General features: G+C 35.5%; 2 protein-coding genes, 1 long non-coding RNA gene and 1 pseudogene across 4 annotated transcripts; 1 reads left to right on the top strand and 3 right to left on the bottom strand.

Annotated features, from left to right (window-relative positions):
* Positions 1 to 19820: 19820 nt before the first annotated feature.
* On the bottom strand, positions 19821 to 21502 carry LOC138857510 (uncharacterized; annotated as a pseudogene).
* A 12489-nt stretch (positions 21503 to 33991) lies between these two features.
* On the bottom strand, positions 33992 to 49968 carry Sclp (leucine rich repeat containing protein 20 sclp). Of its 2 annotated transcripts, none has more exons than XM_014233485.3 (4): positions 49284 to 49968; positions 35109 to 35252; positions 34866 to 35033; positions 33992 to 34809 (listed from the first exon to the last, which is right to left on the bottom strand). In XM_014233485.3, exons 1-4 carry the CDS (start codon positions 49552 to 49554, stop codon positions 34655 to 34657), a joined length of 738 nt encoding a protein of 245 aa, XP_014088960.1. In that variant the 5' UTR covers positions 49555 to 49968; the 3' UTR covers positions 33992 to 34654. The 2 variants fall into 2 exon arrangements, with proteins under 2 accessions (XP_014088960.1, XP_014088961.1); XM_014233486.3 differs by lacking the exon at positions 49284 to 49968 and adding an exon at positions 36532 to 36751.
* On the top strand, positions 35532 to 56676 carry LOC118682620 (uncharacterized). The gene is made up of 3 exons (XR_011396697.1): positions 35532 to 36177; positions 56304 to 56452; positions 56547 to 56676. It is a non-coding gene; the product is annotated as an uncharacterized lncRNA (long non-coding RNA).
* On the bottom strand, positions 53379 to 59771 carry Pdzd8 (PDZ domain containing 8). Its single transcript, XM_014233492.3, has 8 exons — positions 59607 to 59771; positions 59281 to 59526; positions 58801 to 58993; positions 57455 to 58739; positions 57247 to 57390; positions 56543 to 57184; positions 56205 to 56436; positions 53379 to 55964 (listed from the first exon to the last, which is right to left on the bottom strand). The coding sequence occupies exons 1-8, from the start codon at positions 59769 to 59771 to the stop codon at positions 55764 to 55766; spliced, it is 3108 nt and encodes a 1035-aa protein (XP_014088967.2). The 3' UTR covers positions 53379 to 55763.
* Positions 59772 to 72089: the final 12318 nt, after the last annotated feature.

Genomic DNA, 72089 nt, shown 5'->3' with positions numbered 1-72089 from the left:
TATGTTTTGAAGGCCGCTCAAATTCGAGTTTAAACAATTGTTAATTTTTGTCATATAAGTAAAAGTACCAAATGCATGTATTTGTTTGGTCTGTTTCCTCCTTTACTTACGTATTTGCATAAATAAAATGATATTTCGCAAATATTTGTCTAATACTAATAACAACAAGAATTCTAACAACAACATTTCCAAAAAATTAAAACAAATATTTAGACCTTTCAGAAAAGTAAATGGGTGTGCTTTACTATTTAAGGCCCACCAAAGCTTACTAACAGCACAGTCGAAAACTGCCTAATTACAAAGCAACTTGCTGAGTTTTTACCTAAGACGAATCAAATATGAAATTGCTACCATCACTTTTGGTGGGTGTATTGGTTCTAACCCTCACAACCAAATTTACGGGTTACGCTCAAAATACAACAGCCCCAACAACAGCAGCCCCAACAACAGCCCCAGCAGGAGCAGCCCCAACAACAGCCCCAGCAGCAGCCCCTGCAGCAGGAGCTGCTACAACAGCTCCTGCAAATGGCGCAGCAGCACCAGCACCTAGTACCAATCCAGCACAAGCCGCTGCAGGAGGAACCGGTAATAATGCTGCTAGAAGGAGAAGACAAAGACAAAGAAGACAAAGGAGACAAAGAAGACAAAGAAGAAGAAGACAGCGTCAAGCCCGTAACCGTGCACAAAGACGAAGACGCAGAAGGCAGCAAAGACGTCAACGCAGACAGCAAGGAAATCGTGGCTAGTAGCTAGTTATAGCAAAATTTCCTTCAACTGCAATTACTTGTATGATGAATAAATTAATATAAAGTTTATTAGTGAGCAAAATTTAAAATTCCCTGAAAATTTTATTACAAAGCGGTAAAAAAAGATATCGTTGAACGAAGCATCCAGGAAAAGTTTTATTAGAATGCTCTTTTAGCGTGTTTTGTTGTCATTTTTAGGTTTTAGCTGTTCCTTTCTTTCTGTTCCTACTATACTTTCCTAAATTATCCGAAAATTTATCCAGATGATTGCGGATATAATCTAACTTGGTAGTCATATTTGCTTTTAGAATATCAAAGACTGCCAGCATTGTCAGAATCGCTAATATCGGACCACTATAGCATATAGCTGCCATACAAACTGAACAATTAAACTAAAGCCCTTTTATGGAAAACGTTTTTATTGGACAAAGTATCTTCACAAAATGGATATATTTATATCCAAATTATCATTACAATCTCCGAACATATTGTTAGATCAGGATAAAATTATTCTATAACTTATACGCTGTAATAAATGTCCCTCTAATGGGTTCTTAAAACTTCGGTTTAGCCGAAGTTAACGGTCACCTAACGGTTGATTGTATCACCTAAAACTAAAATTTGAAACAGTGGGCACGGCGCTGCCCTCTAATAGGTTTATTGCACATATCTCCTAAACCGCTAAAGCTATAATAACTAAATTCAATTCAATGGAATTCGGATGATAACACCGCCCACTCTCCATATGACGGTTTTGTTAAAAACTACTAAAATTCTTTATAGTAGCCGGTGACAAATTGAATGTTAAGCGTGGCACCATCCACATTTGTGTGAAAAAGCATATCTGATTTTAACCTAATTCGGAAGGTAACATTATTCTATTGTAATATTCAGTGTTACAGTGCGAAATCGTACTACAACCACGCCTATTTCCCAAATAATATATTTTAAATTTCCATCTGATTCTTTTATTTCCCAGTATACAAATCAAACACCAATGAATATAAGGGAAAAATCTTTGCACGAATGGTGTCTTGCAAGTGTTCCACTTTATGTCCAAAAATTTTCCAAATCGCACTAAACTATTCAATCCCTTAGACACCGATAGACCATTCTGTTAGATATATTGTAGAAATTCGAAAAAAATTATTTTCTGATAATAATATACCTGTATGCCAAAAATGGATTGAATGTAATTGAATTTTCGAAGTTTGGGCTGGCTTTATACCGCATATATCGATCAACATGTGAGCTATAATAATATAATTGTAAAAGTGTGTTTTTCCTTTAATAAGGTATGTATGTGCCTAATATGGATGAAATCGTGTGAAAACTTGCTCTAGCCCCCATATAACTATATTCAGGATATTTCTACATCTGGTTGACTTTATTTTTTATGCCAAAAATAAATAAAAGCGGTAGGCTTTATAAAATATATATCTGTCAATATGTAATTATCTTAAAAAAATTAGTTAATGCAGATAATATTTTAAAATATCTTATTGTGGTGTTATATATTTATAAAATATGTCATATTTAAATGAAATGAAGTCGGCAAAGTTTCTTAAAAATTATAAAATTGTATTAATAACTTAGCGCTGAATATGAATTGAGTTGGTCTCGACCTTGGTCTAAACCTTATGTCCCTAACATAATGAATTCCGATCCTCTGGTTGACGTTTTTCACATCAACACAATATGTGAAATTTTGCTTCTTCGGTTGTGTTTACCATAGGTCATATATGTCCATATATATTATTTAAACATGATTTTAATATAATTTTCGCTGACGGGAAGTAAAATATAGTTATAAAATTAATTGGGTTACCAAGAAAGGAAGGTCAAAGTTCGGGTGTAACCGAATATTTTATACTTTCACATGGTAATATACGGAGTTTTAATTTGTATACTTTTGCAACATGTTGCTACAGAGTGTAATAGTTTTGTTCACCTAGCGGTTGTTTGTATCACCTAAAACTAATCGAGATAGATATGAGGTTATATATAATATATATAAATGATCAGCATGACGAAACGAGTTGATATCCGGGTGACTGCCTGTTCGTCCGTCCGTCTGTCCATCCGTCTGCCGTGCAAGTGGCAACTTAAATAAAAATTAAGGTATCTTGATGAAACTTGGTACTCATATTCCTTGGAAATCGGCGGATTCGGATCATTGCCACGCCCACAAAACGCCATTTAACTATGATTTTTAAAATGCCACAACTGAGCCGCAAATTAAGATAAAAAAACTGTAATTTGGAACAGGAGATCGCAGTAGCCAGGGACACCCATGAGCTAAAAATTCCTTAAAAGTGGGCATAGCTCCGCTCCTTAAATGTTTTAATGTACATATCATCCAAACCGCTCAAGATATATCAACCTAAGTTGCTGAGAAGAAATGATTTTATCACCTCTTCAAACTCTTAGTAAATAGGTAAAACCGAATAATAACCACGCCCACTCCCCATATAACGGTTACACTGAATAAACGAGTCACAAGCATTTCACAATCATTATTATTATATGGTAGAGAAACACTTTGTAGGATCTGGTGTGAAAATTGGACATTGGACCGGCCAACTTTAGGAGAAATCCTATATCTCAAGAAAATAATTCACAACAAGTAAGAAAGGGATAAGATCGGGTGGAACCGAACATCTTATACTCTTCCAACTTGCTGGAATCAAAGCAGGGAAAATTCCTTCAGGCGTTAGGGAAACTTCATAGCAAACAAGTAAGGAAGTGCTAAGTTCGGATGTAACCGAACATTTTATACTCTCGAAAAGTCAAATGGTATACTCGTTTGAGATTTCTTTATATATTTCAACTTATATATAATGAAGTATGTCAGGCATGTAGATGTTCATCTTGCTGTAATTTCTAAACTTTTTATAAGCTGCCAACGGCGCTGGGTAAAAATTTAATTTTCTTGAGTTTACAGTTCACCTCATGACCTTTCATATTAAAATGTGTCGCAAAACTGAAATAATAGAGAGTAGCATTTAAACCGATGGGGTCGCAGCTTATCTATTACCACATTAAAAGGGTCTTTAGCCCTTTTGATACTACACCACTTATATTTATTTCATGCGATTTTTTCTAGATAAATATTTTTGCTCTATACAAAGTCCAGCACTCTAAGAAACATTTTTACATTGTTGACTGGTATATTTAGCTATAAATTCAACATGATGGCTGAGAAAATTTACCTATCCACTGATTATCACCAAATATTAGAAGAAATATATGTATATAGAAATCTATATCTATCTCGATTAGTTTTAGGTGATGAATAAAATGTACTCTGTTGCAACATGTTGCGGAAGTATAAAAATGTTACGGAAGAATTGAACATTCATTATTCGATTATTATTTGGTATCTTATTAACTTATGTTATTGATAATAGATTTATTTAGTGTCAATATTATTATTTTCTCCGAAATGTTAACTTTAATAAAAAGAAGCTATTTAACTCAAACATAATATATGTGATATAAACTGAACCAAAGGGGTTAGATTTAATATGTGGGGTATATGAGGTTGCTGTTGTACCAGAGGACTGGAAATCAGTATATTAGGGTTATAAGGTTTAAGCAAAAGGCTAGACCAATTTAATTTCATTAAATTATCAAATAAACGAAAAAAAATTATACCATAAGTAGTACATGTGATCTGGGGAAATTCCTGACCCGCTTCAGTAGTTTTGATTTATTCGTAACTGCCCGTGGCCCGCATGCGTTAAATTTGGAATAAATCTGCTATCTTTGGAATATCTAAATTCATACACTACAGTTTACTTATTTATTTTTTACATTTTTACCTATTTATTCTATATATATTATTATTATTTATTCTATATGTATATATTACAGAATGTCGTTATATACAACGAGTACAGCTTTTTTGTCATTGTACCTCCGATTTATTAATCACTCTTTCTTTAAACCAAGATATTGTCTTATAACTTATGTTATCCATGTCAGGATAGACATTGTTGACTAACTCTTGGATGTTTCTATCAAAATACAAATCCTTCCCTTCTTTTGAGTTAACTCACCATTGCCAACTGAGAACAGAATTTTACATCCACCCATAGGAGAATTTTGGTTGCGCAAATCGCGCATTTTCCTATCCAGTGCTTTCACAGACGTCTTGTTCGACATGGTAGCTTCGTCCCAGACTATTAATGAGCAGTCACGCATCAATTTTCCTGTATTACTCTGTTTAGAAACACTACAGACTCTGTTATTATCATTGGTTGCGATTTTCATCGGGAGCTTGAATGTGTGCTGTTCAACCTCCTTCCAAAAGCGTAGCGACAATGTCGGATTACGTAACAACTAACGCAATTTTTCCAGTATATCTCACTTGTTTTAAAAGAAGATTGATTAAAAATGTTTTTTCTGTACCTCCTGGGGCATCAAAGAAAAGCAATTTCTTTCATTGCATTGAATACTTCTTTCTGATCGATGTTTAATCGTACCTCATCTTGAGCTATACTTTGAAAAAGTCTCGTTTGATCGTATGATGTTTCTCTTGTGTATTCGGTACTGTTAGTTAAATCTGAGTTATTAGTATTAGCTGACATCGGCCCGTAAGTCATGACATCTTGCGATTTTTCGTGTAACTATCGAGGTCCACCTGTGAATGATGAAGGTAGTATAACCAACTGCCAAATGGCGTTCCGGTGTTCATTCGCCTGTAAAGCATCCTAAAGATAAACGTAATTCTCTCAGATTTTCGCATATTGATCTACCAAGTATTGGCTTGTTAACATTTTATATCAAAATGTTTAAATTGTTACGTCTTATCATTATACTGTAGCAATAGTAGTTCATACATGACACTGTTATACGCAGAGGTGTACCACCGATTGGGTCAACATGAGAAATATTCATGGCATAACCATTTTCTCCACGACATATTATCATCACGACTATGCAATACAATATCTCTATTATCAAATTTCTGTTCAGCTCTATAACACAAATACAAAGTCAAGAGGCAAGTTCTGGCATCCATCTCAAACTGCCCGCATGTGACACAGATATTTTTCATGGTGGTTATGAACAATGGCCGTCCTTCCGAGTTTGTTTACAACCAAACCACCCAAAATTATCAAATGCACAAAAATTGTATCACCTCCGATACAAAACAAAAGGTCAAGCAGGCGTAGTAGTAAAACAGTTTGGGAAGATCTTAAATCAAGATACGAAAACGAAAGAATATTGGTCGATAAACAAATATCGATATTAATGAACTTGCCAAAAATTCAAAGGGAAACAAGTGAAGAATTTATCAAACTTCAATCCACTGTTTCAAATTTTTTGTCGGTTTTATCGCCAGCAGTTTCCAAGTATGGCGAAAGTCCTACTTAAAAAAGGTTAGCTTAAACCAGTATATGATAGTGTGTTAGAAGAATACCCCTATTCAGACCCCATGTAGGAAGTAAGCGCAGGGGAAAAATCATAAACGCAAATACTATTCATTTTACTTGCCTCATCACGCAGTTGTAAAGCCAGATAAAAAAAAACAACAAAAGTATGAGTTGTCTTCAATGCCTCAAGATCCTTTAGCTCAAGGAACTCCCTAAATGATATTCTGCACTCCACCCAGACCTACACTCCAGCTACATTAAATGCTGCTTATTTTAATTTGCTGTATATACCAATTCGTATTCAATGGGGATGTTAAAAAAATGTATAGACAAATAGTCGTACATAAAGATGACCAAGACTTTCAGCGGATTATTTTCCGGAAATCCCCCAATAGTCGACTACACGACTATAAATTAAAAACAGTTACCTTTGGCGTCAGCTGTGTTCCATATCTACAAGTAGCCATTCGAACACTTCATGAATTGGTAGAAAACACCAAGTCAGAATATCCTCTGGCAACCCAGGTGTTAAAAACACAAACTTATGTAGATGATATCCTCTCTCAAATTCACAGTCTTCCACAAGCATACGAGTCACTATTACAGGTGGCACAATCCCAACCGTAGGGATTCTGTTATATAAGATAACGGCGAACCACCCTTATATTTTTAAAAAATATACCAAATAAAAGTTTGCTAGATACTAATTTCCTTAAATTCGAAAAGGAAAGTACAACAAAAACTCTGGGGATCCACGGGAATGTGACCAGTTTTCGCACACTACAGAGTCAATATCTGCATTTTCCGCCATACCAAAATGACCAATTTTATCCTCTGTGGCAAAACTTTTCGACCCCGCAGGATGGCTTTCGCCAATTCGGATACAATCGAAAATCCTGATACAAGAATTATGGTTAGACGAAACCGACTGGTGAAACAATTTCGTTTAGAAAAGTAGTAACAGTTCGCGGATAATCTGAATGATATCTCACAGATACAAATCTCACGGTGATTAAATTATGCCCCAGAGCATAAAGCCGAACTGCACGGCTTCTGTAACGCGTCTGAAAATGCATTATGCGCCACATGCCACTAACCGTTTTGATTTCTTCGTTAATTTCCTCATCTTAGCATGGATTTCGTAAAGGGAATTCGACTATAACAAACTTGCTTGAATTTGTAAACCATGTATCATTGGGTTTTAGGGAACATAAGCATACGGATGTTATATACATAGACTTTAGCAAAGCTTTCGATAAAGTAAATCTCTCGATTCTCATACATAAACTTGATCTGCTGGGCTTTCAGTGGGTATCTTCCTATCTTTATAATAGAACACAACGAGTGATATTTGAGGATACACCTTCAGATACAATTAATGTTTCTTCAGGTGTTCCGCAAGGTAGTCATCTTGGCCCGATTCTGTTCTTGTTGTTTATTAACGATATCTCTTCAGTAATAGAATTCTCAAAAATTTTATTATACGCTGACGACGTAAAGCTTCAACTGAAGAAAGGTGTCTGTTGCAAACAGACTTAAACAATTTGGTTGCATGGTGTGATAGAAATGATTTGCCATTGAATCTCAATATATGTAAGATGATGTGCTTTTCCCGTAGATCTGTGCACCACTCTTCTTATGTAATAAAACACCATATTCTAGAGAAAGTTTTTACCTATGTTGATTTGGGAGTTAACATTCTGACAAGTTAGAGTTGATTCAAAAACAATTTTTACTTTTCGCCTTAGCGCATTTCCGATGGGATTCTGTGGAAAGTCTACCTCCATACACTAGTCGTTTAAAACTTATTAATCTACCTACACTTTCTAGTCGTAGGGAAATGCTTGGCATAATATTCTTAGTGAAAATCTTGAATGGAACAGTTTGCAGTTCTTTCCTCCTGTCTGAAATTAAATTTAATATCCCGGTTCGCTTTTCGAGGCAGTTTAGACCTTTACTGCTAAAATCCTGTAGATCAAATTTTGAACTAAACGAGCCATTCCGCCGTATATGGCATGATTTTAATTTTAATTCCAGCACATTTGACTTATCTAACTCACTTTTCTAAATTAAAAAGACTTTATTGTTTTCTCTTAATAAATGAAAATGTAACAATTTATTATATTGTAACTATAAATCTTAGCTGATGAAATTTTTGTTTCTGTAGCTGAGCAGTTTCAGATCTCAACACTTAAAAAACTCTCTTGCCTTTTCTGACTCGGCTAATTCCGCAAGTATGCGGATTGCGCCCCTCGCGTCGGTTGCGCGGGAGGAGGGTAATCGTTGGGTTATTATTATACCCCTAATGAGATACATTAACGCACCTCCACTTACAAAAAGCAAAAGCGATCTTATCGCATCTACTCAAACGCGCTACTTCAGCCGAGAAATATGATTGCTAAAAGACTCGAAGCCGATTGATAAAAAGAGCTCAATTTTAGTACTAAATCCATTTCTGAACATAAAGGATATGCTTCGTGCGAACTGTCGGCTTGTCAACTCCAGCCTGACATACAACGAACGCCATCCCATAATCATACCAGAAAAAGCTCGGCTTGCCACGTTATATCTCCATCATGTCCACCTACTAATGCTACACACCGAGCACCGCCTCATGCAACAAATAACCGGCCAGGAGTTTTATATTCCCCGTCTTAAGCCTCAAATAAAGAAGTGCATTTACATGTGCAAAGTTTGCACAACGTACAAGCATGTATAATAGTTTTGTTCACCTAACGGTTGTTTGTATCACCTAAAACTAATCGAGTTAGATATAGGGTTATATATATATATAAATGATCAGGATGAAGAAACGAGTTGAAATTCGGTGACAACCCCGCCCACTCCCCATATAGCGGTACTGTTAAAAACTACTAAAAGCGCGATAAATCAAGCACTAAGTACGCCAGAGACATTAAATTTTATCTCTGGTATGGTATGAGATGACTTTATAGGAACCGCGTTCAAAATTAGTCAGTGGGTGTGGCACCGCCCACTTTTAGGTGAAAACCCATATCTTGGGATCTGCTTAACCGATTTCAACCAAATTCAATGTGTAACATTCTTTTCATATTTTTATGTTATAGTGCGAAAATGGGCGAAATCGGACTACAACCACGCCTATTTCCCATATAACACCATTTTCAATTCCATCTGATTCTTTCACTTTCCACTATGCATATCAAGCAACAATGATTATATCGGGGAAAACTTTGCGTGAATAATACGTTGAAAGTATGCCACCTTGTGACCAAAAATTGTCTAAATCGAACCAAAACTGTTCAAGCACCTAAGTACTAAATATATGGACCCAGTGCCTATAGTTGACCTTCTACCGAAAATATCAGTCAATCCACAAAGAAATCTCAAACGAGTATACCATTTGACTTTGCGAGAGTATAAAATGTTCGGTTACATCCGAACTTTTCTATGCTCGAGTATAGCTAAACAATGTAAAAATTAATATCTTTCTCTATCCCCAATATATATATATATATGATTTCCGTCTTTCCTCTTGACTTTAAACCGTTCCGGTTGATTCCGGATAGAACCCATTATCGGGTATATATTGACCAACATACTTTATGTAAAAAATTCAAACTTCCGTTTGGCTTTATATAAACGTAAAATATTAGATATACAACAGTTTAATGCCGAAAATGTGTGAAATGGATCCAGGAATATCCTCAGCATACATGTACTACTTATGGTATAATCTTATGGTATAATTTATTTCGGTAATTTTATAATTTAATGAAATTAAATGGACAGTTTTTCTTAAAAATAATGTGGTTTACGATGCATATGAATGAAATTGGTCTAGACCTTTGTTTAAACCTTATAACCCTAATATACTGATTTCCGCTCCTCTCGTACAACAGCAACCTCATATACCCCACATATTAAATCCAACCCCTTTGGTTCAGTTTATATCACATATACCATGTTTGAGTTAAATAGTTTATTTTTGTTGAAATTAACATTTCGGACAAAAAATAGTATATATCTAAAATAGTAAATCTATAATCAATAACATAAGTTAATAATACACCAAATAATAATCGAATAATAAATGTATAATTCTTTCGCTACATTTTTATACTATCGCAGTATGTTGCAACAGAGTATAGTTTTGTTCACCAAACGGTTGTTTGCATCATGTTAAACTTATAACATTATATATCAGACAACAATGTAAAAAAGTTTCTTAGAAACTGGGCTTTGTATAGAGCAAAAATATCTTTCTAGAAAAAATCGCGTGAGATAAATATTAGTAGCGTAGTATCAAAAGGGCTAAAGACCCTTTTTATGTGGTAATAGATAAGCTGCGACCCCATCGGTAAATTTCAGTTTTGCGACACATTTTAATATGAAGGCCATGAAGTGAACTGTAAACTCAAGAGAATTACATTTAAGTACTTTTTGGGATTTACCCAGCGCCGTTGGCAGCTTATGAAACGTTTAGATATTAAGACAGAAAGAACAAAATCTACATACCTGCTCTACATATGTGTGTATCATACTTAATTAGATGTAAGTTATTGTTGATTTAGCCTTCATGAGCAGACCTTTCAAAATAGGTACCATAGATCCCTGTTTTAAAAATCGTTAGACAAAAGCAATGTACGGAGGGGTTTTCCGAGCACTTAATTTCAATACAATGAAATAAACTACTAATTTCTAAAATATAAATATAACTAAATATTATGTATTATTATGTTAGTGAATATCTATGAAATATATAGGTATACAACAGTACGTAAGCTGTGTGTACAAAAATATACCATAATAAAACTATTATACTCTGTAGCAACATGTTGCAAGAGTATAATAAATATCAGTACACTGTGTTTGTAGTTTCAGTTACACTAGATTTCTTAACCAGCAAAGTGCTGTATTCAAACTAATTTCAGTGTATTAGTTATATAGTGTTTAAACTATTGTTATATACAGTGGCAAGCAAAACCGTATTATATACAGTGGCGAACAAACACATATACATATGTGCACCAGTATACCATAGGACCTATACACCGAACAGGAAAGGCTATGACTATGAGGATTCAATTACAGTGAAAGAGAGCAGCACCTAGGATCCAACTTTTCAGACCCGGACGGACGGAATTATATAAGTATTTTATAAACTAAGTCATTTATTATTTATTAATTATGTCTAGATTAAGTAGAAAATCTGTATTACTAAGTCGTCTTCAAAATACAAGACGTATGAGAGTTCTTCGTGCAAACTCTTTATATAGAGATAGTGAGCAGCCACAAGATACTGTAAGTCACGCTAATCGTAGATTAGATTCCGATGTACGTCTGTTCGAACAAATTATCAATACAAATAAACATAGAACCAGGCTGGAAAATCTAGAGGTACAGTCTTTTGAACAAAATTTAAATACTGTTCAACATAGAACAAGACGTCTAAATCCCCAAATCCGCTCTGAAGAGCATATAAGAAATACTCGAGGTCATAGATCTCGGCGTGAAGACCCCGAGGTTCGATCTGTTGAGCAAATGAGAAATACTGTTCAGCATAGAACTAGACGGCAAGATCCACAAATTCGCTCTGAAGAGCAAATAAGAAATACAAGGTACGTTATGATGAGCAAAGTAGGAACACTAGGGATCGTAGAGAATTTCGAGCAAGAAATCCTGTGTATAAGAATTTAGAGCGCATTCGTGATCAAATGCAAAGAGAACATGCAAGAAGAAATCCTGAAATAAGGAGAGAGGGCGTGGTAGAGAAACACAACGTCAGCTTAGTAGGAGGGGTAAGAGGAAAGAAATTTTGAATCAGAGACGTCTTAGACAAAGTCAAGTTCGCCTTTGTGGAGATAACCCGGTCAGTAGGCAAATTGAAAATGAAAGACAGTCCCAACGAATCCGATTAACGAGAGGAAATAATGTTATAGAAAATGATTATAGTGGCAATTTAACAGATTTCAAAAACATTTATTTCCAAAATATAAATAAAGGCCGCACTGAAATATGTATTTGCTGCGGCGGATTATGGTTTTCACACCAAGTTTTCAAATTAAATTTCGAAACTATTGCGCAAGATCACCCGAATGCTGTATCCACCTTCTATTTAATGCAAAAATTTCCTTCGAAAGATGGAAATACCCTCAGGTAATAATATTCCCATGAGTCTTTTACCTTCCGAGCTAAACCCAAGAGAAACTCTTTTGGACAATATTCCTGTAGAAAACTTGGACTATAACCGTTTAGTCATAGCGCCAGGTGAAGGACAAAGACCAATTGACATAATTCAAGAATAATAATTCAGAAGAGTTGTCATTTGGAACAATATACGCTGGGCAGAAACGTACATGCTCTGAAACATATAGCAAAATAATACGTTCTGAAATTCGGCGTTTTGACAGAAGAGCGTGTACCATTCCAAAGTTGCTCTATGATCACAAAAAATTAGAACTGCTACAAATTAAGAATAGTACATCCATTTGCCTTAGACAGTTTTCAGGCCGCAACCCAGTTACGGCCCAAAATCTATTAAACGAAAACTTTGTTCAAAACTTGATTCTACACGATGATGGTTACAAGGTTTTGGAAGGCGTTAGAGCCTCTCCTGCGCACTGGGAAACTGAGAAAAAAAAGGCAATCGGTATGATTCGACAATTCGGGCTTCCAACCTAATTTATCAATTTATCGGCTGCAGAATCTCACTAGGTTGAGCTTTTGGTCATCCTCTCTAAAACTGTTGATTCTAAAGATATTACGGAAGAGGAAGCCAACAGTTTAACAACCCAAGGTAGATATCGCTTAATTCGGTCAGACGCGGTTACTTGTGCTAGATATTTTGACTACCGCTATCGACGAATTCTTAAGCTTTTTAAAGATAACGCCGGCATTTTTGGAGAGCATTTTGTTACAAATTTCTACTGGAGAGTGGAGTTTCGACAGAGAGGTTCCCCGCATTTACATGGCATGTATTGGCTTAATAATGCTCCCAGGATCAACCTTCAAGATGCTCAGACATTCCCTGATGTCATTAGTTTTATTGACAATTATATTTCTACCGATGGTTCGATCAGCCACTTAGAAAATTATTTGGGTTATCAAATGCATAACCACAGTCGGTCTTGTACTAGAGAAATAAGAGGATAACAGTTTTGTCGTTTTGGTATACCATATCAACCAATGCCTTCAACGCAAATACTGTTACCTCCTACAGAAACAAGTCAAAACTCAGAAAGACACAAGGAAAACTTTTTCAAAATTCAAAACCTTTTAAATTCAAATATGACTGCAGAAGACATTTCTAATTTAAGAGATTTTGAAAATTTCCTGTCTGATAGTAGAATAAATATGTCTTTTGATGACTATTTTAGCCCTTAGGTCAAGTTTAACAAAACCCAAAATTTTTCTAAAAAGAAAATTACAGGATCGTTTTATAAACGCTTATAATCCTCTGATTTTGGAACTCCATAGAGCAAATATGGATATCCAATATATACTGGATGCATATGCTTGCTGTTCATATATAATTAATTATATTAATAAGTCTAACAGGGGAGTTTCTAGGCTCTTAAATGAAGCTATATCAGAGGTAGATGCTGGAAATTATATTGTTAAGCAAAAACTTAAACATATAGGTCACAAATTTATATCAGGCACAGAAATATCTGCACAATAAGCAGTATATTGCTGCATTGGCTATCTTCCGGACGCAAGTAATGTAGAAATATTTATAAATACCTCTCGACCTGAGGAACGTGTTCGAATGGTGAAACCTAGAGCAGAACTTCAGAACCTTCCTTCAGGTTCGATTGAAATATTCGTAGCAGGTATTTTAGACCGTTATGTTCAAAGATCCGATCATTTAGAAACTCTTTGCTTAGTTGATTTTGCATCTATGTATAAATATGTTAAATCTAGTAGAAGAGCACAAGACAGTGATCATGAAGAAGAAGAGAGGGAAAACGATAATTTACCAGAAAGCGGGGTTGTCATACCTATTAAAGACGGTAGACTGTCCTCGGTTGTCCTCTCTTCACTGCGTGCTGGACGTGGTCTATTCAGTCGAATATTATCTAATAATGAATGCTAGGTCTTAAGATGAGTGATAGTGTTGCGCATAGTCTGCTCAGTAGGCCGATTATATAGACCATAAATTTAGCGAAGCGCGAGTTAACGACATAGCCGCACACCGCATACATATGTACATACATACAAACATACACATGTAAAGTGACATAACACTTATTAGACACAAATACATAAAACCAAAATAAGAATATACAGATAACTATCGATACAGCTCAATAGTATAAGTAGCACTAAGATTTATGTAAACTAGTTAGTCTAAAGATTATGAATAAAGAACACGCACTTCGGCGTAGTGAAAACATATTTCTTTTTTCTCATATCGTAAAAAACGATAATAACTGGGGGCTCAAGCCGGTCTAACTCTTGACTACAGCCAAATATCCTCAAACTAAAGGATAATAAAAAATTCCACGGCTTTGAAGAAAAGCATAAATCTCTGAAAAAGTGTGATATAACAAATTAATAAACGTGTAAGAGCAAACCTTAAAATAACAGACAGCATAAACCGTTTGAACAAAACAAAAATCTCCGAAAAATTAAGAAAAAAGTGGAAAAAATTAAAACTGGATACATTACGAAGACTTAAGTATAAAAAAAGGCAGAAATCCTACGACGACCACAGAAAAATAAATAACTTACAATAGAGCAACAACTAACCGAACTAAACGCCCAAATGACCATGTTGATGAACCAGATGCAGCAACAAACAGCTGACTTCACGGAGAGAATAGCTTCGCTATAACAACAACACGCTCCGCACGAATTAGTTTTATACGACGAAGTAAAACTTAATATCAGTGACCCCAAGGATATCGACCTTGAGTTATTCAAATCTCTACCCAAATTTGACGGGATTAAAGAGCAGTACAGATCATGGAGATCACAGGTTTGGATCTTCATGGAAACTATAAAAATCTTCCAGAATCATCCAAAATATAAGGCTGGCTGTTATTTCCCTTCCGCTTTTTTGTCTTTTGAATTTCGCGGCTATGTACAAAGCGCTACAGAGCTCGTATCTGGCAACACTATACATAATTTGAAAGGTCTTGACATAACCTACAAAACAACGCTATGCATGATTAGTTTGGATATTGCGTTCAACAGTTATAGACGTGTAAACATGGAGTTCACTAACGCCGAAATTCGCGCTATTTTAAAGTTTTCCTTCGTTAAAGGCAAATCCGCTAGAGAAACGTTCCGTGAGATTAATGGTGTTTTGGGGGATGGTACTCTATCACTTCGAACCGCGGAGGAATGGTTTCGACGATTCAGAGCCGGTGAAAACGACACCATTGATAAGCCAGCCGGCGGAAGACCTGTGACGACAAATACCGATCAAATCATGGAATACATTGAGTTAGACCGGCATATGGCATCTCGTGACATCGCCGAGGAGATGGGAGTTAGTCACCAAACCATTTTGAACCATCTGCAGAAGGCTGGATACAAAAAAAAGTTTGATGTTTGGGTGCCGCATAATTTGACGCAAAAAAACCTTCTGGACCGAATCAACGCCTGCGATATGCTGCTGAAACGGAACGAACTCGTCCCATTCTTGAAGCGGATGGTGACTGGCGACGAAAAATGGATCACATACGACAATATCAAGCGAAAACGGTCGTGGTCGACGGCCGGTGAATCGTCCCAAACAGTGGCCAAGCCGGGATTGACGGCCAGGAAGGTTTTGCTGTGTGTTTGGTGGGATTGGAAGGGAATCATCCACTATGAGCTGCTCCCATATGGCCAGACGCTTAATTCTACCATCTACTGCGAACAACTGGACCGCTTGAAGCAGGCGATCGACCAGAAGCGTCCAGAATTGGCCAACAGGAAGAGTGTAGTGTTCCACCAGGACAAAGCCAGACCACACACTTCGTTGATGACTCGTCAGAAGCTACGGGAGCTCGGATGGGAGGTTTTATCGCATCCACCATATAGCCCGGACGTAGCACCAAGTGATTACCACCTGTTCCTGTCCATGGTGGTGTGAAGTTGAACTCAAAAGAGGCTTGTGAAAAGTGGCTGTCCGAATTCTTCGCAAATAAGGAGGGGGGCTTCTACGAGGAAGGTATTATGAAGTTGCCATCTAGATGGAAACAGATCATCGAACAAAACGGCGCATATTTTAACTAAATCCGATCACTGTAATACTTTTTATAAAGCATTGAATGAAGAGCAAAAAACGGGAGATATTTGACAACCTTATATTATAGCGCCCTGGGAATATTACGAACAAAAATCACAGGACCAGCTGCTAATATTCTGACGAACCACTACACCAAATTGATTTTTTATTCAACAGCCACAACCTGCACCAATACCCATGGATGTGGACGACTCCAGGCAATACATACAGACAACCAGGAATAATAATGCTGTAAGTGCCAATTATAATAATAATTATAGTAATACATATAAGAGAGATAGAACACCTAACTACACTAATACGACTTCTCCGCAAGATAGGAAATTCCAAAGGATAAATAAATTAAACAGAGAAGATCTAGAATCAGTAGTAGTATCAAATTACGAAGAACAATATGAAACAGGCAGTACTTTTTTAGGCGAGTAAACGGGTTGCCCGGCTTACAAACAAAATGCGGTCTAACTGGCACACCCGTTACCTTATTAATCGACACAGGCTCCACTAGGTTAGGTTAGGTTAGGTTAGGAAGTCGATCCCAGAAGGGATCCCACTTGGACAGCTTAAGACGCCAGTCCGTTGTGATACCTACAAACTCCTATAATCCGGATCAAAAGACCCTTACAAGTCGACTAGACGTCTTGTGCTGAATACAAACTTGTTAAGACGGCCAATATCCATTTCGGTAATAAGTATTCAAGTCCGCCAAACGTGTGATTTCCGAGATATTTCAATCGCAGCCTAGCGAATGCCGGACATTGGAGGAGAAAGTGCTGGGATGATTCCACCTCGCCCTCCTCCATACAACTTTGGCAACTGGCATCGGGTAGTACACCAAGCCGTACCGCATGAGTGCGAGATGCACTTTGCTCAGGGCGAGAAGTTCCGCCGACCTCCTGCGATCCACTCTTGACCAGAAGGATCTCGCGGTCGCACAGGACCTAGTCGTCGACCAGCGTCTACTGAGTGCACGCGAGGTCCACAGGTGCTATGTTTAAAATAGCATTAAGAGCTAGTGTCGGTGTGGTCCGCAGTGCACCGGAGATTCCGATAAGCGCCGCTCTTTGGACCCTTTCAAGCATTTTAGCCAGTGTGGACCTCTCGAGCGCCCTCCACCAGACGAACACACCATAGAACATTATTGGCTTAACTACGGTTTCGTAGAGCCAGAACACCACCTTAGATGAGAGTCCCCACCTTTTCCCAATAGCCCTTTTGCAGCAGTATAAGGCGACCGAAGCCTTCTTAACTCTCTCCTCAATATTTGGCCTCCAGGAAAGTTTTCTGTCGAGGATGAGCCCTAGGTATTCCACTTTCTCAGCAGGTTGAAGAAGTGAACCCCCGAAAGAGGGGAGAGGCACATTTGGTATCTTATACCTCCTAGTGAATAAAACCAATTCGGTTTTACTTGGGCTGACGGCTAGGCCGCTTCTATTCGCCCAGCTAGATACCACGTTCAGGTACCCCTCGGTGAGCTCGTAAACGGTATTCAGGAACTTTTCCTTAACCATAAGAACCACATCATCAGCGTATACTGTCACCCGACAGCCTTGCGTCTCGAGTTCTATAAGTAGGTCGTTAACCACCGTTATCCAGAGCAGTGGGGAGAGTACTCCCCCCTGCGGAGTTCCCCTATTCACTTTTCTGGTAGCCTTGGCACCACCCCACTCTGCTGCGACAGTTCTGTCGCAAAGAAGACTAAAAATAAGGTGCTTGCGGTTAGATTCAACCTCAAACTTTTCGAGGGCTTTAACCACTGCCTCTGGTCGCACATTGTTGAAGGCCCCCTCGATGTCGAGGAAGGTGCCCACAGCAAATTCCTTGTGCTTGAGAGCTTTCTCCAGCCATGACACTACATCATGCAAAGCAGTATCGACTGACTTGCCTTTGATATATGCATGTTGCGCCCGTAACAGTTTACCCCTCGGTATTCTGCTCCTAATTTACAGATCCATAAGCCTCTCCATTGTTTTCAACAGAAACGAGGATAGGCTAATGGGTCTGAAATCTTTTACACAGACGTGAGAGCTTTTGCCGGCCTTCGGAATGAAAGCAACCTTAACCTGTCTCCAGAACTTTGAGACATGGCCTAATCTGACGCAGTTCGCGTAGATGGGGGCCAGCCAGCTCAATGACATCTTGATCGTACACTGTAATTGCGCTGGAATAATGCCATCGGGCCCCGGGGACTTAAAGGGCTTAAAGGATTTCAACGCCTAAGTAAGGTGACGATCGTCCAGAAGGTCCAAGAAGGTTGTACAGCCCTCCTGCAGCTCCCCCAGTGACACTTCTTCAGCAGAGTGATTTAGTGGAAAATGAGCATCCAGGAGTAGTTTCAACGACTCCTCGCTACTCGTTGTCCAACTACTATCTGCATTTTTTAGATACCCCACTGGAGTAGGATTTTTTGCAAGAATGCGCCTGAATCGTGGGGACTCATGACAGCCCTCTACACTACCGCAGAAGGCTCTCCACGAAACTCTCTTGGCGTTCTTCAACTCGGACTTGTAAATGGCCAGTCCGGCCTTGTACAACGCCCAGTCGTCGCTAGAGCCGCTTTTACGGGCTTTATTGAAAAGTCTTCTGCTCGAAGATCTGATCTCCTTTAGCTCCGAGGTCCACCAAGGGGGTTTCCCTTTGATTTTCTAGTAGTTATAGTAGAGTAGTTCTACTAACAGAGCTGAAAATCTCGACGAACTCATCGACCGCATCCGACGATAGGATCGAATCCCATTCGGGTGCGGGTGGAAGAGCTGATCGAAGCTTCCTGCAGTACCGGACCCAGTTGGTATTCCTAAAATTTCTATAGGTTTTGAGTTCCGGGCGTGAGGCTTTTAAGCTGAAACCAATATATCTATGATCCGAGAATGAATGGTCGTCTAGAACCCTCCATTCCGAAATCAAGGGAGCGATTTCCCTAGAGGCTAGCGTAATGTCAAGGACTTCCGCCTTGCTAGCAGTAACAAAAGTAGGGCTGTTCCCCCTGTTACATTTAGAAAGATCTACTCTACAAATAAAATCACCTTGTGTTAATGACTCACCTCTTGTGTTAATGTCCGAGCTCCCCCAGACGGTGTGCCTTGAATTTGCATCCGAGCCTATTAAGACTCCGGCCCCTTTTCGCCTGGCCTCTGCCAGAGCTCTTCTCAGCAGGTACGGAGGTGGCTCCACCTCGTCGTCGTGCGACATGTAGGCTGAGACAAGCCAGAGTTCTCCAGCGCTGTCCTCCAGTCTAGCAGCGACGACATCCTCGTTGCTGAAATTATGTAAAAGAAAAACGTTAAATTCGTTTCTGATCAACAAGCAGGCTCTGGTTCTACCTGTACTGTTTGCCGCCAGGAGCTTGTGGCTCTTTGTCCTTAGACCAGAGATACCGTTACTGCTCAGCCACGGTTCCTGGATAAGGACAACGTCGGCTTCGTCCCTTCCTAGACGAAGCACTAGATCGGCGGGGCCGCCTTTGAGTGCTGGAGGTTAATTTGGAGGACCCTCATCCTCCAAACTCCTCTCCAGCAGCGCGAGTTCCACACCTTCATCCGTACTATCGACCCCAACACCCTCGAACAGACGGTCGGGACTGAAGACGGATCCATCATCGACTGACGATCCGCCCCCCGCGCTCACCGTATCCGAGAGGATGGGGTCGATGTCCATTTTAGAGTGGGTCGCTCTCCTACTCTCTTCCACCTCAGCTGGTGGCAACGGGTCATCAGCCCTGGCTTCAACCGGGAGAATCCTGAGGACGACCCTCTCGAATCCATAGCTTATGGCCCCCTTTGCAATGCTGAGAGGAGCGAGGGGCTCCTTATTTAGGAGTATCAGCGCTTGCCGATATGGTTCCTCGGTCCTCTCCAGCCTAACCACCTTCCAGTCCTGGGTGGGAAGAGATGGATTGCAGTACCGCAATATCTCTTCAATTTCGGTCGGGGTAGAGGGTTCGGCCGGAAGCCAGACACGAGCACGAGGTCGCATCGGAAGATCCGATTTGGCCACCGCCTCGAGCCTTGCTCCTTTCCATACTTCCCCCACCCTGGCTACCGCCTCCTTATAAAGGAATGCCGACTGTTCGTCAGCACACCTTACAAGTTTGTGTAAGCCGAGATTCCACCTGGCACTTTCACATCTAGGGGATGGTCCAGGGCTTCCCCTGACCACCTTCATGAACACAGCGGAGATAGGAGCCGCTACCCGCTTCCACTCTTCATGGGAGATGGCTCCATCTCCCCTGCTGCTATCGTATACCCCGAGCTCAATTGAGCTGGCGAGTTTAGCGATTTCGCTAAACATCGGTGCCGCTCCGACTCGAGGCTTCTTGCCGAGGGAGGATTCCCCCTCCTGCGACCTCTGTCGCTTCATCGAGGTGTGGGGTTCGCTCGACCCCCCTTTCCCGTCATTGACGTTGCTTAGCACCCTTTTGGCCCACTCAAGTGTGCTAGCATGCTGATCAGATTTCTGGTCAACCTGCTTGCCACCGTAACGCTCCAAAATCTTGGTAGCCAGCCGACGGTCCGACTTCAGCTTTTTAGCTGTAGTCTGGCGTTTCCCCCCGGAACCCTTGTGCTTAACAGAGGTTCCTCTGCTAGTGCTGGCGATTCCGCCGCGCACTTCTGCCCTGCCTAAGGTGTCAGTCGGCAGATTCCTGCCCACTCCCCCCGCGTTACCGCCCCTAGAAATGGTAAGCCGGTCACCCCCGGAATTTTTCTTCTCACCCTTCGGCGGAGACGGTTTCGTCCCCATCGGTGAAGGTGCCCCCCCAGGGAACTGTCCACTTTTGAAGAGGTCGGTTTCGACCCGCTTCCTCCCTCGTCCTTGGTTAAATTGTTGTTGTTAGTGTTCATTGTAATTGGGTCCCCACTCAGAGCCGCTATCCGTCTCCTGGAAAGGTAGTCGCCTTTAAATGGTCCCAAGGTTGTCTCGGTTACGAGGCCAAGGCGAGGGTTGACGCACGCCCTTATGAGGCAGTGCGTTCAGAGCCGACCAGCGCAAAGAAGGAGTCATCTCAACAAACACTTACCACACTCTGAGGCCTGCCATGGTTTTAACGGGACGGAGGCGGCCTTGGTATTAGCCCATCAGCCATTTCTACAGAATGTCACCCCTACATACTCAGGTGACAGAATACCACGACCACCAGCCCAGGGTTCAAACCGATCCATCTAAGAGTCCAAGCTAAGTTCGTGTCGAGCAAAGGTCAAATCCGTAGGTCAATTGGGAAAAATATACCAATATCAAGGATATCTTGGAGCAAAAACAGGATAAACTACTAAAATATCATAACAAAAGCAGAAAAAATATAACATATAAAACAGGTGATATTATATATAGCAAGACAGATCGACGTAATAAGCTTGCAACAAAATATAATAAACACAAAGTGAAAGAAGATCGCGGAGACACGATTTTAACAGTGAGGGGAAAGGTTATACATAAAGATAACATTAGGAAGCAAAGTACACAATGCAAAGAATAAGAGTCATAAACTTTTGCCTATTTATTTTATTGGCTTCATTTGCATTTGCTGAAAAGATAACAAACCTTTCAGGTAGAAGATATATTTTAACCGAAACGGAAAACGTTTATACATATAATAGCTCAGCCTACCTGTATCATATAGCCAACCTTTCGACAATATTAGCGCCTTATGAAAATATAATGAGAACAAGATACAGTAACATACAATCCCAGGAAGAAAGTATTCTCATTAATAAAATAGAAACACTGAAAACACAACTGATACCATCCGAGCATCGTATCAAACGTGCCCTTAATTTTTTAGGCTCAATTTTGAAATTTATAACAGGTACGCCAGACCACGACGACCTAATAGAAATAAAATCAGGTCTTAACCAGTTAATAGAAAATAACAACCTACAAAGACAAATTAATTCACAGTTTGAGAAAATCCTAGAAACTTTAGATCCAAAATCTATAACAGAAACATTAATAATTAGGGAAGTATATAAAGAATTAGAATCAATAACAAACACAATTAATTTTGCGAAAACAGGTCTTTTTTATTCAGGCACTCTTAACCTTAAAGATATTAAAGAAATCATTAAAACAGAATCATATGGTGGTGATAATAAAACATATATAAACCATGAACAAGAAATAAAAGATATAATCCATGCTCATGAAAATGAAAAAATAGAAATATTTAATATATTATCTTCTGAAAGTAATTATAAATTTAGTAATATACAAAAAATGAACAAGTTCTTAATACTTATAGAAGAACACCCCTTTAAATTTATTTTATACCTTATTTTAATTAGTATAATATTAGTTTTAATTGTGTATTCATGTATAAAAATATATATCTATCGACAAGTACAAGCAAATAACCAACGTAAAAGAAATGTCGAAGAAATATTCGAAACAGAATTACGCCGACTTCAGTCATAGATGTCTCGAAATGAGGACATTGCATTTTAACACGGGGGAGAGTTAACGACATAGCCGCACACCGCATACATATGTACATACATACAAATATACACATGTACATACATACATACATATCATAAATACTTATATATAAGTGACATAACACTTATTAGACATAAATACATAAAACCAAAATAAGCATATGTAAACATATCTATCAGCTAACACACTTGAAATGTACAACATACATTGTAAAATATAAATATCAGAGATAAGAACATATAACAATAGAAATGCACTATCAATAACAACCCAAATATAACAATAGGAACGAATAGTTCTATCTGTTAGTGCCGTTTCAGACAGGGACTCAAAAGAGTCTCATACCAGTTTATTGTGGGCGAGGGGACGACGAGGAAAGACGAAGGGACCGTGCCACTCGTGTTCGGGTGGCACGCTTTGTGTTCTTTTTCGTAACAGCTCGCTGCTACCCTTTTCAGCATTAATTTTCACTTTCAAATCCTTTGAATGGTTGCAAGAGCGCTCGGTTTCAAATGAATTCGATCGCAAATTTGAGTTCTGTTATCTATTTTTGTATGTAATATGCAAATACGTATGCATAGAATAATAGAAATATTATGACAAATTGTAAATAAGGAGAAAATTAAGATATAGATTATGGAGTAAAGAAATTATGAATTTTTAATACGGAGTAAAGAAATTATGAGTTTTTAATACTTAAAGATTAGGAAATTCCTATTATAAATTTGGCCTTGAAAATATTAGTAGCGGATATTCAATACATTCTTGTGGATTAGGGAATTCCCGTTTTTAGTATTTTTTTGAAACTATTAAGCGGGTAGGTACTTGTATTATGCATATTGTTCTACCATATTCATGGTAATTCATTGCAAGCAAAATGTGTGACCATCATCTCAACATACAAATGAAATACGCAGCACGCAGTGTTGCGCGGTGTTGCGCAGTCGAACCGCACAAATATTTACGAACATTTTGTGAAAAGGAATGCAGAAAAACTAGACTCGAGTTGCTGGACTCTTTTTGACCGTGTGAATGCCCAGAGCGACACCAAAAGAAAATTTGAAAAACATCAGACTCTTTTGCATCCCAATGTGAAACGGCACTTAGCAAACAGATAAGTATCGATACAGCTCAATAGTATAAGCAGCACTAAGATTTATGTAAACTAGTTAGTCTAAAGATTATGAATAGAGAACACGCACTTCGGCGTAGTGAAAACATATTTCTTTTTTCTCATATCGTAAAAAACGATAATAACTCGTGCGAGACACATTTTTTACAGAACGTGATTTTTCGTAATAAAGTTGAACAATTTGTAAACGTTGTTCAGGCGTAAGTCTTTCCATGTTGAAATGCCAAACAATACTAAACAAAAAGGGCTAAGTTCGGATGTAACCGAACATTTTATACTCTCGCAAAGTCAAATGCTATACTCGTTTGAGATTTCTTTGTGGATTGACTGATATTTTCGGTAGAAGTTCAACTATAGGCACTGGGGTCCACATATTTAGTACTTAGGTGCTTGAACAGTTTTGGTTCGATTTAGACAATTTTTGGCCGCAAGGTGGCATACTTTAATTGCATTATTCACGCAAAGTTTTACCCCGATATAATCATTGTTACCTGATTCGCATAGTGGAAAGCGAAACAATCAGATGGAATTGAAAATGGTGTTACATGGGAAGTAAGCGTGGTTGTAGTCCTATTTCGCCCATTTTCGCACTATGACATAGAAACATGAATAGAACGTTATGCACCAAATTTGGTTGAAATCGGTTAAAAAGATCCCAAGATATGGGTTTTCACCTAAAAGTGGGCGGTGCCACGTCCACTGACTAATTTTGAACGCGGTTCCTATAAAGTCATCTTATACCATCCCAGAGATAAAATTTAAGGTATTTAGTGCTTGGTTTATCGCGCTTTTAGTATTTTTATACTCTCGCAACCTGTTGCTACAGAGTATAATAGTTTTGTTCACCTAACGGTTGTTTGTATCACCTAAAACTAATCGAGTTAGATAAAGGGTTATATATATATAAATGATCAGGATGAAGAAACGAGTTGAAATTCGGCGACAACCCCGGGAACTCCCCATATAACGGTACTGTTAAAAATTACTAAAAGCGCGATGAATCAAGCACTAAACAAGCCAGAGACATTAAATTTTTCCTCTGGGATGGTATAAGATGATTTATATGATATATGGGAACCACTTTCAAAATAAGATAGTGAGCGTGGCACCGCCCACTTTTAGCTGAAACCCCATATCTTGGGACCTGCTCAACCGATTTCATTCGGTACATAATATTCTTCTCACATTTCTATGTTATAGTACGAAAATGGGCGAAATTGGATTACAACCACGCCTATTTCCCATATAAGATCATTTTAAATTCCATCTGATTTTTTCACTTTCCAGTATGCAAATCAAGTAACAATGATTATATCGGCGTAAAACTTTGCGTGAGTAATACGTTTAAAATATGCCACTTTGTGACCAAAAATTATCTAAATTGAACCAAAACTGTTCAAGCCCCTAGGTACTGAATATGTGGAGCCCAGTGCCTATAGCTGACTTTTTACCGAAAATATCGGTCAACGTAGAACAAGGTGGCAATATCCACAAAAAAATTTAAAACGAGTATACCATTTGACTTTGCGAGAGTGAAAAATGTTCGGTTGCATCCGAACTTAGCCCTTCCTTACTTGTCATTATTAATTTTGTTTTACTTACTCTTTTATTTGATCTTCATTCTTTTTGTTTATTATGTCTTGTAACTTCCCCAATTGTAACATTAAACGCGAGTCAGATCGCTACGTTTCATGCTGGCTTTGTGATGGGCTAGCCAATATTAAATGTGCTGGACTGACAGGTAGAATCTTAGATTCTATTCTCGACTGTAAGGGATTGCGTTGGTCCTGTTTAAATCTATTTAAAGTTTATTGGGAGACTCGGAATGGCTTTAACGAAATCGGTCGCGATCTTGTAACCCTCACCGAAAAATTTAGGCACTACGAACAATTGTTCAAATCTTTTAACTGCCTGAATGATTCTCACGAATCCTCCAAACCTGCTTCTAAGCGTAAACGTCCTACCGATGAAGTAACACTTAGTTCTTCCGTACAGAAGAGAACGTCTCCTCCCAATGACCTAATAAATCTCTCTTCTCCTTGCGCTCAAGGTGATAAACCGTCAACTTCCAAGGAGCTCAATTCCCCAAAAGCTCTATCTAATAGTAATAAGTGTCTCACAATTCCAGAGGTTCCCCTTACTAACTAAGTAGCATCTGTTAAAAATTTGGTAGTTATTCCACCAAAAAAGTCTATATTTATTTCTAGACTTGCCAAATATACCTTGGTGGAGGACATTAAGTCTTACATTTCGTCACGTTTAAAAATCGATGATATCAATATCCGTAAATTTAACTTCAATTATGATAGAAGTATATCATCGCTTAAAATGGACGTATCTCTTGAAGTCATACGGAAAATATTGTTAAATTACCAAAAGCAACCACCGATATAAAAAAACTGATTGGTAGAAATTCGCTAAGCATTTATTATCAAAATGTTAGAGGTCTTAATACAATATTAACCGACTTGTATTTAAACAGTTCCAATTTTAATTTCCATATAATTGGATTTACAGAAACATGGCTTACACCTCTTATTTTTGATAGTGAGATTTTAAACAGCGAATTTCAAATATTTAGATGTGATCGACTGAACAGAATCGGTGGAGGTGTTCTATTTGCCGTGCATTCCTCTATCCCATCTGAAGATGTTCTTGTTCCAGGAACCGACTCTTTTGAATTTAAATGTATTAGAGTCTACGTTAATAGTTGCTTTATTTATTTAACCCTATCTTATATACCACCCCATTCGGACTTATCTGTATACATGCAGCATGCTTCTATAATAAATAGTGCTACTTCGATGGCAAATAATGCAGATTCAATAATTGTATTAGGTGATTTCAATTTACCGTGTGCTTTGTGGAAAGCTTGCGATGACTATATCGTGTCGATTTGCAATCAGTCATGTTTTAATGAGTTTTTCGAAAAAAATTCCGAGTTGGTTCTGAACCAAATTAATTTGATTCCGAATAAATTTGGTAAATGCTTAGATTTAGTATACGTTGATACCTCACAATGTTCCATTATTCAGAGTAATCCTCTTGTTCTACCAGAGGATTCATATCATCCTGCTTTGGAAATATCTGTCGAAATCTCAGGCAATGTACGGGATAATAATCATCAAACTTCGTGATTCTGTACTCGGTTTAACTTTGCAAAAGCTAATTTTAAAAAGTTAAATACAGAACTTTCTACAATAACATGGCCTAATTATAATGGTGACATTGAATTGAGTATGTCTGATTTTAATAACATTATTACGAAATGATTTGAAAAGTATGTTCCAATAGTAATTGTTAACAAAAACAAAAGTATAAGTACGTGGTTTTCGAAAGAGTTATATAAATTGAAAAACAGAAAAACTCGAGCCTTTAAACATTTTAAAAAAACCGGTTCACTTGTCGACTATTCTAAATATTCGCTATTGCGTCGACAATATTTTGACCTAAACAAAAAATGTTATAATAATTACTTAAATAAAGTAAAAAAGAATATTGTACCTAAACTTTTTGAAGCTATCATCACTGACCATATAACCTTTTCGATTTATCCGTTAATTTCCTCATCTCAGCATGGATTCCGAAAAAGGAATTCGACTATAACAAACTTACTTGAATTTGTAAACCATGTATCATTGGGTTTTAGGAAACATAAGCATACGGATGTTATATACACAGACTTTAGCAAAGCTTTCGATAAAGTAAATATATCGATTCTCATACATAAACTTGATCTGCTGGGCTTTCAGCCAAGATTCCTTCAATGGGTATCTTCCTATCTTTATAGTAAAACACAACGAGTGATATTTGAGGATACACCTTCAGATACAATTAATGTTTCTTCAGGTGTTTCGCAAGGTGGTCATCTTGGCCCGATTCTGTTCTTGTTGTTTATTAACGATATCTCTTCAGTAATAGAATTCTCAAAAATTTTATTATACGCTGACGACGTAAAGCTTTTTAAATCATACACTTCAACTGAGGAAAGGTGTCTGTTGCAAACAGACTTAAACAATTTGGTTGCATGGTGTGATAGAAATGATTTGCCATTGAATCTCAATATATGTAAGATGATGTGCTTTTCCGGTAGATCTGTGCACCCCTCTTCTTATGTAATAAAACACCATAGTCTAAAACAAGTTTTTAACTATATTGATTTGGAAGTTAATATGGACCCTAAGCTTAATTTTAGTTTTCTTATTGATACCATGGTCTTGAAAGCAAAAGCTGTCCTCAGTTTTGTTAAACGTTGGTCTAAAGAATTTAGAGATCCGTATATTACTAAAACACTTTATACAACTTTGGTTAGACCTATATTGGAATATGGGTCTGTTGTATGGAACCCTAGCTACCAAATCCATTCTGACAAGTTTTTGTCAAGAGTCTGTTCAAAAACAATTTTTACTTTACGCCTTAGCGCATTTCCGATGGAATTCTAGGGTATGGCTACCTCCATACACTAGTCGTTAAAAACTTATTAACCTACCTACACTTTCTAGTCGTAGGAAAATAACATAACAGCATAACATTCTTAGTGAAAATCTTGAATGGAACAGTTTACAGTTCTTTTCTCCTGTCTGAAATTAAATTTAATACATCGGTTCGCTTTTCGAGACAGTTTAGACCTTTAGGCAGTTCTTCAATATTTTTTATGTTATCTATTTCGTTAAATTTATTATTTCATCTAATGATAAGGTTGGCTAAGTGTTATGATAATTAAATGTGGGTAATTTAGCAAAGCGTTCTTTAATAATAATAAGAGTTGTTCAGTTTTAAATTTCTTTTGTCATAATTGTTCATTAATTTTGTATTATTTACAAAGATTTTTTACATATAATGTTAAGTTCAAGTTCTTTCATTTCTCCTTTTACATTTTGGATTTTTGAGCTTATATTATTATTAAATATACACAAATTTCTTTTCCGAAGTTTATTTAATTTAGGGTTATTAAAATATTAAAATATATTGTTTTTATAATATATAATTTCTCTTTCTTGAAAGTTAATTTCAAATTTGTTTTTGTTTCCAATGGTGATAGAAAATATCTTTTAACATTTTTTATTGTTTCGAGCACTTTTATTAGAAATGGAATTTTCGTATTTTGCACACCTAGTTTATTGTTACGCAATTTATAAAAGTCAATTTTAAGTGTTTGTATATCTTCAGTTGTTAACATATTGTTTACCATAACTCTGCTATTTGCAGCAATTATATTGTTTTGGATGTGTTCAATATTATCATTTAAAATTTTTTTTCAACATAATGTCCATATGAAATAAATGTAAATGAATATCTCTGTTAGACTGATCTAGGCTATTAAATTTACTGCCATCTTTTGCCTGCCTATTTCGAGAATTTTAGTGAGTTTTCTCATTGCGTCATTGATATTGTTGTTATAAGCTATTATTGTTAAAAGCTTCTATTATATTGTTAGTGTTTTCATCTACAGTATTTAAATGGTTCTCTATTTTGGATCAATCTTCATCATCCATAGTACCACCTATCCATTTAACCCCTGATCCTATGATGTTGGCTAAACCTCTTTAATCTTTATTTATCTGGAGGGTAAGTAATCTAGTTCTAGCTTTAATTATTTCTGATAGTATAAATTCTTTATAATCTACTAATTTTAGTTGTTGCACATTTTCTCGAAGGTTTCCAATTTCGGTTAGATCTATAATATGGAGTATGGTTGTGTAATCTAAAAGTAGTTGTATATCGCTTAATTTTATTTCTACGTATACGTTATTATTTTCATTGATGTGTTGGATGTTTAGCGATGATATTACCAGTGGTATTATCGTTAGGATTAATATACCTGTTGATGTCCAGTGCCAATGAAAATTTACTCTTCCTTTTAATGTTGCTTGTATACGTATATTTTCTAAATTCAATTTTTTGTAACGAGGTTCATATTTATGGCTTAGTTGTAATTTTTTACGTAACCTTCTTGATAATTTTGTCTGAATTCATCCCTATTTTCGTTTCTTTTTCCTATGACTTCGCTTTTTGCTTCAAAATTCCGTTTAATTAGAGCCTTTTTAATTTTTCCTTCTATTATGTCTAAAGGTTTTGCCGTTATGGTGGAATGTATGGACTTGTTGTACCACTCGATGCATTTGTATACACGTTCCTGTAGCTGTCATACGACTGAAAGATCCATTTTGATCTATTGCAGATATCATAATTATTTATGTATTTTTGTACGAAGCTTTTGAATTTTTATAGTGAAGATTTTTTTTGATCCCTTCGTAGTTTTCTGTTATTCTCGCATGACCTGTTTCGTTAATGTGATATTTTGCAATTTGTTTAAACAATTCATCCTCGCTGTTTATTTCATTTACGTTGAAACTACATTTATAAAACCATATTTCAGTACTGAATAATTCAGTCAATTTGATTTGGACCCGCTTGTATAAATTGGTCTATATATCATTTCAGCTTATACCTATATATTTTGATATTACGATTTGTTACTTTTGTATCCTCCAATTTGTTATCTGTAATTATAATTTGGGTTGCAAATCTGTTAACTACTGTATTGGGGGGGATAAATTTCTAATGGCTTTTACTTTCTTAAGAGTGAATTGATTCTGTGTTCATATTATAAATGCTGTTACTTTATTCGACTTTTCCGATAGTTAATATGTCCCCTGGTTTACTTTTTGTTCGACCTATGAAATTGGCGACTTTATTTTCTTTACCTTTGATGTAATTAATATGTGTGTTATATTCGCCAAGTTTTAAAACCCACCTTTGAAGTCTTGGGTTAATGCATTTTCCTTTTGTTTTTGTGTGCAACCAAACAAGTGGTTGATGGTCTGTTAGGAGCTCAAATGGTTTATTATATTAAAAGGGAGAATAGTTAACCGACGAGACGTTTACAAGCAAGTTGTTTCCGATTGCAGCATAATATTTTTCGTGGTCATTTAAGGTCCTGCTTGCATAAGCAATAGGATGATATCCTTGCGAAAAGACCGTTCTTATTGCATAATCGCTAGCATCCGTTGTCAGTTTGAAACTTGTTGACTAGTCGGGTTGTAATATTTGGGGATTAATGAGCATTATTTTAAATTTTTGAAATGCATCTATATATTGTGAATCTTTTATGTTAATTTTTTGGTTTTACTTTAGGTGGTTTGTAAGACCATAAGCTACTTTGGTATACTCTTTTATTAACTTCTTAAAATAGCCTGTAATACCTAAAAATTATTAGCTTCTGAATATCTTCCACTTTTGTTGAATTAGGTTTAATGCCCTGTATTCAAAGTGTGATCAAGATACAGGATTTCTTTACAAAAAAAATTGCATTTGTCTATTAGGATTTTTAAATTGTGCTCCCTATATATTTCCCTATTAATTTCATAAAACTTTGATTTATGCTGTTCATATGATCTTTAATGGAAGTGCTAAAAATAAGTACATCGTTAAGATAAACGACGCATATTTTGTTGATGTAGTCCCTAAGTAAACGTTAATCAATCGTTGAAAGGGAAACGAGAATTCTTCAATCCAAATGGCATACGGATGAATTTGTAATGACCGAAAGGGGTAGAAAGGGACAGTTTTTATTTTGATCGTTTTCTTCCAAAACTTGGTGAAATCCATTCGCCAAGTCAATTGTTGAAAATTAGTTTGCTTTTCCTAATTTCAAAATCGACTTTGTTGTTTGTCTTGCTTACGTACTATATATGTTGGGTCTTGCTAATCTAATCCTTTATATTCTTTTAATGAGTGTTCGTCGATCAGGGTTATCGTATAACCGGTATCATTGAACATTTAATCATAATTTTTCCTATTATTAGTTCTACTGTCGGTAAATTTTGTTCTGGCTGGTAAATTGAAAATGTTTCTTCTGTAAACATATTAGTTCTTTGAAGATGATCGACCTCCATTGGTTTTGTGTTATTTTGGTTTCTAACTGGATATATTGAGTTTCTACATTGTACATGCTCTTGAATTTTTCGGAGGGTTGTGTTTTACTTGGGCATTATTTTGCCTTCAATTACTCTTTCGTTTTTGAAATGTGTTCTTTGTTTTCTTAATTAGATTATGTACTATCTGATTTTGATCTACATAGTTGCGGTGAGGACTGAAATAATTGCCATTTTGCTAAGTTTACCATCGTATCGTAAACCACACTCCTCCAGACAATAATATGCTTCTCTAAGGCTCACTATGTTTCAACAATGTATGATGATTATGCTGGCTTAATGTACTGGCATGCTACTTAAAAAGGTTTTTAGAATCATTGCTTCATTGGTTGAGGGACAAAAGTCTTTTTGTTTTCCGCAAGGTATCCATGTTTAGACGTGAAACATCAGCCGGCGCACTGTCTTGTTGGAAATAGAAAGATTGTCCGCGGGAAATACAAGTACGAAAGGGCGGAGTTCGGGTATAAAGAACATTTTATGCTCCTGCAACTTGCAACGATCCAAGCTGGCTAAATACATTCAGGTGTTTATATTCAAAAATTTTGAGAAAGGGTACAACTTCATTGTTTGACAAAACCGTGAAGGGATTACAATCAAATTTGGTATCATATTAAATTATTTTGAGAGTCATATAATCACTTCGTTTTATTACTATGTTTTACTACGCGTCAGCGCAAATTATACTAATATCATTGGAGGCATAGCAATGGAAAGGCTGATTGCATTAATTTTTGGCATTGCTCAATTATACTAGAACATTTTTTAAAGCAATTTAAAAAATATTAACATATAGATGGAGTAAAGTCAACCAGATGTTTCAAAATCGTGAATATCAGTTATATTGGGGCTAAGGCAAGTTTTCGCACGATTTTATCCATCCATTAGACAAATATATACACTGTTAGAGGAAAACACACTCTCTCAATTTCAAATCTTTGACATGCAGTTTGGTTTCGATTTGGACAATTTTTAATCATAAGGTGACATACTTCCAACGCACTATTCGTGCAAGGTTTTATTCAGGTTCCAAGATATGTGATTTCACCTAAAAGTGGGCGGTTCCACGCCCATCGTCCAATTTCAACCACGGATTTTAAAAAGTCCTCTCATACCATCTCGGAGGTAAAGTTAAATGTGTCTGATGTGTAAAGTTATTGATTTATCGCGCTTGTAGCAGTTTTTTACAATTCCGACTTTGCCCATCTACGAACTCTTCCTTTTTTGCCAAGTACCAATTCTACTTATTACGATATCTCAATATTTACTCAAGCTTGCACAGACGGACGGACGGACAGCTCGTCTCGTCAACCTGATCAATTATATATACATAAGTCTATATATATCTCGAATAGATTTAGATGATACCAGAAACCGTTAGGTGAACGAAACTATTATACTCTATTGCAAGATCCTGTTTTAACGCTCGCTATTGATGGTAAAGGCATTCCCCACCTCATTTCGAAAGAAATAAGGCCCGATCAATTTTTAGGAAAGCAATTGCATTTTATGAACCGCACGAGAATTTGACTTACCCCAAAAGGCAATTTTGTTTCTTGACGAAGCCATTTAGCCAGAAATGGGCCTCATCTGAGTAGATGATTTTCCGCTGAACATGAATTTGTGAATTTTTCGGAGAATATGTGAAAAAGTTGTGTGCTATTAAACCATATGATGTGTACATTATATGTATGTACGTTTATTTCTACTTTTGTTAAATAAAAACTTTTAATAAAGCAAATTATTTGTTTTAAAAAACTTTAGTGCTTTTTACAAAAAATTATCAATTATTAATTGAGGACCAATGATATTATTATTCCACATCAGAATGCTTAAGATAAAAAACTAAACTGTGTTACTTTACCCTTAATGGCAAACATTACTTTATTTATAAATCGTGCAAAATTTTAGATAAACAAATAAAAGATATTCCTTTAAGTTAACACATTTTTGGACAATTTAAAATTATACAATACAAGATCTGTACTGAATTGCAAAATGTAATTAATTAGTCATATAAGCATTAATTGAAAAGTATTTAACTTTTTCTTAAGGCAGTTTCAAACAAAAAATTAAATATAAAATCGTAAACCATGTTTGACTAGCTTTTCTCCAATGCCTCCAGAGCAAGAAAATTGCATCCAGAAAAATAAATTTTTTGCATGTGTTTATTTCCTTTGAAACTGTTATAACTTAAAGTGTTAAAATTAGTTTAGCAAAGAAATCACATTGAAAACCCTAGTGTTAAGTATATATACAGGTTGTCTTATGTGTATGCTTACATAGTTGATAAAATTGTTCATTCATTTCTAAAATATATCTTTGGCATTAATGCTTTGATAGTTTAAGTTTCCCCCATTCAAAGCAAAAAAATGTTAGGTACAATAGAACCGATTTAATTAAGGGTTTATGCTAATTGTGCTAACTTAAACTAGAAAGTTATCAATCTCATTTTTCTTTCTTAAAACTATGTTCTTTGTTAAGGCGGCTTATTAAATCGATGTCCTACCCAGATTTTTAAGCTTTAAAATTTTGTTTACTGAAAGTTGACTAAATGAGCAGTTCGTATCAGCTAAACTTTGTATGCTTTCTTTAGTAACTAACATTCTAATTAATTTATTCAATAAATAGGTACTTTGAGGTTTGGCTCCACGCGTACTCAAATGTATTAATCATAATCAGTTGCTAAGTTGTATTTAAAATATATACTTAGCAGTCACAAACTTAATCAAATAAGCCCATTTATTTTAGCTTAGTTTTGGGAAATAATCGCCTATAATTTTTTTACAGGATATACAAAATATCCCACAAGCCTACCAATCATCATCCTCGTTGTACTCCGATAATTCGAGGCGAAATGATGTGCTGACATTTTCCAATTTGCGGTGGCAGGTTCGTCCCAAGGGATTATGTCTCAGGTTAACTAATTCTAAGTTATCGCTTGTGATCATTTCATCAGTGTCGATTTCTAAAAAAAAATGTGTGTTGTGGTTATCTAAATTGATTATTATATAGAGAATTTACCGATAATGGCATTGTGACTGGCGTCCAATTCCCGTAATTTGGGCATTTTAAACACAACTGGTGGTAAAACAATAAATGAGTTGTGTGAGATATTCAACCGCGCCAACGCATTTAGATCTGCCAACTCATCGGGCAATTTGGCCATTTGATTGTGCGAGAGGTTGAGGTCTTCATGTAATGAAAAGTAGATGTGTGGTAAGTCAGTTGTGAAATATTGACTAATGCGTTTATTGAAAAACTTACCTGTAATGAGATTAAATTTGAGCGCGAATTTCGCTGGTATCTTTTTGATGACATTGCTACTAAGATCACAAGTCTTTAGTTGGGTATTGCGCATTAAATGATAAATCGCGTCGGGAATTTGCGTCAGTTGGCATTCGGACAAGTCTGAAAATAATAAACAAACTTATGTTAATGATTTTGCTAAATTTAATTTAAAATCTACGGTTACTAACAACAAATTTGATGAAACTGAATGAAATCAAGCAAAAACTTGTAATCAATAGTGAAACATGTGAATACGTTTTAATAGAACAGTAGTCAATAAATGGACAAACTCTAAATTTTATTCGTTATTATTCCACCTTATTGATTTATGAGTAAGTTGTGTTTACTATTGTAATAAGTAGTTTCTAAGATACATTACGGCCAATCCAAGTATACGTACTTTTTATCAATAGATATTTTTTGACATATCACGCGTGAGTCATGTCAAGCTGTTATGTTACTTTTGTTTAGTATTGTTTTGCATTTCATCAAGGAAAGACTTACGCCTGAGCAACTTTATTACGAAAACTTACGTTCTGTAAAGAATGTGTTTCATGCGCTTCGCTCAACTTATGATCAATAACATTGGCCTACTGAGCGGACTATTCGCAACACCATCACCCATCTTGAGAACCAGCATTCATTATTGGATATTCGACCGAATAGACCACGTCCAGCACACAGTGAAGAAAGCCGTAGCTGAGACTGTACACGAAGACCGTGGAGTGTCGATTCCGCACCGTTCGTAGCAACTCGGACTGACGTGAGGAACGACTTGGCGCATTTTACGTCGACATCTTAAATTAAAAGCGTATAAAATACAGCTTGTGCAAGAACTGAAACCGCCCAACCTTCCCAAGCGACATCGCTTCGCTCTATGGGCTCTTGAAGAATTCCTTGATGCTGGTGAGAACGTGACTGTCAATGGTGACCGCTATCGCGCCATGATAACCCGCTATATGATGCCTTAAATTAAAGTTCGTGATCTCGGCGATATTTGGTTTCAACAAGACGGCGCCAATTTTAGTCGAAATTTACCCTAAAAGTGAGTCCGCCTCTAGATATTAAAAAAAATTTTATTTTTCCAAAAATTTTCTTTTTTAATAATCTCCAAATTTTAAACTCAGGCTAATCATAAAAAAAAAATTTCGCTCAACCCTAATACGCATACTTATAATAAATTAAATAACACATACACAATTTTTTTCAACAATTATCACAAACAATCCTAATGCGCATATTATTATAAATTCCTTAGAAAAAAGTTTATAATACTACAATACTACCTAAGTTCTTTTATTATTGGTAACATATTGGTAACCTACTTAATAAGTTATGAAATGCTCAAATCCAGAGCACATGATATTTCTTTAATAAGTTTCAAAAGTATATATATTACCTAATGACTCATTATCTTGCGCATTTTCACATCTCTCTACAACACGCACCACAGCATGTGCCATTGTTGACAATTTTTTCAACTTTTCAGAAATGAATTAAAAATAACCAAATACAGTGTAATTTTCCCTCTAACAGCGTACACGTGGATTTTCGCGAGGTTTCGCTTTCGATTTATTATATTTCCTAGAAAATATATTCAGAAAAACACAAACGACACGATCAAATCGCGGATGGAAATTGAGTGAAAGATCTATTGTGCAGCTCGTGAAGAAAACATTATATCAAAACACTTGCTTTTGAGAAAGACATTAAGTTATAAGAGAATTTGTTATAAAAGAGAGTGAAATAAACACTCTTAAAAGTTGTTGTTTAGATAGTCATATTTATGATTTGCTTTGTGATATTCAAATTTAAATCAATACATACTATATTATTGTCATACAATATGATATTTTCAAACGTTTTTCTTTAAACGAATTTAAGTAATTACAAGCTGCATTTATTCGATTAGAAAAATACTATATTTGTGCAATTTCGTTATATGGGAGGTGAACGTCGTCAATGCGCTACTTCGTTCATATTAACACAATGGAATTGTATGAAAAAATTAATATAATAAGTAATAATTATTTGGCCAAGAGTGGGATTTTGTCTCTTTGTATGTGTTTGATTGTACAAATGTATGTATGTACATACATATATCTATTTATAATTTATTTTGTGCTCTAAGCATAAGTACTAGTATATACAACGTGCTGTGCAGAGAGCTTGCACTAAAGCTCTCGTGTAAGGTTTTATCAGAGAATGTTAATAAATATTTATATATATTTAATTTATTCAAATTCTCTGGTTTTATGTCTTTTCTTCTACATTAGTTCACAATTATAGGAGCAAATGAGCTTTTGCTATAATATTTAATGCGCTGTAGTGTATAATAAATATATACACATATTTAAGTAAAACTGATCAATTTAGGAATTTACATTTATCAACATGTTGTACAGATATGACTACCAACTGAAATTAAATTAATTAATAAATAAACATTAAAACTAATCTCTCCTACCTAAAGTACAAATTCTTGAAGGGCCACATAATATTCTATTCTATTTGGAGAGAATGTTAATAAATTCTCTGATAGGAGTACTTAAAATTTTTGAGATCACATTCAACTGCAGGTTAGTTTTTCAGTATTTTATCACAGAAGAAAGACCTAATTATTTCTTTTGGCTAAATATATTTGGGATGTCTGAAAAATATGCTATCACTACTATTTTAAAATATCAACAAAGAAACCATCTACAAACATATATATTTTCTGTCAGAAAGCTACAAAGGGCTTTATTCTAATTCATAATGGGAATTACTTTCAAAAAGTCTAAATACATACTAAATGTATGTATATTTTTAAATAAGTACATATATATAGTAATACAATGTAAAATTTTATAGAGATTATGGGGGAAAGATGTTTAATTATTTTTCTCCTGAAAAGGTTTTTTTAAACCCAACGTATTGTTTAAAGAAAGCGAGAGAGAACGGAAGAGGTAAATATAAACAGGGTATGTACATATAGGAAAACCGTAAAGTTCCAAGAGATTAATTCCACCAGTTTGTAGTAGTAGACAAAGGGTCTACTACGACGTCGGAAAAAAAACGAAAGCACGAGACATATCAGCTTGATCAGCTGCCAACAACAAACAGCTGCTACCAACAATTGGCTTTGTGGCCTGAGAATAAAGAACGGATTTATATTAGATACAATTGCACTTGTTTAATTTGGCGTCACTTCTTTTTGGTTATTGTAGATTTCGGTGCTTATAATTATTATTTGAATATACATACGTATGTATTAATTTTCAAAGCTTACATACATAAGTAGTATGCACTTACAAGAGTACAAGATCACATGAAATTAGTGCGCGAAAGCTGCAATATGTGCAGATTTCAAATATTATTCATAATAATATTGTAATAATTGTTCAAATCGAACCAAAACTGTTGAAGCCCCTAGTTACCGAATATGTGGACCCCAGTACCGATAGATAACTTTTTACCGAAAATATCGGTCAATGTACGAGATATATAATTGAAATTCAGAGAGGATTATTTTCTAATAATAGTATGTCTGAATGTCAAAAATAGGTTGAATCAAGTCAATACTTCCCTTAGACCCCATATACCTAATATAAAGATTTTTGAAATTTCTGGCGACTTTATATAGCATATAGCAGCCAATATGTTATCACAATAGTTATCTCAATGAAAATGAGATAGCGAGTTTAACTCATAACAGTATATTATCTTTGTACCTAAAACTTTACTCTGTATGATTGGTGATCATTTTATTAGTCTGTTATGTTAGTGGTATGTGCTATTGGTAAAATTTGATAAAATTGGGTCAATACTACCCCCAACTCCCATATACTACTTATAATGATTTTCGTTATTATAACAAGTTTTCTGCCGGTCAGTGAATATTATTTGTATATAAAATTGCTTCCGTCCCCTTCTCTACCCCCAATAAACCCCATAAATGATTTCCTTCTTTCCACCTGTATTTAAACCGTTCATGTTGGTCAAAATGTGTGATATTTTATTAAATTTAATAACCCAACGATTACCCTCCTCCCGCCCAACCGACGCGAGGGGCGCAATCCGCATACGTGCGGAATTAGCCGAGTCAGAAAAGGCAAGAGAGTTTTTTAAGTGTTGAGATCTAAAACTGCTCAGCTACAGAAACAAAAATTTCAACAGCTAAGATTAATAGTTACAATATAATAAATTGTTAAATTTTTATTTATTAAGAGAAAACAATAAAGTCTTTTTAATTTAGAAAAGTTAGTCAGATAAGTCAAATTTGCTGGAATGAGAATTAAAATCATGAGATATACGGCGGAATGGCTCGTTTAGTCCAAAATTTGATCTACAGGATTTTAGCAACGTTTAACAAAATTGAGGACAGCTTTTGCTTTCAAGACCATGGTATCAATAGATTAAATATAGAAGTTTGCATAAAATGTATGTGGTTTAGTGCTGAATTAGATTAGAATTGGTCTTTATCTTGGTCTAAACCTCATACTCTAATATAATGAATTCTGACCGTTTGGTAGATGCTTTCCACGTCAACTAAATATATATTAAATTTAGCCTCTTCGATCGAGTTAATTTCACATACATAGGTATATCACATTTGAGGTTTTAATAATATAATTTTAGTCGATTTCATCCAATAATTGATGTTTAATTCTTTCGCAACATTTTGAATATAAAGTTTTACCAACAAATGAAGGTTTCCCCGGCTTTGATTATTGCAAGTTGCAGGAGTATACAATATTCGGGTACACCCGAACTTAGCCCTTCCTTACTTGTTAAAACACTTTTCTTTACGTTATAGTAAAAGCCATACTTAACCTTACATATACTTATAAATAGTTATATAAGGGTGATTCGCTTCAAGGCTCCCTACTTTTTTAAAGAAAAAAACACAGAAAGTTCAAATTTAATAGGGAATAGGGAATGTTCGAAAGAACATTCTGTGGCACTTATTTTTTGAAGATTATCTCTTTCACATGATGGTCCATCCGTTGAGTCCAATTTTCGATCACTCTTTCGAGCATTTCGACTGGTAACTGGCGAATGACACGCGTGATGTTTTGCTCCAAGACCTGAATCGAATCGAGATTGTTCGCACATACTTTAGTCTTTACATATCCCCACAGGAAAAAGTCTAACGGTGTGATATCACACGATCTTGGTGGCCAATCGACCGGTCTAAAACGCGAAAATATCTGCTACCGAAGTGTTCTCTTAATAAATACATTAAGTGGTGCGATGTGCGGGAAGTGGCGCCGTCTTGTTGAAATCACATCAGCAATCGCTGAGATCACGACGTTCAATTTCAGGCATCAAAGGCAGGCTCGACGTGAAATTCGCATACGTCAGTCCGAGTTGCTGCGAACGGCGCCGAATCGACAAACCACGGTATCCTGTACATTCTCAGCTATGGCCGCTATATTTTCTTCACTGCGTGCTGGATGATTCGGTCGAATATTCTTTATAGAACGTTAGTTTTCGTAATAAAGTTGTTCAGGCGTAAGTCTTTCCATGATGAAATGCAAAACAATACTAAACAAAAGTAACATAACAGCTTGACATGACTCACGCGTGATCTGTCGAGAAAAGGCTATTGATAAATGTAACTCTGCTTGAATCCCCTGTTACTTATTATATACATATATACAAAAAGGGTCGGTTGCTTCAAGAAAATTATTCGAAACGCTTTATATTATATTATGAACCGAAAGTGGAAACACGTGGCCGAAAGAGAGGAATGTCACCAAAAATTATAGCACGCTTAACCAGACTATGCAAAGCAAAGCCATTTACACCAGCAGCGGCCACTGAATTTGACTGTTACTGTAGAAGCAGTCTACGAGAGAACAAAGTAAATGCTCACAGCCCTAGGAAAGTGCCGCTACTCACTACAAAACCTGTAGCAAAGCGCATGTAGTTTGCCACTTAGAATGGTTAATTTCGACAATGCACCAGAATAATTATCCAAAGCATACCATCAAAAAGGCGCATAAGTAGTTCCAGGACAATCGAGTAGGCTTGATGGACACAATCGCCAGATCTGAACCCAATTGAAAATCTTTGGATCGATTTAAAGAAAGATGTGTTTAATTGTCAGCCAAAAAACAATACTGAGCTATAGGCTGCTAGGAACGCTATTCCCTTGGAAAGATGTCTGAAACTTGTTTACTCCATGGCAACACGATGTACCGCTGGTATTTCCAACAAAGGATATGCAATGTTAGGTATTACAACAAAGTTTTTTTTATGTAAAATTTAAATACTATAAATTGAATACATGTTTTTGTTATACAGCTTCATCATTTTCCTTTATTTCATAAAAATCGAGTGGAGGTGCTATTTTTTTGATCGAGTGAGTTTCTTGTAGTTGATAGTTAATATATCGCAACTTTTCTATAAGGTATTAAATACTAATTTTACTAAGTGATTAATAATCATGTTTGTTGTACTGAGTTTATATAAAAAGTAACGACTGGACAGTTAAACAGTTCCCGCAGCTGTACTTATATGTACATATACATATATAGTATCCACATATGTACATATGAAAACATTGCCTACGCAATTAACAAAGTGGTAATTATATGATAAGATTATAATAAACAAGTTCAATGCCTTATTATACTCTCGCAACATGCTGGTGAGGCTTTGATTGGTTTTAACTCTTTATACTCTAACCAGGGTGTATTAAGTTTGCCAAGGTATTTGTAACACCCAAAAGGAAACGTGGGAGACTATGTAAAGTATATGTATGTATATAAATGAACAGCCAGATGAGCTTTTTTATTTGACAAATATTTGAAATAATTCGCCTAACTTTTGCTTATAACAATTAAATCTAGTTGAGATACATGGATTAGGAAAGAGAGAAGATTTGATTTGACTAAAAGCATATGTACTTGATACATTCCGTAGGGAAAATTCCATTCCCTATATAACGTTTGTTTATGATCTAAACTACACACCATCTAGCACACCATCGTTATTATCGAATAACGTCAGTTAAATTAAATTTAATGAAAAGTATGATACGGTAGGTTTACATGTGGCTTAATTCAAAACGTGGACAATAGGCGGGTAAATACTTAACTGCTTTTGAATTAACCCAAAATTCAGTGAAGGGTTATCCGTTTGCAGTTTATTAGAAAAAAAACGTTTTTCGTGGTTTTTTAAAGGAATTTATCTTAATAAATAGATCAAAACAATTTACAGAATTAAATGATTAAAATTAAACTTACAGATCATTCTACTTAAAATTATTTCAAATCGAATAGATAAATACCGGTAATGACTGAAGGAGTAGTCAAAATTTTGATTAAAAAATCAAAATTAAAATTAAAAATCTTCGCTTATTGCCGGACTACTATATCTAGGAATGTCGTGTAAAAATTTCAAGGCGATCGGTAAAGCAGTTTCGGAGAAATTTTCCTCATCGAAACTAAGTAAAAAACGTTACACTAAGTTCAAAAATTCTTAAAAATACAGTCATATCTCAGAAACTATTTAGCGGATCTTATTTAAACTATTGGAAAATATTTTCAAATATATATGCAATAAATATTCATATGTATAAGCAAAAAAAAAATCGATTTATTTTGAAATTCACAAGTTAATATAAGTATTTTCGATATCTCAAGCGATAGAAATCAATTGAAGAGACAACAGGGTGATTCAAAAATAATAATATTTAAGAAAAAATTTATTTAATGGCAAATAAAAATATGGAATTTAGAAAAAATTGAATTAATAAAAATAAATTATTCAATATTCGGATTCATAATATTAGCATTATTATTATTATTTTGGTAACTAGCTACCCTACCTTTTGGAACAGTATATCGTTTGTATTTATAAGGTATTTCAATCGGATTATCAATGGTGATAAAGTTCCACTTATCTTGGCTGGCCATTTCAACATCAACTTCGCTGATAAAATTTCTGAGCGGTTGAGAACTTTTCTTTCGGAAAATTTGAATTTGAAAATGAATAATGATCCACAAGAATCCACAACAAAATATGGGACCATTATTGACGCGATATTTTCCAGATATTTAGTCTCAAACTTATGTTTCTTATTTCAGTTACCATTAACCTGAATAACCTACAAGTATTGTAAGATAATAAAAATATTTTAAACAATATTAACTTCCAATTTATTTAATAAAAGAAAACAATTTTTTTTTCTTATCGGTCACCACGCTTCAAAAGTGTAAATTGAATTAATATCAAAGAAAAAATAATAATGCATAATAAATAAATAAACAATCATAATTCCATAAGTTGATAAAAAATGATATGTAATAACTTTACCGTGACTATCCTCGAGTGCCACACGTTCTTTTATATTTTTTTTTATTTACTTGAATAAAAATGTTTTAGAATATATTTGAATTTTATTCAATCGCCATAACATCCTCTTTAAATCGTTTGTAAGTGCATCGCAGTATTGAATTTGACTCTATCAGATAAGGCATTACTACTAACACTTTATTTCAATATTCCTGTTCTATGCTGAATTTTGTTGAAGTTGAATGTATCTGCAGAGTTCGGTAAATCTTTGTCCATTCTATATATCGTGGAACGGAGCTGTTTCTTAAAGATCATATTATATATTGTCGATATAATAGTTTGTATAAGAGCTTAGAACAATTTCAGCAGTATAGCCGTCTCTTTTTTGGTTTACCTACGAATAACACAGAATTGAGTATATCGATAGTATGTGGTTGCACTAAATAATATTACTCTTTATTTAAAAAGCTGTTTTTTAGGATTTAACTTAATAGCCCGCATTAAGCTTTTAATATAATATAATGGCGTTTTTTTCCACCATGTCGCTATATAACAACCTGGATTACCGTAACTTTAAAAATTAAGATATTTGGTTGAAAATTGGTACACATTCCCTAAAACAAATGTAAGAACGAGTTCGATGATGGGTGCAATTGGACCACTGCCACGCCCACAATATGCCATTAATAGAAGACCTATAATGATCAACAACTAAGCCGTAAATTAAGATACAGAACTTAAGTTTGACACAACGAATCACATAAAGTACTTGTGGTACACAAGTATACTTATGGTTTGCAAATCTCTAAGAAGTGGGAATGGCCCCGCCCCTTAATAAGTTTAATTTATATATCTTCCAAGCTAATAAACCTATATCAACCTAATTTGCATAGGACAAATTTTTTCAATCCTTCTTACGATAGTGTCAAAATGGGTGAAATCAGGTGATAACCCTGCCCACTTCCCATATAACGGTTTTGTTAAAACGTGCGATAAAAAAGTGCGCTAAATCAATAACTAAACACCTCATTTCAACTACATTTTTGCACCAATAGTGCCTTTGAGGTGTGCCACCTTATGACCAAAAATTGCCCATCTCGAGAAAACTGTTCAAGCCTCCAGATAACGAATATGTGAACCCCAGTTCTATTTGCTAACATTTTATTGAAAGTAGCGGTCAATCTGTAAGATTGATTATGGAAATTTGAAAGGAATCCATTTCTGATTATAGTATGTCTGTACTTTAAAAAAAGGTTGAATTGGATCAATTATTCCCTTAACCCCCATATACCTAATAAAAATGTTCGGTTACACCCGAACTTAGCCCATTCTTACTTTTTGTTAGCAGTAATGCAACAAATCTAAATTATTTATATGCATATATACCTAAATATATAGGTATATATTAAATATATATAAAAGCATATGCATTTCCGCACTGTATGCATGCATATATTATACTATACATATATATGTACAGACAAACGAGTAGTAGAAAAATGCGAAATGTTTATAGGTATGTACGTAAAAATAGGTATTATACAACTTAAAATACATATATGTATGTACCTACATAAGCAATGTTGGTATGACTAATGAATTGAAATAGATATACTTGTATGTATGTATGTTACAGCTAATTGGTGGTCAAACACGCATTTCCTACGAAATATAAACATTGTGCACCAACTGGCTAAATGAAAGGCACATATCGGTTATTTAAAAATGACTCCTAATAAAGGTTTATAATATAGGTTAATGTGTTTATGCAACTGAGTAGCATTTACAAAATGTGGCGAAAGAATACCTAACTAAGAAAACAAGTAAGCAAGGTTAAGTTCGGGTGGAACCGAACATTTCATACTCTTGTTTTCAAAGTGGTCGTGAGGACATAAATGAGAAATGAGCCGAAACCCAAAAAATCGCGCCTGGAGAAGTCAAAAGAGAAGACAATGCTAATTTGTTTTTATGATTCCAAGGGTATTGTCCACAAAGAATTTGTTCCACCCGGCCAAAACGTTAATACGGTATTCTACTTTGGAGTTTTGAAGCGGTTGATGCGCCGTATTCGACGTGCAAAAAGCTGTATTAAAGCAGAAGGAGACTATTTTGAATAAAATGAATTGATTTTGCCGATAAAACCATTTGTTCTGTATTTTTTTTAAAGTCCTGTTTACTTTGGAACGCACCTTGTAGAAAAGGATTTTTTCTGAATTTCATTAAGATTTATTTCATATTGACTGATAGATGCGGGATAAAGTAAACTGAAGGTTCGAAAAGATTTATGTTAGGTATATGGGGGCTAAGGAAAAGGAAGACCTGCTTTTACCCATTTTTGTCACAAGTTATAGTGCGATTGCGACCATTTGTGAACGTAAGTAGCCACGCCCACTTTTAAAACGTTATTACCCACAGATTTCCCTGGTTACTGCATTCTCCTGTACCAAATTACAGTTTTGCATCTTAATTTGCGGCTTAGTTATGCAACTTTAAAAATTTCGTTTAATGACGTTTTTTGGGCGTGGCAATGGTCGGATTCCGCCAATTTGCTATACCGAGCTCCCTTGGGTGCTAAGGAATATGTGCACAAAGTTTCATCGATATATCTCAATTTTTGCTCACGTTATCACTTGCTCGGGCAGACGGACGGACAGACAGTCACTTGGATTTCAACTCGTCTCGTCATCCCCATCATTTATACGCATATAATATGAAATCTATCTCGATTAGTTTTAGGTGATACAAACAACCGTTAGTTGAACAAAATTATTATACTCTGTAGCAACATGTTATGTTATGTTATTATTTTGTTCGATGAACACCGAAATATACATTGACACACCAATGTAAACGAAAAGCTAAGTTTGCATATTTATATATATTATATATGTATGTATGTATAGCATTCTTATTTATTTGCAAGTTGTACTACCATTTCTTAATGAAAGACGACCAGAACAAGCCATATAGTAGCCTCTACGCAACCGTAACCAAATTGAAATTATAGAAAGCGTACTGTCTTTGGCTACGGAGAAGATAATCGTCTTTTTAGAAATATTATGAAAAACTGCCTCATTGTTTAGTATACAGAATGGTTGAATCTAAGCCCACTGAAGACCATGTGCCTTTTGTGTTTTAGAAGACTTAAAGTGTGGATATCGTTAAGGAAAATATTTGGAAAACATTTATGAAAATTAAGTTTCAAAATTCGTATTCTTTAAATTATTTGTAATAACACCTTTTATGAAACAATACTTGCTTTCGTAATTTTTTTATTGTGAATTATCTTTCAAGAATTAACAATGAATATTAATGAATTTATATTATAAAACTAGAACTTTATCAAATTGTATCAAAACAGTGCATTTTTTAAAGTTGAGAATTAAGAAATGAAGAACACAACTAAATTCATACATACATATGTACGTAAAAAGAAATCCGAGTAAAAAACCGTCTCGTGGATTGTCGGCAACCGTTAGTAATAATCATTCCTATATATTTAGAACTATAAAGTGTTTTGTAAACTTTGGTATATATTAATTAATATTTAAAATGAAATTAAAAAAAGACTCATTGCAAATTTTAAGAGAGCTATTAATGAATGTATTTTAATGAATTTGTATGTACATTATTCTGACCATTGAGAGCCAGACCCTGAGAGAATAATTAAATTATGATTATAAATATGCGAATAAAATAAATTTTTCAAAAATATATAGTTTAGATAAGGAAATTAGTTGTTGATTAAGTTTAAATACACGTATTTAATTATGGCGTTTAAAATAATACTAAGATAATGTGAACAAATATTATTATATTAAAATCTTTGATTCAACTTTGACCTACAAACAACAACCAGATTTCTGATATACTTGTACCATACCATCATCACCAGTGAGTTAAATAGAAACCATTGAATAACCGCGGCCTTGCGAGTGGCGAAACACTAACACCCCATAAAAAACTAGGCTTTTTTTTACTTTGTTCGACGTATCTAAACAATGTAAATGTTGATTTCACAGCAATGCCCCACCAGCGGGCGTGAAATCCAAACGCTCACTTCAGTGCGCCTCAATGGCTGGAAATACTAATATATTTACTATGTATAATATTTACATCACAATCGTCTAGCTGTAGCTTATTAGTTGCTTTATAATTTTTGGTTGCTTATACTGAATTAAGTTCGGTACGGTCGCACAAACTTTTAAATATGCTTTATGTAAAGATACAAAGCTGTATATGCTTAAGCATTTACTACGTAATACATACCGATATTTTATATGGTCGCACTAAAAACGAATCTGATTTGTTTCACTTGTTACCTTATATAATATAATGATATTATATATGCTATGCTCTGTAAATTGGCGAGCTGGGTGTCATAGAACTGTCAGAAATACAAAATTAAACAGACCTTTAGCTACAAATTTGAATGTGCGTACACAAATTTAAAAACGGCTGTAAAAGGCTTGTGGTTCTTAAAAAAGTTTTTACGTGTCAAAATTACCGTTATGGACTCCGCATAACCTTAGCCCCCCCCCCCCCTGAAACAAAATTAAATTTAATAAACTTGTATCAAACAGGATTTCAACTTATGACATATCTAATACATAATACGCAACACCAGCCCCTATTACTGTTTTCAACTCAACTTCATTTTGGTTTAAATTTTGAAATTCGGTATTATCGATATTATCTCGATCTGTAAAAAAAAGTTTCGGTTGAAATGTTGTCAAATTTCAACTTTTGTGGTATTACCGTTTTCAATTCTGTGCCAGTGATGTTGACCAGAATATCAAAAAACTACCGTTGCTACCAAGCATTACTACGGTTATTTAGGAAAAATATTAATAGAAAATATATAGCGGGTAAACAAAGAATTTTACATACAATTTTAAACCATTTCTATCTGTTATTTTGAACAAATGCATAGAAAAATTAGGGTGAAACATTTGTTGAGATCGTGTAGAAAAACTTCGAAACTGAACAAGGAAGCAGTAAAAATAAAATGGAAATGTTTTTTCATTTCATTTAGCAAAAAAACAAAATGTTTACTTATCGTCGAGTGATTTTACCAAATTTGCAATTTATTGTAAAAACGTCTGATGAAAATACATTTTAAATTTTTTTGTTTTTTCTTTCGTCCAATATCTAGTTTATGCTCTTAATTAAACCATGTATTTTTTTTTGTTTTGATGATCCCCTAAGAAGTTCTGCTGTCAACGCAGAGGCACCTTTTTTCCGAGGGACTGCCGAAAATGACTGATCGCAATGGCCGAGTTTCGAATATTTTTCTTTGAAAAATTCACAAAATCCTTTTATGTATTTTTGGAATAATAAAAAATTATACTAAAATATTTCATTTGTTATATCGAAAAAAAATTTTGAAAATAGGTCATGTTTTGCACGAGGAAACCCATGTAACCTCTAAAATGAAAAAAAAAAAACTTATGAATCTTCAGCAACCATTACTTAAATCCATTTAAATGTCAATAAAGCATTGCGTTAGGATGTTCCAATGGATTTGAATGATCTTAAAAGCTTTTTCGTAAATGCAGCATACCAGTTTTGGCTCCGAAATTTCCGTCATAGTATTATAAATCAAAACTAATGTCCATTTAACCATAATAATTATTCACCTTTTCATGAGCAATAACTGCATTAAATTGTTTATATTTTTCGTGTAAAAATTTTTAGCTTCTAAGTTATCTATAAAATTTTAATTGTTTAGGTTGGCAACACCAAATTTTACTTCAATTCAACCATGTGGAGTTGAAAACCGTTATAGAGGTAATTATTAGTAACATGAAAATGCGCGAAAAGATTTTACAAAATTTGTTCCATTAAATCAGCGTTTCTACGTACCTAATATATTATTCTCTTTTGCATCCTCACAGCGGCCAACCACTCGAATAATACCGCGCCCCGCAATCGGTGAGCAGGTCACTATGCCTCCCATGCGGGCTATGTGTGGCGGCACGCGTGGATCGTCAGTTATCTGCACACTGTCACCGTTAATATCATTGCCAGTGGCAACTCTGTTAGTGTTATTGTTATTATTATTGTTATTTCCGCCGCCGTTGCTGTTGCCACTGTTGTTGGCAATATTGGTGATATCGTTACCGAAAGGACGCATTTTCTTGTATATTTTTTAACAACACTATTCGGGATTTTATTATTACACAAAATATGTATGCAATAGAGACAGTTGCAACACTGTGTTGGTTTCGAAGTTATTGCTACGTTAACTTTATGGGTCTTTCACCCGTGCTGTGGGCACTTATATACACTCTGCAGCTGCCACTACGTTTTATGGAGTTCACTGTTTATATTTTCTACCTTATTTTTAATTTCTTGTCTATGTTTTGATTATTACATATATTGTTTTTTTAATCATCCAATCAAAGAAGTTCAGAATAATTGTGTACATATATATGTATATGTTATAATGATTTTGTATTTGCCTTTAACACTTTCGATTTCAATAAATAATTATTAATAATTTCAAAAACGCTAAATCTTAACTTTACGTATGTCTTCCGTTTTTCAAATGGTTGAAAAGCTCCGCCATCAGCTGTTTTTATACCACGGAAGAAGAAAGAATAATTGCGTCGAACGAAATCAAAACAAAAATAAAAAAACTAATAATTTCTATAGCCACGTTTTCGTACTTACGTATGTGGGTAGGATGTACATGTAAATAGGCACAGTCTATGGCAATCACAACACAGGTCGAGAGATATCAGAGAGTACCATGTACTCCCTCTAGCACTTATATCTACAAACAAACAAGAGAAAATTATACTCGAGAAAAAGATATGCAGTGGGGCACCAGTTTAACGAACATTGCGTTGATGTCGATCAAGACGAGTAAGGAAAAATTAATTTTTAATAACAACCTTTAATTTTCTGGCGTAGATTTCTCTGGGGGAAGATATTGATATGGTGTAGGACTTCCTTCTTAATGACAGTTCATTCTAATATATTAGTTGGAAAATTTAAAACTTATTGGTATTAGAATGTTTAATTCTATATAAGTTTTGAAACGTTACTCCTAACTAGATATTTAATAAAATATTTATTCAAATGGCAAATTATTAAACAAGAATGATTCCAAAGTTTGACTTTGTTCTAATATTCTATCAGGCTTATTACGGTCTATACAGACATCGAGTTAAATTGAAGCAAGAAAGTATACGGATACCTCATTAAAGTGGTACAACTTCTATCTTCAATGCTGCCAACTTTTGTTTTGCATATTTTAGCTAATTTTTACTATTGTGAATGGTTCAAATCAGAAATAAAATGACTCTTATTATTTCTTTTTTTCTTGTATTTTTAAAACATACAGCAGTGTTGCACCACAAGCGCTGCCGGTTTGTTTGAGCATATGGTATAGTATGTTCAATTCGCTAGAAAGTAACGCTTGGAGAATCGAAGACAGTTTATTAACTTAAAAACAATACGGGTGACGACAAATATTCGTCGTACTCGGCTACGCCGTCGGTGATTAGAACACACGAGTGTGTATGAAGATGAACACAATACGCGACGGCGGCGAATTTCCACCACCATGAAGATTTTTGAGATAGAGCTATTTCTAATTTTATCGCCGACCGCGGCGGCAAAAACGGCTTCACCATATCAAAGAAAGAATATTTTAAGAAAATGTCTGCGTTGGCAATATTAAGATTGCATATGTTTGGCTTCGTCATTTATTGTGATATTTTTGAGCGCGGAATACACACTAGCTGCGACGAAAATCGTCCGTATTGTGTTTTACACGGCGGCAACACTCGGCCAAAATTCGTCCAACGAATATTCGTCGTCGCCCGTGTTGTGTTTAAGCTAAATAATAGTCGAGGAACGATCGCTATCGATCCACCAAGTGTTCATTTGAACGGGTAATTACTGTACAGCATAGTGCGTATTAACCCATTTATTTATAAACATTTGGTTTTGTATAGTTTACATATGTATGTATATGTATGTACATATGTATATCTGTTTAAATCCCGCTATCTACATACGTAAAAATTATAAAGAAAGAGCATCGAACGAAAATCAAAACAAAACCGAAATAATTTTAAAACAAAATTTAAAAGAATATTGTCCAAATAAAAAAAGTCACGAGTCAACGAATTGTTTTTATGGATGTATACACTCCACTTATTACGCATTTTCTTCAATTCTTATAATCGGAGTACGATTCTCTTGCACTGCCAGAGATAGCTTAGTGCAATTTTGTGATTTTCAACCTTTTTAATCAAAATATATAACCTCATTCCAAACCATCAAAAGCTTTGGAGTCTATTAAAAATTAATAATTTTAAATTATTTTCAAAGTATTTTAAATGTGGAAGCTTAAACCTCTTTTATAGTGTGATGGACTGTAAACCAGACCCTAAGTGAGCCTCGTAATTTTAATAGACTCTGTGAATACTGCAAAAAAACCAATTGGATAACCAGGCAGTATATATATCTGGTTCTAATATCTTGAGAGATCTACAAGGAAGAAGAAATAAAACTTATCGAGTATAATTATAATTACAAAACAAAATCCGTTATAAATAACCATGTGCTATGTATATAATGAACGCACCGATTACAACAATTTCATCTCGTTAATTATGTTTGATTGAGAAAAAATTAAAAAATTTGTGGCTGTCGTACGAATGAATAAAGAATAAAGCTTTGTTAACAATTGGTATGAAACTTTGATAGTTCGTTTTGTTTAGCTGTTTTTTATTGGGTCGAATTGGGCAGCTTAATTTAAGTTTACTAGTTTTAAAAATATTATATTCCACATATTATTATAACATAAAGTATCAAATTTGTTCCATATATTTTAACAGCTCTATTACTATACATCTTATTATAATTTATATATTGTTGCTTATTGTCTTCAATTTAAAAGCACTTAAATTTCGTCTACTTTCTTTCTTATAAAATTTAGTTTTTTATAAATCTAGCAATTTTCTCAGAATCTTTTATCTGTATAAGCTTAATTACTTAATAGTGCGTTAATGTCAATGAATCAAACTAAATTTAGATTGAGGAATTGGCAAGTGGTTTAACGATAAAAAAATTAAATGAAGTTTTGGTGAAGAGCTAATTATAAATATACGTACGAGTGTTTTAGTAAATGCACATAGTAAAATGCAAAGAGAGAAATTTCGAGCTGCATACATGTACAAGTATGTGCTACTGTTAGTTAACGATAAATCTGTCTTTAAGGGAAACACTTTGAATAAATGAACTTATGTGGTTGGAATATATCTTATGTAGACTAATCCTGTATATTATTTAGATATAATATCTATATTTTTTACTATGTATAAAGGATGCAAAGGCATTGTTCCAATATATCACTAATCTACTTCAAAGTCGTAATTTTTCCAAGGATTTATTGAACTCTTCTCCATTGTTCCATTGCACTTTGTGACAGCTTCATCTGCGGAAATATTTAAGAACTTACAAAGAAACCGAAATGCTGGCAACTTGCCCAATGTTCACACATGCACACATTATAATATGTATATGTACTTTTGCAATGTCCGCAAGGCTTTTCTGAATGTGCGACTGATTTTCCACTTACGGCGTAAATTTTACCTATAAATATGAATACATATATACATATATAGAGCAAAAACAATATTTCCATCATACAATGACTCGGTCATTCGTGTTTTCGTGCCCATGTTGATATATTTTTATTTTGGTAGTAATTATTTTTATTTGCAAATGAATTTTCATTTGTGCTCTCTGCGTGACCGTAACAGATTCCAAATTACAGAATATATATACATATACATATATATATGTGTGTGAGTGGGTCTCGCAAATAATTTCATTTAAAGCTTAACCCTAGGTTTGTTAGTCCCAAAATTTGATGAAAAATTTTATAAGCTTATGTTAATTTAAGTAATGCAACAACTATGAAATAATAGAGACGTGAAGTTTGACAATCTTTCAATGATATTTATTTTTGTTAAAAACTTTATAAGCTTATAAGTCTTTAAAATGTGACAATGAAGTAAAACATGTGTTGCTAATAATTTATTTCTTTTAACAAAACATATATTACGCTTCCGAAGAAGTTTATTAGCAACTTATATATATTTCTTAGACATCTTATTCGTATATACTTAATGGAAACACAACTCCTTCTTATTGTTAATTTTACAGTTTATAGTAGAACATGGTAATGCAGACACACAAATAAAAATGAGAATATGAAGTAAACGCAGCGTTTTAAAGAATTAATTAAATATTAAAAAGCATTGATGTTTATTATTTGGAGTAAGTGTACTAATGTGATTTTTAATTTTCATGTTAACAATGCGGCAGGTTTTTGGTAAAATTTCTTGTATTGAGTAATCTTTTCTTTTTTTCCAACACGATTGTGGAGATATTTCACATTGCACCGCCATGCTTTAATTTCAATAAAATTGCTGATGATATAGTTGACAATATTAAAGTCTTTTTTGTTCATTAAATAAAAAATATACACCAAACAGTTATGGAATTTGTTTCAAGCGTAAAAGCCTTTTTGGAGACTACAAGCATTTGGTGTTCCATGATCAATCAATGCATACTTTTAGGCGGCGGTAAAGGAATATATTTTGAATGCAAATCTAAATTTTGCAGCTACACCCTGTGTATTTAGAGAGAGTGAATTTTATTATACATAACTTAAAAGTGGTGTGCAATTTCGCATTGTACAAGGTATCAGCAACTGAATATCAAACTTTCATAGAAATAACTGTAGATATTTCTTGGATTATTTTAAAGTCTTTTGTATTTTCATTACTATGAAATTATGACATTGCTCCATAGTTTGTAAGTATATTCGATAGCTCTGATTTTGAGATATTTTGTTCAGTTTTGAATGTATTATTCATACCTAGCTCCTATGTAGCTAGCTGTTAGGATAGGAGCTTTTCAATTAAAACTTCATCACTAATTCTAAAAGCGCACAAATAAAATGTTTGCACTATATGAAAATGTAAAAGATATATAATAATCTTGCCCTTATTAATGTGCATAAAAAAATTATTCCCTATTACTCAACCTTAAGTCATCTATGGTATATCTAATATATAACAAAACTTCCATTATGAAAATACAGCTTAATTTCGCAACAAATAAGTTACAGTAAAGTAAATATTTATAAATGCTTAGCTTCTTATATATTTTTATTTGTGTGGTTGGAAAAGTTAAGCGAGCAAAATTTGCATCCATTAGAGATTGGATAAAGCCTGGGCGCCACACATCGACCTTGAAATTTTCATATAAACTTGTAGGCATTGTATAGGCAATAGTTTATTAGTAGTAGTTTGGTATGAGTAATTAGTTTTATTTATTTTCTATAAACCGCAACCCGTTTAGTTTATATATTTTGATATACTAAATAAATCTGAGTTTCGTTTTTTATATTTAATTGAATGTTACTCATAAGCACCTACCCAGCTGCATAACTCCTTATATGTAAAACTTTAAGGTACTGCCTGTAATCGCCAATCAATCCACAATTTGGCGTATCAATAGTTATTTCAAAATATTTAAATGCATGAGCAGTAGGTTTCTAACTTTTGTCCGTATAGTTAAGAGAATAAGAAGCGCCATATATGACATATTGAAAAGATTTTGCAGAGTAAATGGTAGAATGTAGCCATGTTCATGTCATATATGAGGAAATAATAAACAGTTGCGTTTCTAAATAGATTACTGGCACCTTCTAAGCACGTTTGACAACTGTCGTCAAATTAATTGGAGAGTTAGTATGTACACTTGTGTGGGGCGTAGCAGTTAAAAGGATCGCTTATGATAAAAAATGCAGTAACATTACATCTTAATAAGCAGACTTAAATTATGTTACATCGAAATATGGCAGCTTCCACACATAATAATTGCAACTACATACGAACAAATAAGTGTGCACCGAATTTATAAAATTCTAGCCAAGTCCTCTTTGTGTACCTACATAGACATACACGTACATATTATATATATCGAAGTATATAAAACATTTTCTTGGTCTTTAAACAACTTTTACTCACAAAAATACTGTTAGGTTCAATATGCATAAGATGTACAAGAATGTGAGATTTAGATATAATATGCGTTGAAAGACGTTCTTGTGCAGACAAATGTATATAAAATTACATATTCATATAATTTGCTATTTGAAACTATCAAAAAAATGTAATTGGGAGTATTATATTTTAGCGCTACACTAAAATGCCACTATTAATACTTCAGGATTCAGATCAGCATTTTTATGTGTTCCCGAAATTTTTCTACACTTATTTATTTTTTATAAACTTAAAATTTTGATTCCATTCAACGCAGCTCAAAGCCTTGGGCGTGCTGCAATCCAGTACACAGATACAACATAATTACACTGAGCGCTTGGACACGGTCCTCCGACTTTCCTAGTGTTGTACTACTCGCGTCAATATTATCCCTCTTCGACGCGTCCACAGACGCCAAGCTAGAATAAAGAGACGTTTCGCTGTCTAAAGCCAATCGAAGTTTGCTAAGCTACACGAAAATGAAAGAAGTTGATATTGTACAATATCATTAGCACTTTTCTTTTCAGATAATAGTTTATCTATCGGTTGCTTGTAACAGCGCTAAGAAAACTCGGAAATGCAAGATATTTAATACGCATAATATTCGTATATATAAAACATTAGTCACTTACTGTTGTTACAAGCGAACATGTAGATATTATAGTCCAACATTTAGACTTGATGATGAACTGCATGTTATTGAGCTTACCAATGAATTGATTTTCTCAATGCGTTCAGCAGTAGACAATTCGCTATAAAGATTTTTGCTAGCATTTTTAGCTAAAGTCATAACATCTTCATCTTTCAGGATGCCGATTATTGGCTCACTAATAGATCTAATCTCTTCGATACTCAGAGCTGTTACCTCTGATGGTATAGCTTCCAAACGTTTTGTAACTACATCGAAAGTAATAAAAGGACTACAAGCCAGCGAGGATTTACTAAAATTGTATAAAGGTATGTATTTTTATATAGAAATTACTGAGTTATTCAACTAATTTATTTGTAAATGTACTTAATTTGTTATATGCATTTTTTTCTACTCACCGAGATGGCGATCTTTGTGGACTGGGCGGTAAACTTTTCGCCATTGTGGCTAAATTAGCACTTGATCCACCGCCACTACTCCCAGCCAATGCGGACACAATGCCAGGTATAGCAAGATTATTCGCTGAATTAACACGCTTTATGCCTTGAGCTAATAGTCCTGTCAGACTTGAACGATGAACCTCGAGAACTGGCGTTGGTGGCAATTTAGCGGACATTGCTTCTGCCGACTCTTCGCCCGATATTAATAGCATGGCCTCTTCGCCTTCAGAAGCATCGCAAGTATCTGCATCGGTAACAGTGAACTCTGGAGTTGTGCTAGTTATGGACGGTTGTCGCAGCACATTGGAGCAATCAACAGGACCACAAACTGTGGCATTTTGACATTTCGATATACACTTCTTGTGGCAACACATGGCGCACTCACTACATTGAACCGCATCTTTCAGCCAGATTTTTTTGCCACAGAAATCGCACTGGGTTGCACGTTGAAAATGGGTGCGCACAAAACTGTGCGAACGCAACTGACTCGAAGTTGTTTGGTTAATCAATGTAAGTGAACTGGAACTTGGCGTGATCCGCAACGAATTTGTATCATAAACACCACTATCGTTATCCATTTTTTCATCAGCGTAGTTATTTCTTTGAAAGGAATATCTTTTTGCGAAAAAGTTTAAATATGAATTAAGGTGAGTCTCACTTACTTGCTCTTGGACTTAGAAACCTGTTTGGTTAGTGGCTCGCTAGGTTGCAGATTGGGGTTACCTTCCCAGGTAAAAGCGAAAAGCACATCTCCAAAACACAAGTCAGGTATAAAGCCAGATTGGCTGGAAAGTTTATGCGTCTTCCTGCGAAAAGGAGTTGAAGTAATTTAATTAAATAATTTTGAGCTTTCACAAAAATATTGCATACAAATCTTGCGGGATTGGTGGACTTAGTTCATATATCTTCCAGCACTGGACTAAGCTTGTTTCGCAACACTCAGCTAAAATCTGACCCACTGGTATGTTTACATAGCCTAACAATAAACCATCACCGGCACTTTTTGAATACACGCCTATATTCAAATAACGCGACTTTGCTTCCAACTTGAAGCAGCTCAAATCATCTATATGTATGAGACGATTTATACTGCGATCTACGGTTGAGTGCTGATAATAATGCTCCACTTCACCTACCGTGTCAATCAACACTTTTGGCGAACCCTTCGTCTTATCCTCCGATTTTAATGACTGTTTGTTTTTCAGCTTATGTTCCTCTTCTATTTCTTTGTTATGCTCATTAAGCTCACGGCTGATGGTCTTTTTCAGTGCTTTCGTTATAAGTTTACTTTTCTTTGGGGAATTAGTTGGAGTATTACCAAGACTAGATTCGCTAGAAGAACCTTTGTCACCTGTACTTTGGCGGGTAGATGCTTGTCTACCGGCTAACTCATTGTGCTCAGTTGGCGTCTTGCCCACACTATAGCCCATATGAGCATCCCCCAAATCTTCATATAATTCGAGATCCTCCAAAATTGCATCATTTCTTATGATACCTGGTATAACACGCTCGATGCGTAAGCGATAAGCTGAAGTTTGCAAACTTTTGAATATCTTCGCCACTTGTTGGATGGACTGCACCCGCTTGCCCTCAATTGCAATTAGCATGTCACCTGGACGTAGGTCGGATTTGCATGCGGGCGTGTTGGGCAAAACCGCTTCAATTTCCACGCATTGTTCAGTATTTTGCTTAAAAAGTATGCCGATCTGTTGATTTTTCGCCTTATGTATCTCGACGTCAATCAAAACTATCACATTGCGATTATCCTTCTGGCGTATCTCGACAAATGCAAGCGAAGCTAAAGTCAATGTACAATAAACTTCTGTTGTAACTTCCGTACACATGAGTCGTGATATTTCGAACATTCGGACTTCTAGCGTCCCATTTGGTTGTATATCTCCATCAGCATCTTCTTCGGGTGTTTTGTGGAAAAATGGCTTGTAACGTAGTTTATAATTTGGAAGCGTGTGCTTTCGTCGCACTGCTTTCCGTATTTGGTTCGAAATAAGACTGGTGATGTTCGATTGCATTTGACGACCTTGATATTTGGATTCGATCGCCAAATCAAGTTCTGGATCACCCAGAAAGCTCAGCGACCAGTGAGTGTATGGCTGACGGGTAAATTGTAGTCGCGCCAAGCCAGACAATTGTTTCACTAAAATAATTGAAATTAATAATTAGTAGAACAAAGATATGTATAAAATCATTTAATTTACCAATTAAGGTGAGGGATCCCTTTTTACCTAAAACCATATCGGCATCGATGGATGTTCGAAAATTTCCATTATAATGAATTTCAAGTAATATATCGAGATTCTCAATACGATCGCCGGTATCGTTCAGTTCAATGCTGTGTACGCGTAATGTTCTAATCTCAGGAAACTGATCACCAAGCTCCAGTTCTTTTATCTATAAATAAAATTACTTCCATTATAGTGAAGCTCTCTTCATTGCCAATTTTTCATTGCTATTTATTTAAAAAAACTGGAAAATATAATTCACATCGACTATAAGCAAATTTCTATATTTGTGAAATTCTTTGGACCATATGGATCTTTTGCCCTTTTCAAACTTGTCTAAGCACTGAAACGAATTCAAAAGATAGCTATGCTGACGTAGCTTGGGAACCAAGTAAATTGGAGGTATCGTGGTTTTTTTTTTTTTTTTTGTATAGGTAATGATTGTTGTCAACTCACCGTCAACTTATCAAACAATTTGCCGGTTGTAGTTTTTGCCAATAGCTCATCAAGTTCTAATGACAATTTGCGGTAGAACCATTTCCGCACGCGACTCGAGTTTTTCAGTTCATGGAAAAGGAATTGCATCACAAAGTTAATTGACATTAATGGTGCTGCTTCGGTAGCACTTACAGTATGCGTGTGCCCGGCCACCGACGATGTTGGTGGCGATAGATTTATGGCATGTGCAGTTTGCTGAATTGTCTGAAATGTTCAATAATATTGCATATGCAAGTGCGAAATATTCCTGTTTACTTTTTGAGTTTTGGAGTTTTTTGGCTTACCGTTGGCAATGAGTACTTCGTGTTGATATCCTTTTGTTCCGCGCTCTCTTCAGGAAGTACAGAAAATCGTAAGTAAAGATAATATTGCAACAAAAGAACTAAAACAGCTCCTATGACGGTAAATACAAGGCTGAGCAACAACAACATCGATAATGGTATATCCATTGTAATATAGAATATTTTTTATACAATTAAAGATAAAATATAACGCACAAAAAACACAAAGCGATGTCGGAGTAAAACACTTTTATTTAAATAATTAATAATAAAGTTTAAACAATTTATTCTCCACTATTCTAAGTTGACCAATCGGTTAATATTTTAGCTTATTAAACAATTTGCAAATGTGTATATATTTCCAACAAAATGTATTTCATGATGACTTCTGCTTCGTACGAGTAACACGCGAGTTCTGAGTATATTTTGAGGGATGTGTTTCTCTCATTGCTCTCTCGTTACTTGTGGTAAATTATTGTACAGAGAACTTACAACGAAATCAATAATGATACACTCAGAGTTTCGTTCTCAATAAAAAATCTGTTTATTAAACAATTTTTGGGGTTGTTTTATTTTAACCGGTCGCAAGTTGTTTTAAAAGTGTATTACAGCTTTGTTGGTTCAGTAAATATTAGCAAGGACTTGACAAAGACAATATTTATACATACATATACTCATACACGTATAGATGGGTGTGTAAAGAAATCACAATCATATTTGGTATCTAATAAATTGGCCGATATATACAGTTTAAATCGACTTAAAGAAGCTAGCATATATTCGGTAACTGGGGACTTGAAAATTGATGTCCCGATTTTTATCGTTTTTCGCAAAGCAATATTCGTAAAAAGTTTTTTCTAATGGATCTATTGGAGCTTCTATAACATATGAAATGTAAGTGCGGTTGTGATTCGATCTCGTGCATTCTCACACCGTAACATTGGATCGTTCCCGTAATCCTTATATGCGGAATGGAAGTTGTTATCATCTGATATCATTCATTTGCACACAGCGTGAGGAGATGGTAGAAAGACTTACCTTCAGTAAGTTTGATACCTTTATTTGTAGCTTAGTTATAGCACTACATAGGCTTTGCTTAAGGGTATTTTCTGGCCGTGGCTATGGTCTGATTCCGCCCGTCTATTATAAGTATCTATTGTACGGACAGACGAACGGATAAACCGACAGTCATCAGGAATTCAACTCCACTCGTCAATCTGATCATTTATACAAGTATATACCATACATAACTCTGTATCTAACTCGATTAGATTTACTTGCTACTAACACCCGTTAGGTGAACGAAATTTTTAACTCTGTAACAACATGTTGCGAGAGTATCAACTAAGTTTCATTGCTTTTTTCATATTACTTTATATTAATATTAAAATCAACGTAATTAACTCAAACGAGATGTATATGATATAAGCCAAAGAGGCTTAATATAATATAGGTATATATCTATATTAAAATCCAAACCGCGTTATGTTTACGAACACTTAACTACATTCATTATACATGTTTCAGAAAGCTATCCACATTGTCAGTTTTAGGCCAAAAAATCCTCCTTATATTCCGTAGATTTTTGAATGGAAATTGTCAACCATTGCGAATGGTTTTGATAACAGGAAATTCGATATAATTCTCATTCAAAATATAATATAAATTTGCAACACAAATAAAAAAATCGATCGATCAAACATTAGTTGAAATATCAGATTTCACCTAAAGCACACGCAGCCAGGTGTATCATCCTTATAGTAAGATTTAATGCTTCTGACATAATTTGTTAAACAGTTTTCGCAATTTTAGTCGTATGTACCATGCCTTTAGAAATCCAAAATTACTTAAAAGTTCGGTCGCCACCAGAATTGGTCGAGTATGTAAGATATTTGTAACTGTTGTATAGCACAATCTTTTTAACTATGATCCCTTGTACCAAATTCAAGAGAATATCCAATTTCGTGAAGATATCTTGTAAAATAAACAATGTTTCTTTCTTGTAAAATTTTAGTTCACTTAACGGTTGTTAGTAACACCTATTTGTATACTGTTTTCCATAGTGTCCATAAAAGCAATAATTGAGTATAAGTTTAAGGATCACAACGATACTTAATATATCTGTTACATGGAATTTTGCAGAGCATGGGTGGCGCAGAAAACGGTATTTTTCGAAAAAAAATAAACAAGATACTTAAATCCTTTAAAGGAAATGGGAAGTTGAGCTATAATAGTGATTTATTATTATTCATTTGTAACACTAAGATATCATTCCAGAATTCTAAGTATATATTTGCATCACTGTAGAGACAGTTTCACAAAATTTATAGTAGATTTAGCTCTTAAACGATTTTCCATGTTTTTATACTTTTGCAACCTAACGGTTGTTTGTATCACCTAAAATTAATTGAGTTAGATATAGGGTTATATATATATAAATGATCAGGGTGAAGAGACGAGTTGAAATCCGGGTGACTGTCTGTCCGTCTGACCGTCCGTCCGTGCAAGCCGTAACTTGAGTAAAATGAGATATCTTTATGAAACTTGGTAGACATGTTTCTTGGTACCGTGAGACGGTTGGTATTGCAGATGGGCATAATCGGACCACTGCCCCGCCCACAAAACGCCATTAACCAAAAACAAATAAATTGCCATAACTAAGCTCCGCAATAAGATACAAGACTGTTATTTGGTACACAGGATCACATTAGGGAGGGGCATCTGCAGTTGAATTTTTTTTTTTAAAGTTGGCGTGGTCCCGCCTCTAATAGACTTAATGAGTATATCTCCTAAACCGCTAATGTTATATTAACAAAATTCACTGGAAGCAAATTTTTTTAGAACCTCTATTGACGGTGTGAAAATAGTTGAAATCGGGTGGCAACTCCGCCCACTCCCCATATAACGGTACTGTTAAAAACTACTAAAAGCGCGATAAATCAAGCACTAAACACGCCAGAGACATTTAGAGAATTTTATCTCTGCGATGGTATGAGATGACTTTATAGGAACCGCGTTCAAAATTAGACAGTGGGCGTGGCACAGCCCGCTTTTAGGTGAAAACCCATATCTTGAGATCTGCTTAACCAATTTCAACAAAATTCGGTACATAACGTTATTTTCATATTTCTATGTTATAGTGCGAAAATGGGCGAAATCGGGCTACAACCACGCCTATTTCCCATATAACACCATTTTCAATTCCATCTGATTCTTTCACTTTCCACAATGCATATCAAGCAACAATGATTATATCGGGGTAAAACTTTGCCTGAATAATACGTTTAAAGTATGCCACCTTGTGACCAAAAATTGTCTAAATCGAACCAAAACTGTTCAAGCCCCTAAGTACTAAATATGTGGACCACAGTGCCTATAGTTGACCTTCTACCGAAAACATCAGCCAATCCACAAAGAAATTTCAAACGAGTATACCATTTGACTTTGCGAGAGTATAAAATGTTCGATTACATCCGAACTTAGCCCTTCCTTACTTGTTTAATCTTAGTTTAAGCCATGATACCTATTACTTTCATCAAAATTGAGATATTTTGTTGAAACTTGACACACTTATGAAACTCCAAACGCCAAGGGTATTTAATAAATAGCCAGAATCGGAACTCCGACATTCAGAAGGCTAGTAACAGGCCCACAAGGGTAAGGGGAATATGTGTGAATAATGTATAATCATCGGTAAAAAATCTAATACAAAACAAAATTTTGTTTATTTTCGTACTGAAAATCTTGAAGCGTTACTAACGCATATTGCGTTTATACAGTTGAGGAAATGTTTGTATACTCTACATATAAATTTTCTAAGCCTAATTATGAGCTCAGATGGATGGAACGCGCACCCAGTTTTTGCCTAATAATTGTAAACAAATTTGAGTAAATAAAAAATGGTTATGCAAATACGCATAGCAGTGCGTGCCAGCGAATTTTAGTGTGGTCGCCTACTATATAAGCCCTTAATTCTAAAGTGTTCAACAGTAGACTTTCATTTCTACGAGTTGAATCGTTAACTTCTTTCAAAATGAAACATTATTTTATATTATTCCTTGCCTTAGCAGCATGCCTGGCATATGTACAGGCGCAAAACGCAACTACTACAAATACCACTGCCACCGCAGCTCCTAGTAATGCAACCACGGTACCCGCAGCTGGTAGCACCACCAATACAACAACAGTAGCGAGCACTTCAACTACAAGGAGGAGAACTACCAGAAGAAGAAGAAGAACCACACGAAGAAGAAGAACAACCACACGAAGAAGAAGAACCACCCGAAGAATCAGGATCATTAGAACAACAAGGCGTGGAAATGGAGGTAGTGGAGTTAACGGCGGCAATGGCGGCGGACGTGTTGTCAGAAGACGTGTAGTTGTAGGCTAAATATATTATATAATGTAAACCACATCCTAAGCAAAGTACAATTTAAAATGCAAATATACCATAAATAATCGGATAAAATATTAATTTAATTAAAATCTAGGGAGTCCCATTATCGAAAGTTTAAGCAAATTATACTTTGTAAAAATATATATAGATATATTAAGAATGAAATATGCACTGTGAACTCTGTATTGTGTCCTACTCCCATATCACATCACTTTATGAAACCCAGTACTTTAAGAATGCTCAACAACGCGCCTCGGTTGATGGGTGTGGCGTTGACTCCACCGCAGCAAGATCATAGAAGCGACAGTATTCTGGGGAATGGTTATATGTTTGAACCTTTTCAAAATAGTTACCCTGCCGTCTTTTTTCTTTCCGGGACTATTCTTACTAAGGGATAATTACATCTCTCTGTGATATTTTCTCTATTTACTCCCTGAGAGTTTGGATCATGATTCCACTGCCTCTGCACCAATTCCTTCTGCTGTTTTTGATACGTCGGTATTCGACTGAAATGTGCTATTTCTCAGGTACTTATTTAGAGCGAAGTCCTCCCAATTTCATTTAATGCCTATTCAGAAGGGCCAATCGATCAAACGATTATATATACTAAAATTGGTCGTTGGGCGTGGCACCAACCACTTTTAGATGAAGTCACATATGTCGGGACCTGCTCGACCGATTTAAACCAAATTCATTACATTAAATTCTTTTATACTACATACTTCCTATATAATACAATTTTAAGTTCCATCTGATTCATTCACATTCCAGTATACAAATAAAACACCATAAGTGAATATGAGGACTCCAGTGTCCTTGCCGAAACTATCGTCCAATGTACATATGTGATAAGTATACAATTGGAATTCGGAGATAATCCTTTCCTGTATATATGTCAAAAATGAGTTGAATCAGGTCAATACTTCTCTTAGCCCCCAGGTAGGGGGAGGTAAATTGCTCGGCTATACGAGGTAGTGCGGAGGGTAAATGATAGGGTTTTTAGAAAGTGTGAAAGTTTTATGGTTAGAAAAATCAAGTGATGAACGCGTGAGTTAGTCTGGAAGAGGGGGACTGTCAGACGATTGAGACGAAAATTGCAACGCGCTCGACGGTACAATTTTGACAGGCTGTCCCAGGTTAGGTATGAATTTAGTTTTGCGATTAGGGAGTATAAGAAAATGTTGGACAAAAAAGAGGAGTGGACGAATTTTGTAGGAGAAAATAGAAATGACCCTTGGGGTCAGGTCTATAAGATCTGCCGGGGTCGTTAAGTGCGACGCATTTTGAGGAGCGATTGGAGCCTTCGACGCCGCTGTTCGCACCATATATCGTGATTTATTTGTGGCTTGTTCCACTTATGAAGTCGCAATATGGTGGGAATCAGCAATGACGGTTTCGGGTCGTCGAAAATTGCTCTCAGTGCAAAGTTGCATGATTATTGTATGATTGCCTGTATGACGCACCGTTTCAATGGATGCGATGCAGGTTTTGTTAGGTGTACCCCCTCTTGACCTGATTGTCATAGAGCGAGCTGTTGCAATCAGGTTAAGAAAGGGCTTGAGTGTGTCATTGCTGCGGAATGGTTGGATTTCTGGACTGTTGCGACAATAGTCTTGACGATCGGGTGACTTATGAGTACATCGTCTCGGATGTTAGGTTTGTTGAGGGTTAATAAGGAATAATTGTTTGCACTTCATCTTCACTTGTTTGCGGAGTGCCCGATGTACTCGGATATTAGGGATCTCGGTGGTATGGGGATTAGCTGGACTGACGGACGTTTAGATGTTAGTGGTCCGATCTCCAGTAGGACGGAATACCGAACAGTTAGGGTCGTATGCGCGTGAATTGTTTGTCAGTTGAATGTGGAGTTACATTGCAACCGGGTGCCGGACCCAAAGTACGGCAGAGGTTTTAGATAGGCCTCGAACCCTACCAAGGTGGTTAGTGTGTCCATTCCACACTACCAATCAGTTCTGAAAAATTTCTGGCATTTTAGGAGTAAAACTGTAGTCAGCAGGTACCCACGTTAAACACACCGGACGTTGTATGCTAAAGGTGCACCTCAATCGGGACGCGCCCATCCAGATTTGCGGAACAATGCGCCTACGTGCTGAACCCTTAACTATTGTATATCGTGAGGCAAAGTTTAGTCATTCGGCTCGTCAGTCACGCCTTTCAGACCTATCTCTCTTTCATCCTTCTACTTTTACTCCGTTTCCTTATAAGTTCTTGCAGAACTATCCCGGATCATATTCTCACTCGATCCCACACCATGTAACACACTATGTTATTTGGCGCCGCTATTAGCTTCTCCAAATTTGCTCTCTCATTTCCATACCTCGGGTAGGAAAAGAAGATGTGCAGCGCGTTTTCTCCGCTACTGTTCTGTCATTATGGCCGTATTCTCTGAAACAACCATGCCCCATCATAAACTGCGTCAAGCAGAAATTTCTTTCTTCATGTTTCCTCTCTACCACACCTGCACGCTTCCAATAAGCCTGTCTAATCTTGCCTTTGTTGCTGCGTACCATCGTTTCTGCCATTCATTGATGCTTTTTTGCCATTCGTCTTTCCGCTCCACAACCGTAAGTCGTCTTCCTATACTCTTGGAGCCGTCGTAAACTCTTTTGATGTCTATGGTCATTATGTCCGCTGGTATGATAGCCGCTATGATCCCAGCTGCCTCGTAAGATAATGTCTTCTTCTAATAGAAGTGTCGCATGATTTGCTAGTGTGTCTCCGCCTGTCGATCTGCATCTTCCACGCAACTCATATTTCCGTCTACCAAAGGTTTAAAAAGTTCGTCGTCTAAGTTTTCGGCCTTCCATACTTTCGTTTGTACTGGTTATGCAAGCGTTCTCTTTCGATTTGGGTGCTGGGTGCCCGATTTCAAGCATAATAGCTTGATGGTCACTAATGAGTGTAGAGGTCACACACATGCCAGCTTGTTGTCCATCGAAAAGGAACATACTCAGTGGTAGTACAGGTAAGCAATTAAAAAATCTAAACGCTTGTTAAAATATAATATATAACTGTTGCATTTTGCTTTCAACAGGCAGTCGTAGACAGGGACATGAAATTTACAGATGTCTTCGTAGGCTACCCCGACCGTTGTCATGATGCTAGTATTTGGAAAAGTAGACTGGTAAGAGGAGCAATCACTAATAACTTAATAAGATTTCCTCCTGAATGCCACCTATTAGGAGATACAGCATATTCTTTGGAAATGTTTATATGGGTACCGTATGCGGATAATAGTTTTTTAACGGCAGAGCAGTTGAAGTACAACAATATTCACAGCTCTACGAGAGTTTCCGTAAAACAAGCTTTTAGAATATTAAACATAATTTATTTGGCGGTGTCTTTCGTTTCAGATGTATTTCATCTTGTAGCCTCTTTGGTGTCGCTCCCGTAGTTTTTTACAATGTGCTCCATTTAAGCATTTGCGTGCCATTTTTCGCATTATTTCGATCAGCTTCTTGATGGCATCTCCTAATTCAGACACACAGTCTCCACGAGGTTGTACCGCTTTCATCAGAGGCGTGGTATCGCACACCGCTGGTGACGACGACCTCGCTCTCGCTGGTTTTTCAATAACAAGGGTGTTGAATGGGCATGGACGTAGTTGACGTCCTCTGGAAAGGGTTTGTCTCTTGCATCCTGCGATTTCCATCACTCAGATTCCTTGTGCAGCTACTCGCAATAATACCAATACTATTTGCCTAAATTTTGTTGCAGTTTCCTGAGGCCTGTTAATCCTGTAATATCAAGAATGTGTGCATACATAAATACATGTGTACGTTAGGGTGGAGCGAAAAAATTTGTTTTTTTTTTCTTAGCCATTGTAGATTAAAAAAAATATCACATTCCCTGGTTGAGAATGTTAACAACAAAAATGGCCTAACTTATACAAATTCCCTTCTGCTAAAAATCAAAACAATGTTTATATTATATATCAAGGAGTGAATTCCCTACTTGTGAGGTGAATTTTCCTGTTGAAATTTTACAAAGGTTCGTTATCGAACCTGTACCTTCTCGTTCCTTTATGGGGTTATATACAGTTAGAAGGCCGAAAAAAAGCGAACTTTCCAGAAGATTTTCTGAGAAAACTTTTAAATCTATTGATCCAAAAATGTATACACATATTATGATATCTTTTAACTATATTTTAAGACTTAATACTAGTAAAAATATTTATTTGGAAAAGAGCTACAGTTTATCTCAGGGAGCTCCTCTTAAAAGAGACGTTTTTCGGAGACCACTATGTCTCTGAACTGGATCATCTGAAATTAAAAAACCAAACAGATTTCGTTAAAGTAATGTTAAATCTAGTAATTAATCGAAAGAATAAGCATAATACAATTTTTGACACAATGGCGGTTTCTAAAAAAAAAAACGATTTTTCACCGAAATTTCAGATTAAATTGTTTATAAAATCAAAAGTATTTATCGGAGAGGAAAAGGCGTGGTCCCGCCTCTAATAGGTTTAATGTACATATCCCATATAACACCATTTTTAATTCCATCTGATTCTCCACTATGCATATCAAGCAACAATGATTATATCGGGATAAAACTTTGCGTGAATAATACGTTTAAAGTGTGGCACCTTGTAACCAAAAATTGTCTAAATCGAACCAAAACTGTTCAAGCCCCTAAGTACTAAATATGTGGACCCCAGTGCCTATAGTTGACCTTCTACCGAAAATATGAGCCAATCCACAAAGAAATCTCAAACGAGTATACCATTTGACTTTGCGAGAGTATAAAATGTTCGGTTACATCCGAACTTAGCCCTTCCTTACTTGTTTATTTATACTAACACTTTTCTTTTCTATTCGTACACCTGTTAAAATATATTTTATCGAAATGCTTTTTTGAACTGCTCATGCGTTTTAAACATCAAGTCAGTTTTTAAGCTGATGTCTCAAGTACCTGCAGACTTGGATACAGTATCTTGAGCGATATAAGAGTTGGCTCCAATGCGACAAAAGAGTTTCTTTTCCGAAGTGGTATTATTGAGGAACTTTCGACTCTTCAAAACCTTTCAGTTTGCAAAGGAGAACACACGTTTACTCTTATTTAATGTACGTATCTCCTTAACCACTTAAGTTATAATAACCAAATCTTTTTGGCGCCCCTACTGACAGTGATGAAAATGGATTAGATCGGATTATAATACCGGCCACACCCCATATTGCGGTTTTTAAAAACCATGTGATAAACCGATTAATAAATGAGTCCGAGACATTTAATTTCACACCCGAGATTTATAGGAGAAGGACGATGTTTGCACAAAAAGGGCGCTTAAAATGTGCCACCTTATGACCAGACTCCAGTTCCTACGGCGAACATATAATCGAAAATATTGGTCAATCTGTGAGATATATTATTAAAATTTTGTGCAAATCCTTTCCTGATAACTGATAACGGATATGCTGATAGAGGCTGTATGCCAAAAATAGATTAAATCGGATGAATAATTTCCTTAGCCCCCATATATTTAATATAAAGATTTTCGCACTTCCAGTTGACTTTATATCGGCAAATATGTGAATTATCTTAATGGAATTGGGAGAGTATTTTTTTTCCAATAACTGGTGAAAACTTCTCTAGCCCTTTTTAATTAATATCGGGATTTTCAAATATCCGGTTTACTTTACTCCATATATTGGTGATGGCTTGTGAGGTACCTTAACCTTTATGTTAGTAACCAACTTTACCGACGTCTTTTAGCAACCACGATCTGAGTATTAAAAATTTTGTTTATTTTATAAAAAAAAAATATTAATAGTCAGTGACAATTTAAAGAAAAAAAATAGCAACGTAGAATCGGGTATGACATCTGAAACCTATTTCGATAGAGGATAGAGAAAGAAAACTCAAGGTTATTTCTTTGTTTTCTATCGCGCTCTAGATTCGAGCATTTTTAGTATGTAACAGATTTTTGGTGGGATCAGACGTGTTTCATTTGGTGTTCTCTTGACAGTGAAAAATAAAGCTATGGAACAATTATTGAGAGCTGTCTATGCTCGGTAAGTAAACGTTACATATATTTAACATTTGTAAATATTTTAATTACAATTTTGTGTAATATAATTATTTAAGACGTACATCACATAATATTTAATTTATTAGGTTAAGTGCACCCGAAAGTAATGAGTACTTGAGGAAACTAGTAGGGTTTCTGATAGCGATGACGAAGACTGGACTCCAGCAAATAGAGCTAGACATCAAAATCAACAAGGTAATTCAGTGCGTGACGAACCAGAAGATACAGAAGAAATCGCTGAAGAGAATTCAGCAGTAGAAGAAGAAGTTGAGAGTAGCGAGGATGATGACAATGAAGTAGAAACAGCTGAGCCTGAAGGTAGTAAAATATATGTTCTTGCAATGATTAAATTTAAATTCTTTTTCTTAAATAATTAATTAATGTGGTTACTATTATTTTAGGAAGAGCTCAAGAACCATCTGGGAGTTTTATTGCCAAAGATAAAACAGTGTGGAACGAAATTCCACCAACTCAGCATCAGACCGCAGCTCATAATGCCAGTGGAGTGGGCCCCATCGTAGTACGGAAACGCTGTCAATTAGCGAGACTTTCAAATTGATTTGTGCTGGAGCAAATAATTCGAATACAGATCAATTTGACATGTGGCACTCCAATTCTTATCCGCTGTATCGTGCGACGATGGAATTGACGAGATTTCATAATATTCTGCGTTTTTTGCGATTCGACGATGGTAATACTCGAAGTGATCGTAAAAAAGAAGACAAGACAGCTCCAATTCGTGATGTGTGCACAATGTTGAATTCAAATTTAGCTCAGATGTACAAACCAATAGCTAACTTGACGATTGATGAACAGCTTTATCCATACCGGGGCCGAACTGGATTTACTCAATATATTCCATCGAAACCAGCTAAGTATGGTATAAAGATCTAGTGGATTTGTGATGCAGGAAACGCATATCCTTTGCAACGGATTATGTACACTGGTAAAACAGATAATACTTGAGAAAAAAATCAGGGTGAAAGAGTAGTGAAAGAATTGGCGGCTCCATACCGAGGTAGTGGTAGAAACATCTGCATGGATAACTTTTTTACTACTGTACATGTTGCTAAACATTTGTTGTCGTGAAATATTACCATTGTTGGCACGCTAAAAAAGAATAACCCTTACATCTCTACTGTTATGGGAGCGAATAAGACACGGGAGCAGTATTCGACAGTTTTCAAGAAAAGGTTACTATGTGTTCCTACGTTCCTTAAAAAAATTAAGCTGTCTTTTTGATATCTACAATGCATTCAGAAATAATAAATTTGTATAATAAAAACAAGTAAGGAAGGGCTAAATTCGGATGTAACCGAACATTTTATACTCTCGCAAAGTCAAATGGCATACTCGTTTGAGATTTCTTTGTGGATTGACTGATATTTTCGGTAGAAGGTCAACTATAGGCACTGGGGTTCACATATTTAGTACTTTGGGGCTTGAACAGTTATGGTTCGATTTAGACAATTTTTGGTCACAAGGTGACATACTTTAAACATATTATTCACGCAAAGTTTTACCCCGATATAATCATTGTTGCTTGATATGCATAGTGGAGAATCAGATGGAAATTAAAATGGTGTTATATGGGAAATAGACGTGGTTGTAGTCCGATTTCGCCCATTTTCGCACTATGACATAGAAACCGATTTTGGTTAAAATCGGTGAAATGAAATGGTGCCACGCCCACTGTCCAATTTTGAACGCGGTTCCTATAAAGTCATCTCATACCATCCCAGAGATAAAATTTAATGTCTCTGGCGTGTTTAGTGCTTGATTTATAGCGCTTTTAGTAGTTTTAACAGTACGTTATATGGGGAGTGGGCGGAGTTGCCACCCGATATCAACTATTTTCACACCGTCAATAGAGGTTCTAAAAAAATTTGCTTCCAGTGAATTTTGTTAATATAACATTAGCGGTTTAGGAGATATGCACATTAAACCTATTAGAGGCGGGACCACGCCTACTTTTAAAAAAAATTTTAACTGCAGATGCCCCTCCCTAATGTGATCCTGTGTACCAAATAACAGTCTT

The sequence above is a fragment of the Bactrocera oleae genome, chromosome 5 (assembly GCF_042242935.1).
Source record: "Bactrocera oleae isolate idBacOlea1 chromosome 5, idBacOlea1, whole genome shotgun sequence".
NCBI classification, from domain to species: domain Eukaryota; kingdom Metazoa; phylum Arthropoda; class Insecta; order Diptera; family Tephritidae; genus Bactrocera; species Bactrocera oleae.
The sequence above is the reverse complement of the archived record's forward strand: the minus strand, read 5'-3'. Positions and strand labels throughout refer to the sequence as shown.

Excerpts from the sequence above, each read along its gene's own strand:
- Pdzd8 (XM_014233492.3), bottom strand. The coding sequence starts at position 59,771 with ATGGATATACCATTATCGATGTTGTTGTTGCTCAGCCTTGTATTTACC. Across the intron at positions 57,391-57,454 it reads CCACCAATCCCGCAAGATTT|GAAGACGCATAAACTTTCCA; the intron begins GTATGCAATATT and ends TCCTTTTCGCAG. Across the intron at positions 56,437-56,542 it reads CCACAAAGATCGCCATCTCG|TAAATCCTCGCTGGCTTGTA; the intron begins GTGAGTAGAAAA and ends ATACAATTTTAG.
- Sclp (XM_014233485.3), bottom strand. The coding sequence starts at position 49,554 with ATGCGTCCTTTCGGTAACGATATCACCAATATTGCCAACAACAGTGGC. Across the intron at positions 35,253-49,283 it reads AAAAGAGAATAATATATTAG|ACTTGTCCGAATGCCAACTG; the intron begins GTACGTAGAAAC and ends TATTATTTTCAG. Across the intron at positions 35,034-35,108 it reads CAAATTTAATCTCATTACAG|ACCTCAACCTCTCGCACAAT; the intron begins GTAAGTTTTTCA and ends CATTACATGAAG.